The sequence below is a fragment of the Theobroma cacao genome, chromosome 5 (assembly GCF_053813885.1).
Source record: "Theobroma cacao isolate CCN51 chromosome 5, ASM5381388v1, whole genome shotgun sequence".
Classification (NCBI taxonomy): domain Eukaryota; kingdom Viridiplantae; phylum Streptophyta; class Magnoliopsida; order Malvales; family Malvaceae; genus Theobroma; species Theobroma cacao.
The window spans coordinates 33,248,457-33,320,545 of record NC_142643.1 but is presented as its reverse complement, the minus strand read 5'-3'; the positions used below and the strand labels follow the sequence as shown (position 1 = coordinate 33,320,545).

Below are 72,089 nucleotides of genomic sequence, written 5' to 3'. Positions count from 1 at the left end.
CCAATTCTGTAAATTCAGCAAAAACCAAGGGCCGTCAAACACCATTATGCTTCCCTTAAAAACTCAAAAACAAAAGAAGACGTTTTCAAACAAAAACAAAGCCTTAGGAAAGGAGGAAAAAAAAAAAAAAGCTTTCCTAGTTATGATCACATAGGTAGAACGCATCCTTCAAATTCCCGCAACTTTTCAACCAATCCCGACCCAAAGTTTCAGATCATAACTCTGACACAAATTCTACACAACCCAGAATTCTTTTGGTTTGGGGGTGTTGAAAAAGTCACTGTATTTGGCACTGTTTATTTCTTGTTTTTCAAGTCGATTTGCCTTTATATTTCTTAGGGTACTTTTAACTTTTTTATTTTCTTCTTCTTCTGGGGGAGTTGTAGTTGTGGTTGTGGTTATGAATAATAATAACTGGAGAAGACAAAAAGGTGAAATTCATCATCAAGAGATGCAAGGGACGAGATCACACAGCAGAAAGCCACCACTCGGTACTTCTCTTTCCTTTGTCCTTTTCTTAAGTTTGTTTTAAGATGTTAATTATGCATTATTATTCTTTAATTTTCTTCAAAAGAAACGGTGCCTCTTCTTGTGGCTGCCTCCTTTTGTGTGTTTATAGTTTGGAAATTTCATTGATGGTTAGCTTTCAGTATGGTAAAAATTAAGAGCTTTGATCTTCAAGTCTTCATGCAAAATAATTTATTTTGTGTTGCTTAAGTTAAGAGCAGAGCTGTTATAGCTTTTATGATGTTTTCTGATACTTTTCATGTGTTGTAATGGTTTGTGTTTATATAGTACTAGCAATATTTTATCTGGGGCCGGAGGTGGGGGTGAGAGTTTATGGAGATAAATTAAATTGATTTAGTCAAATCGGGAGTTGGCCGATTTACATAATTAGCTGCACTTATATGCTCTTTTATCTTAGTAATTTTGTTTTCAATGGTTTTTTTTTTTTTTTTTTTTTGAGGGGGTGGGGAGGTGTTGGAATTGAATGGCAATAGAAGGAACGTTTTGTTATTTATTATTAATATTTATTGTTTGGTAAGGTTGAATATATTGCTCTGGGTCTTAGACATCCCTGGATCTCTTTTTGAATTGGGATAGTGTTCCTTTGTTAGAATAAGAAAAAGAGCTGCCTTCTGCATGGTTACTAAGGAACTTGTTTCAGTTCCCAATCTTTTGTTGCAGATGGGAACAGTTGAGTGACAAATGTAAGGAAGGATATGGAAATCCACTATGAGATCGATAATTTTATTTTGAGATCATGAGAATTCTCCAGATGAGCAATACATTGTCATAAAGAGTATGCCGAATTATTCCAGCTGACAATATAATCTCTTGTAACTGTATTCTAACTAGCATGCAGACGGCATTGGTCCAAATATGCTCAGCTTATGCTTACGTATTCATTTTTGCTGTCGTTTTCTAGGCTTTTCCATAAATAGCTTATGGGATCAGCTGTATCCAAACTTAAAGTAGAGTTTCAGGATCTCTTTCCTATCTAGTTTCTTGCATGTGTCTCCCTTTCTGGAAATTATAGCAATGTGTTTCATTGAAAATGAATATGCCTATTATGATTATCTGATTTTATTGCAATAATGACTCCTGTGTGAATGATTACCCTGACATTTCTTAAATCCTCTATCCCAGCTACGTGGCAGCCTACCGTACCTTCATGGGAGAAGAAGTTTTGCACTTTGGTAGGCTCTGTTCCGTGGCGGAAGCTCCTAGAAACCAAGAGGTTTATGTATCTTTATGACAATGTAGTCCAGTGGAATGACTCAGCTGGTGAAGAGGCATTCTATAACGCTAAAAACCGGTTTTGGGCTGAGATTAATGGCCTTCCTTGTGACATAAGACTCCCAGACCCTGACAGTTATATCGATGAAATAGATTGGGACTCCGAAATTGATCCTGAACTGCTTCTGGACTTGGAGAGAGAACCGAACACCCCTGATGAGAAGGATAAAAGTGAGAATGTTGTGATTCTTGGTAATTCTCTTCTTTTGAATCAGTCATTTTCCTGTGGTGGATGGGGGGATGCCGAAGAGGGTGTAGTGAAGGAGAATAACATGTCTTCCAATTGGAAAAACCAAGACTGTGAAAATTCTTGGGAGCAGAATTATGCTTCAAATAATTGCAACATGAAAGATATTGAATATAGAAACTGTTGGAATAATTCTTGGGAATGGAACCGAAGGGAGAATAACTATAATGAGTGGGACAATAATGAATCTAACTACGTGGATTATCGGAGTGGCGATTGGGATGCATGGGATGGTACAAGAAGAAAGAGAGAAGGCCCTGGGCGGTACATGTCAAGGTATAAAACCTCAAGATTTCATAGTGATAACCGTCAGAATAATCGGGGATGGAGGAATGTGAGAGGGAGGCAGAGGGCAAATTTTGCATATGAACGACCACCTGTGGATTCGACACAGTGGAACTCTGTGAATTATTGCGGGTGGGCCAATTAAACATTACGAAATTGGCAAAGCAGGAGTCCCTATGGAATTGGGAGTGGCAAGTTTTGTAAGTAAAAAGTTATAAGCATATGGTATATAATGCTGTAGATTGTAGGTCTCAATATTATTTTATTTGTTCTGTGTTGGTATGATAGTATATAATAGGTACAACAGCTTTTGGCAAAGTCCCTGTTATGTTCAATTTCCGTTGCATTTTTGTAGTTTGCTTCTTCGGAAGGCGTGTCTGAATTTCTAAATATTATTTTTAATCCTGAGAGTGTGTGTTGTTAAGTGATATGTTTGTTAATCTGTCCAATATATCGATCTGTTATAGTAATTATATTGTGACTAGTTGGATTTTATATCCATCATCGGCATTCTGTAGCCTGTATCTTGAGTCCAAAGGGCTTCAAATGTACTGTTACCTGTAGGAGCTTCCTGGCTGTCTGAGCAAAACTGTGTTTTGTTCCATCATGGGGTGGGCAATTTTTTATGTTCTTAGTTTCTGTTTATCTACGTTCTGTCGTTTTCATTCTTTTTCTTGCAGAAGTAATCTCTATTTGAAGGATATATTGTTGTGCTTGATCATCTGGATTTCAGGACTCTTTACCAAATCAAGTCTTATTAAGCTTTTTTAGCCCAAGTCTGCCGAAACAAACCAGCCAGGATGTTATAGTTTAACTTCCACTAAACGCCACGCTGGTTTTCTGCGAGCGGTGTCAACGCCTACCTAGAACAATTATTCATTCTAGGCATCTTACTTTCATGCTTGCTCAAGAGAAAAAAAGACCATAGACCAAACTTCCCTTAAACTTAAGGTCAGGTTAAAATAATGCAAAATTTACTGTTCTGAAGAATTCAAACAATCAAAGAATTTTTCAAAGGAATAAGACAAAAGTATGTCATAGTGCGTTTAGTATATATGAGAGAAACTAAAGCATGTAATAATTAAAAACTTATTGAACTATTTAATAAAATTCAAATAAATTTTTATTCTTTTATTATGTTTAGTCAATCTGTGTTTTTTATTTCGAGGCAAATAGGTTTTTATAAATAACAGTCGATTAATCATTTTATGACACATGGTATTAATGTGATATGTTGACATATTATAGTCAACGATAATGTTATACGTTAACATAACATAATAACATGTTCACGTGATATTTTTACTATTCACGTTAACATCACGTGACATAAAAAATAAAAAGTGATATTTTAAGTAATGACAATTAATTAATGACTAGTCATAAAAATCTATTTGATCCAAAACAAAAATATGATAATGTGATTGAACTCAATATAAATCTATTTGATCTAAAACAAAAATATGATAATGTGATTGAACTCAATATAAATAAAAACTTACTTACATTTTCATGGACAGTTTAACGGAGTATTATGCCGAAAAGAAACATTGCTAATGATGCTTTTACGTTGACTTGAAGTTATCTACAAATGAAATCTTAACAACCATGACCAGTACAATTAGACCCTTGGAAGAGGATAACAGTTTGCTGGGATCAACCAATACATCAAATCCGTTCACTGATGTCTCAAAATCATGCTCAATGTCACATTGCAATTTGTTCGACTCTGGTCCAAACTTGGACGTTTGGTCAAGTTTCGAATCAAAGTCATTATAACAATAGGATATAGTGTTGAACTTTATGCGTAATCATTTATACTAACTCAATATCTATTTATTACAATTGAAATTTAAAATATAAATCATATTTGATTCTTAACAAATGATTTGATTAACTTCATTAATTGTTGAGATTTAGTGTAATTAGGATCTTTCTTCTCAATTGACAACTCTCTTATGGGTAAGATTCTTAATGTTTTTTGTCGACATGAGAGAAGTTTAGCCTTTCTTATATATATATCATAGGATTTAAGGTTTTTTTAGTGTAAACTTACACTAATAAGTGCACATATATTTGTTCGTTCCAATGAAATGCTAAGGAAGAGTGAATAGCACCAAAAATTTTGAAGGTAAGTTTGCACCGAGAAATTGCTCTCTTTCTTTTACTAAATTTCTTTTTTCAAACACCTACAAAAACACAAATAAATTAATAACAACCTATCTTATCCACATTAACACCAAATTAAGTATAAATTAACCATGATTAGATTGACTCACCTAAAATAACTAATTTAAAATAATTAAATAAAATCTATTAATTTCTATGCATTACTACAAGAACTAAGCTAAATTATTATCAAATTAAGCTCAAATAAATCTATATTAGAGAGTTATCACTTTCTATCATATATCGTGCTACATTCAAATGAATTTCATGTGTTGCAGATTCCATCAACCATATATACAAAAAGCTAACATAACTGAAACTATTGCTCCTTCCATGCTATGTGAAAGCCAGGAAATAATGAAAGGTCTTCATCTGTGCATTTTTTATATCACTTGCATAACTTTTTTAGGGGTATTTTTCTTTTTTTCCTGTGATTATCCGTCGCATGGGTGAAAGGTCATAGTTTGGGCGAATTGAGAATTCTCCCACTTAATGCTCTGTTTTTAGCAACTTTCGAATATCAGTAAGAGTGACTTTAAATTATTTTTCACTCAATAACACATTCAGCCCATACTCTTCAAAATCATTAGGATTTTCCATCTCATTTTTATTTAGGCAATGCTAGAGTAAAATTCCTTAACAAGGGTAGGGCTATAATACTTATCTCTAAAAGTACTTAGACCCTTAATTATAAGCTCATCAAAGAACCTAGATAAGTTTGTTTTAACCAAAGGGGTTTCATCAAAACTTCCCCAATCAACAAATTTTCGCATGATATAGTGGCATTTTCTATTTCCTATGCCTATCATCATATGCTTGGTCCCTAAATCGTGAGGTTGAAGGCTTACTTTTTCAATGGAAATGCCTTCTGTTGCAGTAGCTTCTTTTGTCTTTGGGGCCATTTTCTTTTGGCCTTCCCTTTTCATTTCAGCTAACAAATCTAGAACCATTTTACCCCTTTTCTTGGGTATTGCAATAGACGAATCCTCAACTAGTCTCTTTTCTTTTCCCTTGTCAGTAACTTTGCTAGAAAGTGACGTTTTGGCCATTGATTTCGTCGAATTTGGAGGCTTAGGGTTTCTCCTATTAACTTAGAACTTAAAAGAAAGAGGACAGATTTTAGAGGAAATCTGGGTGTTTGAAGTTTTTATTCTCTAGATTGTGGGTTTTTCTTTTTTATGAAGTTGAAGAGTTTTGAGTTGAGGTCTTGCAACCGATTAACTCATGTTTTAAGTGGGTGGTTTTCTTGTACCTCCCACTCCTCATTTTTTTTAATTTTTTAGAGATTTTCGCATGACAATTTTCTCATCATTTAAAGTACTTTAATCGATTAGAGCAAGCTTTAACTAATTAAAGTGCTATTGACTTGAGATGCTTTTAATGACTAGAATTGCTTTTACTGGTTAAGGGAATTTTTAACTAATTAACACCTCATTGACTTAGGCTTACCACTTTAACATGAAATTGCTTTAATTGATTAAAGAAGGCTTAACTAATCAATGCAGGTCTTACCTTCCTTCTAAGGTCTCTTTAATTAAGTGGAATATTTTCTAATCAATTTAAAACAACAAATGAAATCAAACATCACACAATATTTCATCAAAAACATGTTCAATTCAACTTAATCAAAATTCATTAGCATTAATCATTTCTAAGTCTCTCCTAATTGTACAAAATTGATCTTCACCCAATAGTTTTGTGAAAATATCGACTAATTGATGCAGGGTATCTCTAATGAAATTATGTCTAATTTCTATGTGCTTGGTCCTAAAGTGTTGAATAGAATTGTTTTAAAGATGTTTATGGCACTAGTATTGTAACAGAAGATAAGAACATTATGCATGGACATGCCAAAATAATTTAGTTGTTGCCTAATCCATAATATTTGTGCACAACAACAACCTAGTGAAATATATTCAGCCTAAGCAGTTGAAAGAGCAATCGACTTTTGTTTTTGGCAAGACCAAGACACAAGCATGTTTCCAAGGAATTGAAAAGTGCCACTAGTGCTTTTCCAATCAGTTTTGCTATCAACAAAATCAATATCAAAATAGCCAAGAATATTAAAAGACGATCTTTTGAATACCATAGTCCTAAGCCTTAAGTATTCAAAAGATATCTAAAAATCCTCTTCACCGCAGTCAAATGTGATTCTTTGGAACATGATTGGAATCTTGCACATAGATAAACACTAAACAAAATATTAGGTCTACTTCTAGTTAAATAAAGAAGTGAGTCAATCATATCTCTATAGAGTTATTGGTTCACATTTTTTCCTTTATCATCTTTGTCAAGCTTTGTGGAAGGACTCATACGAGTTCTTATTGATTTCAGTCACACCAAATTTTTTCAGCATTTCCTTAGTGTGTTTTTCTTGGTTGATGAATATTTCATCCTTGCATTGGTTGATTTATAGACCAAGGAAGAATTTTAGCTCTCCTATCATGCTCATTTCAAATTCACCCTGCATTTCCTTAGTAAAATTCTCATACAAATTTTCATTAGTAGCACCAAATACTATATCATCAAAATATATTTGAACCAAAATCAAATCATTTTTATCTTTTTTATGAAAAGAGTATTATCTACATTTCCCTTAAAGTATTTCTTTTTCAATTAAAAATTTTGAAAGTCTTTCATACCAAGCTCTAGGAACTTGTTTCAATCTATATAAAGCTTTATACAATATATAGACATGATCAATTTTTTCAAAATCTTCAAAACCAAAAGGCTATTCAACATACACTTTTTCGTATATAAAGCCATTTAGAAATGCACTTTTGACATCAATTTGAAACAATTTAAAATTCATGAAACAAGCATAGGCAAGCAAAAGTCAAATTGCTTCTAATCTAGCTACAAGAGCAAAAGTTTCATCATAATTAATACCTTCTTCTTGATTGTAGTCTTGAGTAACTAGCCTTGCTTTGTTTCTTACCACATTTCCCTGTTCATCCAACTTGTTTTTAAATGCCCATTTTGTACCAAAAATTAGATGGTTAGTTGTTCTTGGAACTAAGGTCCAAATTTTGTTCCTTTCAAATTGAAGAAGTTTTTCTTGCATAGCAATAATCTAACTCTCTTCCTTTTCGATTTTCTCAAAGTTCTTTGGTTCCACTTATGAAATGAATGCCAGATATTCACAAGTTTCCCTTAGTCCTTTCTAGTTTTGACACCTTGCGAGGGATCACCAATAATTTGTTCTTGAGGATGATTTCTTACAAATCTCCAGCTTCTAGGTAGATCGTTGTATTGATTTTCAACTCTTTGCAAATCTTCTAGAGGTGGTTCTTCTCCATCTTTCTCCTTTGAGTTCTCTCCATCATCTTTTTTGCTGTCCAAGATCATTTTTTCCATTTTCTTCTCAATATAATCTACATCATCATCAAACACTACCTTTCTTTGTGCAGCATTAGCATCATAAAAAACAATATGAATTGACTCTTTTATGACTAAAGTTCTTTTGTTAAACACTTTATTGCTTTAAAGTTTAATTCATAACCTAAGAAAATAGCTTCATCACTCCTAGCATCAAACTTTCTTAAGGTATATTTTTCATTATTTAAAACAAAACGTTTGCACCCAAAACTCCTTAAATGTGAAATGTTTGGTTTTCTTCCTTTAAGGGGTTTTAGAAATTATGACTCTAATGAAAACTCTATTCAAAATGCAAACGACTGTGTTCACAACTTCAGCCCAAAAATATTTTAGTAAATTGTTTTTATATAGCATTGTTCTTACTTTTCTTTTAAAGTCCTATTTTTTTTGTTTTAACAACTCCATTTGTTATAGAGTTTTAAGAGCTGAGAGATTATGATCAAAACCATTCTCATTGCAAAAGATTTCAAAATCATCACTTTTAAACTCACTACCATGGTCACTTCTAACAATAACAATGGTAAGCCCTTTCTCATTTTGCACTCTTTTACAATGTTTAACAAAAGTAGGCAATGCATCATCTTTATGAGTAAGAAAGTATACCCATGTATATCTCAAGTAATCATCTACAATAATAAAGCCATATGACTTGCCTCCTAGACTAGTAACAATAATTGGTCCAAACAAGTCAACATGTAATAATTCAAGTGATCTAGTAGTTGAGATTATTTTCTTAGATTTAAATGAACTTTTAACTTGTTTCTCAAATTGACATGCATCACAAACCTTGTTATTTTCAAAAGATATCTTTGGAAGTCCAGTGACTAGGTCCTTTGTTAAGAGTTTTGAAATAATGTGCATGTTAGTATATCCTAATCTTCTATGCCACAACCAACTATCACATACATCTTTGGCTATAAGACATGATTCACTACTAGGCTCAATTTCATCAAGAAAGATAACATACATGTTCTTAATTTTTTTTCCAATAAATGCAACTTTGTTAGTGTCAACATCAATTACTTGACATCCATGAGAACCAAAGCAAACTCTAAAGTCTTTATCACAAAACTGACTAATACTTAGTAAGTTATGTCTTATACCTTTAACAAATAAAACATGCTTAGTTTGAGTTTGAGAAGTGTTACCAATGGTTCCAATTCCTTAGATAACACTTTTGGAGTCATCACCAAAGGAAACAATACCACTCTTCTTCCTATCAAGCTTTGTAAACAATTTCTCATTGCTAGTCACGTGTCTTAAGCAGCCCATATCCAAATACTAAGGCTGCCTTTCTTTTGGTTGAGTTTCAAAACATTAATCCTTTTACTCTTACTCAACCTATAAAATAATTTTTAATTTTTCTTTGGAGGTACCCATACTTTGATGGGCCCTGGGGGGTTAACAAGCACATGAGATCTTTTAGGCACCCAAACCAATTTGGTTTTGGGAAGGTTACTTCCATTATGATAGCAATCATAAGAGAAATGACTTTTCTTGCCACATACATAGCAATGACGTGAGGATGCATTACTTCTCTTTCTAAAAATTGTAATGCCTTTTGGGCTCTCTTCATTTTTCAATTTCAATTTTGAGCTCTCTTTCATTGAAGCTTTGAAAGCAACATTTTCAACCATTACCTTTTCTAAGGCTATATTTTTGCTCTCTACTTCCAATTTCAAGAGTTCAAAATTTGTTTTGGAATGTTCAAGTTCAATTTGAAGCACATTCCTTTGATCAAAAGCAAAATTAAAATCATGCTTAATTGTTTCTAGTTCATCATCCAATACTTGTTAGTTAAAATTCTACTATGCAAGTATACGTATCAAATAGATAGTATATAAGCAAGTAGAATATCGATCTCACAGAGAATTGATATAAAATTTTACTAAGTATTAAATTTAGAACAATTTAGTTTTATTCAAATAATTAAAATATAAATTCTAATTAAACTAAAAATTACTCAACTAAAATTAATTTAATTAAAAATTAAAGCAACAAGATAATTGGGTAAAAAGCAAATCAAACAAGCCTAGGATTACAATATCCCTCACACTTCATCTAAATCTTACCTCTATTCCTTAACTTATTTCATTGGGTTGAATTGGTAACCTAGAGTCCTCAATTATTTATAAAAGTCTCCCGACTTGTCTTATAAAAATATATATTTTAATCAAAAAACTATATCTCTATGTGAATTGAAATTAAAATAGACTCATTAAGTTCAAACTCTAATCTGGTTACATAAGGCCTATAGGTATATACCTATCCTATACGCAAATCAACTAATATGATCATATGCTATCCAATTTTAGTCTACACTAAACTCCTTTTTTCAAGTTTGTTTAGGTTCCTAAATCAATTTAATTGGTGATCAGGCAATGAAAAGCATTAAGAACAAATTGGAATAAACTATTCCAATCCCATTAAAGATAAGCAAGAAATAGATTAAAAATTTAGATTACATATGAGTTCAACTGCAATCCTAGAAAAATAGTTTAGCTATGCATAATTGCAAAAACAATTAACATTATAGAAATTTCAACCACTGAGAGTAACAAGAAAAATAAAAGCTAAGAAAGAAAACAAAACGATTAATTGCAGCTTGTTTCTCAAGTTTTTGCCTCAACTTTCGACTTCTTAAATCTCCAAAGGTAGTCTAACCTAATTTCTCCTAAAACATACCATTTACATTAAAAAAATCTTAACCCACAATTCCCTAAATTAACCTACTAATTCTAACTATCGGGCTTAAAATTGTAATAAGGCCCAAACATCAATTGTCAACCTTAAAATTGAAATTTTCGCAACAGTACACCCAGCCATTTTCTGAAGTGATTTTTTCTATCTTCAAAGTAGAACTGGGCAAAGTGATCTCATGAAAGTTGTGGCTCTATCTTTTAACTTTCCAATGGTCTAAGAATCGCATTATTTGGAGTTTAATAGCATGAGTTATGGTCAAAATACTAACACATATGCAAGCATACTCTATGTCTGTCAACACCTTACTTTCCAAATCTAAGCATAATTCTTTTAATTCTTACAAAAAACATAAAAACTAATAAATAATAACCAAATTAAAGGAAATAAACATAAAATTAAAATAACTCATTTAAAACTAAACTAATTATAAAAACAACTAAAAATAACTAAATTATAATTGAAAATTAAAGACTTAGCAAATATTTAATACAAAATTGGACTAAAATAATTCTATAAAATAGAATTATCAATGCTATGCCTTTGTTCCTTATTGTTTTAAATTTCAATGCAAGCCTTTCAAATTCAGCATATAAGCAATCATACTCATCTTGAAGTTCATCATAAGAAATATAACAAGAGTTAAATGTTACCTCAAATTTTTCTTCTTTTGCCATTAGGCAGAAATTTGCTCTTTTTTTTCAATTTTTCTTTTTCTTTCTCTAAGCTTGAAGAATCATCGTTAGACCATGTTGCTGCCACCATTGCTCTTTTTGGTTTCTTCATTTTCTTTAAAGATTTTTCCTTGACGAGTAGGAATTCGGATTTGAAATGACCAAATTTTTTACATTCGAAGCAAACCATTTCATCCTTTTTGTTGAGATCACCCTTGTGCTTATTTTTCCATGAAGAACCTTGATCATTCTTATAATTCTTTCGTCCAATGCTTCTACCTTTTGTCCCATGAGCTTTTTGAATCTTCTAGCTATCATGGCTAACTCTTCATCATCATCACTTGATAGATTTTCTAGTTCTTCCTCAAGTGTGCTGATCTTTAAAGTACGATTTTTCGTTTTCTCTTTAGCTTCTTTTTTTTCCTACTCTTCTTCTTTTTCTTTCATTTCAAGTTCATGTGTGAAGAGTGAGCACTAGATTTAATCAAGAGTAACTTTATTAAGATCCTTAGCCTCTCAGATGGCAATGAATTTAGGTTTTTAGCTTTTTGAGAGGCATTTAAGCAACCTCTTAACTAACTCATGTTCAGAGATGGTTTTGCCAAACTGATTGAACTTGTTTGTAATGTTGGTAAACCTATCAAACATGATAGAGATGTCTTCACCCAGTTTCATTTTGAACAGTTTATAGTTATGGGTGAGTAAAACAATTTTAGACTCTTTAACTTGAGAAGTCCCTTCACGAATGACTCTAAGGTTTTTCCAAATTTTCTTGATTGTGATAAAGCTAGAGATTTTATTGAATTCAATGGGAATCAATGCACAATGGAAAGTGTTAATAGTTTTAAAATTGATTTGAACTTTTTTTACTTCAGCTTCAGTCCATTCTACCCTTGGTTTGAGAATTTTCTCTCTCATGACAAAACTAGGTGAGGTGAGAATATAAGGTCCTTCTGTAGTTACATCTCACATTTCATAATCAAGAACTCTAATATAAATGACGTTTTAGTGCTCCAATAAGCATAATTTGATCCATCAAATCGAAAAGGCTTATTTGTGGATTAATCCTCAACAACAACAAACTTTTGCATAGCCATTTAGATTTCCCTTAAAGATGTTAAGCCTTAATTTTAAGGGTGTTAGGGAGGGTGAATAACACTAAAAATTTTAAAGGTAACTTTTTGTGCTTGAAGAGCTCTTTATTAAATAAGATAAAGGGTTTAAAACTTGTTAAAATTAAGAGACAAGAAGTAAGGAAAAGTTGAGAGAAGTGGACAAAACACAAGTGTTTATAATGATTTGGTCCCCTTGACCTACATCCACTATCTTGATCTCTCAATGAAGAATTTTTAACCTAACTTCACTAAACCAGTGGAATTAACAACTTTCACCAAGTTTTTACAAGATGAGTTGTTAACCCAAGCTCTAATCCCTTATAATAAATCTTAGAATGCTTCCCACACTTTAACCAACCAAGAAATAAGAAGAAAACTTTGACCGTTGGAGTTTCCTTTTATACTTGGAAACTCAGATTTTTCTGTTGGAGATAGTTTTTAGCCGTTGTCAGAAAATTTGAGGCCTTTTTAGCAGTTATTTTGTCTTTTAGCATTGAAATTCAAATAAGCAGACAATGTTCCATTATTGGTTAAAGGCAAGCTTTAACCGATTAAGCTTTATTTGACTAGCACTATCTGGTAGCTTTTTTCACTAGTTAACTAGTTAAAGGACACTCTAATTGATTAAAAACATTTTGTTTTCAAACTTATCGAACTAGCAATCTTCCTTTAATTGGTTAATTCTTTCTTTAATTGATTAGGGCTTCTTTTCCTTCAACAATATTATTGGAATATAATATACTTTATTATATCATAATATATAAGGTAAAATGCCCTGACCTTCTAAGTTTTTGTCATAATTATATGCGGGTCTATTAATATTCGAAATGAATAGTCTACTCAAAAAGAATATCTTTTGCTAGACATATAAGTTATATCGTTAGCCCACCATCAATGTTTCAATTACTTTTTTGATATGGCAATAGTTTTAGGATTTTAACTTTCATTAATTTTAAAATTAACACTATATAAAATACAATTTTTTTCTATCTTTACATAAGCTTTCTCTTTCTTTCTCACTAAATTTTCTCCACCATGGACAACTACAATGGACGACATGGCAAGCATCAATCAAACATTCCCCAATCGAATCTAGCCATAGGAACATGGAATTGAACGTTCCCATACTAGATCCAACTGTAGGAACGTTGGATCTGGCGCTCCCTTGCGTTTGTCAACATTCCTCGACGTCGCCATATCTAGCCGAGGAGTGCCATATCCAACCGTGAAGTGGCCAGTCGGTGTAAAGGAGTGCTGCTAGCTATTTTGAGGGGGAGGAAAAAAGTGGAGAAAGAAAAAAGGTATTTTAAACATTTAACGTTTATCTGTTAACACCATTTAAATATATCACAAGGATATGTTCAAATAAAATTAAGCACAAAAATAAAACAATACCAAAATTTCCCACTAACCAATTACATCAGAAGATTCCATAATACCCATGTCATAAACATGTTTCTTGAAAGTGACAGGGCACAATCCCTTGATTAAAGAATCAGTTATCATGTTATCAGTTGTAATATGTTTTATTGAAGTGTCACCTACTTTCACCAATTTTTTAACTGTCAAATATTTATCTCCTTGTACTTAGCCCTTGTGATATCTCCACTGTTATTAGTGAACTTAACTATTGCAACATTATCATAAAGTCAATCATCAATAATTTTTTAATGAGATTTCTCAACTAGGCAACTTGTGTAGCTATTCCATAACATGCTGCAAATTTTGCTTATATAGTGGACAAGGCCACAAGTTTTAGCTTTATACTTTTTCAAGATATTACACCACGTGTCAGCATATTAGAAAACATCATAATGCTGATTTCCGATCATCTAAACACTTGCCAACATAAAAATGTATAACCTTCCAACATAAGCCTTTTAGCCTTTTGACAAATTAGCATGAAATCCTTAATCCTCTTCAAATATCTCATCACATTTTTTATAGCTTCATAATGATCTCTATCAAGATTAGATCATTATCTTCTAAAAAGATCTATTGTAAAAGTAATGTTAGGCCTTGTGCACACTTGTGCATACATCAAGCTCCTTGTTGCATTACCATATGGCACCGTTTTCATAAATTCCCCCTCAACAACATTGTCAAGATATTGCACCAAGTACATTTTATCACCTTTAACAATCAACATCTCTTCACTATTTCATTCATGCATAGAAAATCTATCTAACACACGATCGATTTATGCACACTGAAAGTCCTAACAAGTGAAGAGATCTATCTTTATGGATTTCAATCCCAATGACATAGGATGTTTTTCCCAAGATCTTTAATGTTTGTTTAGATAATAATTTTCTTAGTCTCTTGCAACATGCATAAATCACTACTTGCAACCAAGATATCATCAACATACAAGATGAGAAAAATAAGCTTGCTTCCACGGTTTTCAGAAATATGCATTAATCTACTTTGTTCTTAACAAAATCAAAAGAGATTATCAATTCATAAAATTTAAGATACTACTGACGAAAAACTTGTTTGAACTCATAAATACACTTTGAGTCTACACAAAAGATGATCGTAACTATACTCTTTAAACACTTAAGTTACAACATATAGACCTCTCTAATAGGATTCGCATTCAAGAAGACAATCTTAACATCCATTTTGTACGGCCCTAAATCATAATGAGCTACTAGTGCCATAATTACTCTAAAAAGCATTTTTGTAGAATACAGGAAAAAAAGCTCCATTATTATCAATTATTTTTCTTTAAAGTTCCACAATCTTCAAAAATATGTATCAGTCTATTTTGTTCTTAACAAAATCAAAAGAGATTATCAATTCATCAAATTTAAAATACTACTGACGAGAAGCTTGTTTAAACTCATAAATACACTTTAAGTCTACACAAAAGATGATCTTAACCATACCCTTTAAATACTTAAGTTACAACATATAGACCTTTCTAACAAGATTCTCATTCAAGAAGACAATCTTAACATCCATTTTGTGTGGCTCTAAATCATAATGAGTTATTAGTGCCATAATTACTCTAAAAAGAATTCTTGTAGAATACATGAATAAAAGTTCCATTATTATCAATTATTTTTCTCTAAATTAAACCTTTAGCAACCAATTTGGTTTTAAACCTCTAATGTTTCTTTTGAAACCTTATTTGGTCTTGTACACCCATTTAAAACCAATTGATTTGCAACCCTCAATTAGCTCAACAAGTTCTCAACCACAATTGTTTGATATAGATATTACTAGATCTGATTAAGGACTGGAAATAGCTTTTGAAAAAGTTACTGAATCAAGTACTTGACCAATATCGTAATCCTTTCCAAGGTAGAATTCGTAGATGTAGCTTCCTTACCCTCATGGATTTTTTTTTTATTGACACTTGTTTTACGACATTTTGTTATTGAGAAATCTCTTCAAGAATCGCTTAAACTTATTCTTACTTCCCAACTTGTGTATTTACCACAGTATCATACAATATGGGTATAGATATACTTATAGTCTTAGTATGCTCTCCCTGATCTCTATCTTGAGAGCAACTAGTATTAGCTACATATAACTTTAAAAATGTTGTTATTCTTGCCTCAACAACTTTGTCTCCTCCACTTGAGAAATAAATTTATAACCCATGAAATGATCTAAGTACCAAATAAGTCAAAGAGGCGGTTGCTGGAGATGATTGAGCATAAAGATTTAGAGATTGTCGACAAAAATGCTACTATTAAGACTTATCTTGATAAAGATTCTAATCTTCTATTTTTTTTGTTTTGTAAGTTTGGGCCCCTAAATCATATAAAACTTTTCCTAGACAAATAATGGTTGGTTTTTTTATTTTTATTTTATTTAAAGCATTTTTGTAGTTTCTTATTTCTAAATTCTTATAAAATGTCTCAGCAACATGGTAGTAGTACCACATCGACATCACATTATTACTTAAAATCCATGCATGTGTTTGATCAACATCACAGTAGCATTAATTATTGCATCATTCTTTGAATGTCAAATCATCAGATTCAACACCACATCAACAAGAATATGTTATGTCAATACAAGTCAAATACTATGTTAATATAAATAAAGGAAAAAGTGTGGTACCGTTTTAATGATTAGACTGATTTTGTTAACTTTTATAAATTATTGTACATGAATTAAATCTATCGTTTTGACAAAGCATAAGGACAAATTGTATAATTTGACCATTTATATTGTATTTCATTCTTTTAAGATTTGAATATGAAACTTTTAAATTAAAAATATCAAATTTTTATAATTGGAATATCTTTAAAACCATATGTTTTCTACTTATAAGCATATGTTTTAAGTATGCGGGGAATCATTTTAATTTAGTGAATTAAAAGGACTACTCAAATGGTATAGAATTCCTCAAGTGCCTTATAGTTAATGCATGTTTGGCCCAACTTTTTTTCAATTTATCTATTTCTTAAAAGCAAAAGTCAGGCCAAATATGATCTTTTGAGAAGCTCTTAAAAAAAATAACTTTTTTTTAAGAACAAATTTAAAAAAAAAAACTCCAAGGAACAGCTTTTTCTTCTCTTCCTTTAAAAATACAAAAAAAAAATTTATTTTTGTTCCAAAAATATCCTCATTTGTTAAAAATAATTACAATATTCACCTCTTAAAAAAAATACCTTCTATGATAATTTTAACAAAAATTATAACTTATAGAAAAGAACTTATAAAAAAAATTTTACCAAACAACTTTAATTTAATTTTAAAAATTATTATTTTTCATAAGAACTTCATAATAGTTTTTAAGAGCAATCTTGATTGCTACAAGTACAAATAAATCGAAATTTTAAAATTTTACCAATAAAATTTAAAGATAAAAATATATCTTATTAAACTATATTTTGTAAAATTGATGAATTAATAATTACTAAATACACATACGACTTTGAGAACCTTCTAATCTTAAAAGAGTAAGAGAACTTAAATGAAAAAGGATTTTCCTAATGATTGCCCAGAAGACACACTTTAGGTTTAGTAAATATACCATGTATGGTAATATTTTTGTTGAAATACAATAATTAACAATTAAAATGTGACGAATTTCAATACATTAAGGGAAAATATAATGTAATATAGCAACTTTAAAAAATGTTCCTAAGGTACTCTGAGCAAAACTCAACAAAAGAAGTGGGAAAAGTTTGTTTTTAAAAAAAAAAAAAAAAAATACTAGGAAAAATAAGTTCAAAACAAAAATATAAGTAAACATTATTTCGGAATCTTAAAATAGAAATATGCAGCAATCAATTTAAGATAAAATTACTAATAATAATTCAATAATTGCAACCACCATAACAATAATAATAAAAATGTAGTTCAAATTACCTCAGTCAATGTACAGTTTCAAACAAGGCAAGGCGAGGTTGTACATCAACTAAGCCTAATGACTTACGAATAACTAATGCAAAAGGAACAGTAAATACAGAGAGTTTTGAGCCATTGGCTTCCTATGATCTAATGTCGTCCAACTTTCTCTTCCACACCAAAATGTAAATTGTCAAGTGATATATATAAAAAAAAAAGGGAAAATTATGCAAGTAATACTATTGTCAGCATTCATCCCAATGTTGTCAAGACTGCAGGTCATTTGTCTCTGCTGAAAGACGTACTCTCGTGTTCCGATGCTAAATTATTCTACACGACAAACCCGTATAGCAAAACTATTTTGCTTTTCTCTGATGTTGCTACCTTATTTGTACCATCCGGCGAGGAAGTACCTCAGCATGAAACAGAAGCAGCATCCTAGGGCCTATGGGAAGCAAACATACATAAATGAGACAGAAACAAACAAATGGATGCTGCAGGGTACTCTGGAGATATTCAACTTGAAAAAGGAAAAATTAGAACTATTTTTCACAAGATATAAGTTACGAACTGCATTCGTGTTTAAATTGGTCAACCTTCAGAGAGCAACAGGAATATGACACAAACTCATTGTCAGGATTGTGGGAACCCAAATTTATTTGGTTGTGTACAATCCTGTCAAATCTTTCTACGTCTAGCCAATGTAAGATGGTAAAGTCTCAATGCCTGCTATAAGTTGTTCATCTACAACCTGACTCCTCTGGTACTTTGACATTACAGAAACAAAATGTTGGTCAAGCAGAGAAAGAATGCAAACATGAGAAAATCACCTGAACAAAAAGAAGGTGGAGGCAGAGTGACTTTTCTGATTTTGGGCCAACTATTCTCAAGTAAAAGTTAACAAGTGTCCCATCATGTGTCCCAGTAAGTAGTCCAGTCTCAGGATTGAATCTAAAGATACAAAAGATAATGATTAAAAGATAAAAGAAAATTTTGATGCAGGCAACAAGCTTAGTCTTATATGGGTAAAAACAACTACCTTGGAAGACGATGTCGTGGGCATTTCACATAGCCAGAAAGCTAAAAAAATTGTATGTCAATGCAAATTAGCTGTTTTGCATATTCTTCAGAAGAGTTATAAATAGTTAGAGAGAGAGAGAGAGAGAGAGAGAGAGAGAAAGAGGATAGCAGATCAAACCTGAGGAAGTGACAAGAGAAAGTTCAACACTTGAGGAAGAAAGAAAATCAAGAGTGTTTCACTGTAGCAAGAAATAGAAAGAGAAAAACCAAAAAGAATTTAATCAATATTGAATAGTTTATAAGCATAGCCCGCCTCCCCCAAATTAAAGCTTGCTGATGGTAAGCATAAATACTTAGTTTGTCCAGAAAATCATGGATATTAAGCCACATAAGTTCATCAAAATAGTAGATTGGAGCAGGACATTCAGATATCCTGCTTTTAATCCCTGAATAGCGGTATTGAATTACATAGTAAGTCAGCACCAAGAGTTAAAATCAAATGGAACGGATAGAGGTCAAATCAGCAAATTCGTTTTGATTAGGATAAATATCTAAAACCATACATGCCATTAGTAGGGGCAATACAGCATATTTCTTAAAACATGGCCTTCAAGTTGGCTTGCCATGTTCTTTTACTTGCACATCACCCTTTTTTTATCACAAAACGAAGACATGTTAACTCCCAAATGTTTGGTCAGAAGGCACAGCATTTACTCCCATGGCATTATGTAAAACTTAAAAGAGACATACATACACGCATACATGGATGCATATGTATCTATTGATGTATGGATACAGGTACATCTTATCTAAGCAAAGGCGATACGAATGAAACAGAGTGTGACAAACACACACCTATAGTGTCCGAGAATCCCAACGACAGCCATGGTCATTCCAGCAAAGTATGTGTATGTATCCCCAACAAAAACTGAAGAAGGATACCTACAAACAACAGAAGCAAAAAACCATTAGTAAGACTTTGTTAGCCACGAAGTAGGATTTGCAAACAGCTGGTGGTCAAATGCAGGGTTGTTACCAGTTGTAAGAAAGTAAAGCCAAGGAGGTGGCTAGTAAGGGTTGAACAAGATAAATAGAGAAAGCATGAGCTTGCTTGTACTCAGGATCTGAAGATGCTCCAATTTGCATTATATTATGTATCAAAATCTGTGAATTGCAACAAGAAGTTAGATTGCATAAAAGTCAGATTCCAAATATCATAGTTGTTTATGCTTACAGCTGATGCAATCACAACTGTTTGCCCAACTTCAAGGCCATTCAAACCAGCATGAATGTTGATGGAATTTGTGCAGAATACTGCCAAAAGCCCCATATACAATTTATATACGCATCCTGCCACAACAAAACCAACTATGAGTTCCTTGCAAGGATAAACAGCTCACTGACTTGGTTATCTACTTAAAAATTCATTTTTTCTTTAAAAACAAAGGAAATATAAAAATTTGAAAGTTGAACAAAGCTTAGCAGTTCAAAAAGGATAAATCCTAACTTGAGAGAGGACAGAAAACAGAGATGACAAATTTAACAACGTTTATGCTCACATTTTAAGTCCCAACTCTTCAAAATTTTAGCAATATATAGGCCCTCTGTTTTTTCCCACATAAAATATTACATGTGAACTCCAACTACATATAAGACATATCTCAACACTTTCCTTTATATCTTCACACATGCCCCAAAAAGTATCAGCATACAGATATAACATTAATATTATAGGAAATCTGGACTGTCCTGGCTTCAAAGATGGTATATTTGTCTGTACAATAAAAAAAAAAAAAAACAGATGCTGTATGCTTATATGTATGATAACATACACTTTATCTAATAACAAACTCCTTTTCCTTGATTCAGTTCATCATTAAAACCAATCCAAGCTGATTGATTTCTTGGCATGGCTCAGTCAAACTATGTACATCATTAAGTTATAGGTCCACACCTAACTATCTTCTATATTATCCCAGGGTAAAGGTTTAACTCATCAATCAGCATATCTTAGTATTTTTTTCATTAACGAGCAAAAACATAATGAACTTTAGAACTTGATGGTTGCCCAGCCTTGCTTTACACTGTAAAAAATAAGTGCCAAAAGGTGCATCAAGGAAACCTGAAAATATTTTCATGTATTCTAATCTATAAACAATGGGTTCTAACAAGTTACCAAGTCAAATATTTGTCTCAGACGCAAACAAAATTCCGCAGGCTTAGCTCAATTGTGTTCATCAGGCTCAGGCAAGGGGCAAATATTTCCATCACTGAGGATAATCATTTCAATTATTGCAATTATATGGACAATCATTAACTAAAGCTCAGGACATGCTAGCATGTCAACAAGTACGTTTACTGATCAACAGGTTGAACACTTGATGCAACATTCTGATGCCAATTTTCATTATGCTGTGACCACTATCTAAAAGTTAATTCATATTAAAGCTCCAAAGTCGAGAGACATGTTAAAACTTGACCAAACTTACATTTGCAGTTTCTTGCACAACTTGACCAAACATATTGTTTAAACAAAGATCCTCCTGTGTTATTTTCATACAATAAATGCCAATATATGTATGCATTTACTTCAAAAGCTGATCCAACCACAACAACTACCCAATGCAACTTGAAAAACCAACCAAATTCATTGAAAAATCAATGATAAAAGAAAAAAGACCTGAGCTAGAACCTCACCCCCAACTAAAATGTGCTTTATTAGCTACTTGTTAGAGGAAACAAGTGGTTTGAAGCTGACCCTAAACAAAGACCCACCGATCCAGCCAAAACCCAACTTAACCAGCCTGATTTCACTCAAAAGGTCAATGGAACCTCAACTCAAAATAACCCAAAAAAAGTCAAAACCCTAAATGACTAGAACCAAAGATGACCCAACCTGCCCAATGGCCAGAAATTTGAGATTATAATTAGAGGTAGATTGGTGCTCAATATAAGAGAGAAACATTATAACATTAGAAAATGAGAGAAACAGAACAAGCACCATCCTGACATTAGAAAAGGTTCTTATTCTTACTGCCAAATTAATTCTGAGTATCATTTCGTACCTAGATCCAACACCTCTAGCCCAACAAATGAAACAAGAGGCTTTGGAATGATGATAGTTGTGTGCCCAGCATAGGCCATCAACAATGGAAGAGCAGCAATTGATGGCAGTAGTAGTTTCCTGCTCTTCATAAAAACAACATAAGGATAGTGTTAAAAATTAGTGTAGAAGCCATGGACACCCTTCCAAAAAATTAACAGGCTTCCACCGAGTATGCAAAAACCTTAAGGGTAAATGTATACTCACACTCTCCAAGGGACATCCAGGACATCATCTACGAATCCAAGCAAAATCATGAAGCAGATAGATGCTAAGGCTGCATTGTACTCAACAAGCCACTGAATAAACAATAACCAACAAATTGATCTTCAATTCTACAAAACATTAAACTCTCCATGAAGAAGCTAACATCAAAGCTAATGCAATTTGGACTTGCCCTAAATTATGATCCAAGAACCAAAATCTTTATTGTCTTAAAGATGAGGGATAGGAACCATGCAATGCTGGTAGAAAAAGTAACATACACATAAGAAAAAGCAAAAGAGCAAAAGTTTCTTAGAAGCCAACAAAAGAAAATGGAGTTATCTCAAAGTTCAACGTTCCCTGTACTATACTTAACTCGACTAAGCCTTAATCCCAAAGTATTTGAGGCCAGCTACTCGAAAAAATTTCCCCCCATTCCACTCAATTAGGGGCTTTAACATTTGATAAAAGAATTAAAGAAGCTAAATCGTTTTTTAGAATGACTTCAACATTGTAATATGGTTTACCTCTAAGTCTTTTCATTCTTTCTACAAATCTCAAATAACATTGATATATCTTATGGTACTCCTTTTCTCTTCAAGACCAACCAGAAGTGTTCTCTAGAAATTCTATCTCATCCTTTTGCCAATGTTATGCTTGGTTTATGGAAAGAATATAGTAGGAATTGGAATGGGAACAGGAGTAAGAATGAGAACAATACTAATACCTAGTTTATTTAGTGAAAAGGAAAAAAGGTATAAATTCCTATTTTATCCTATTTTTATGCCTGCTATAACTATTCTTCCCTTATACATTCCAAGAAAATTCCCAATTTTCTATTTTTTTCTTGTTTTTCCTTCTCTCACCACCTTGCCTTTTCAAAGCTGCTATTTTCAATGGTTTCATTCAAGTTCCATACTTAATACTCAAATGTGCAATTAACTATGTGTTAAACCGCGCAGTCATTTCCACAAAATGCTATCAATCGTTCCTAGCTTTTGAATATTTTCATAAACTATTAATTTCTGACACTGAAAAATAGAGTTACACAATGTGAAGTTCAAAAAGAAATAAATAAGCAAAAACACAGCTAGAAACTTCTGGGACAAATCACACTTACATTTGAATCTGCCGTGAAGTTAAAATATTGAAACAAGATAGCCAAAACCAAGAAGACAATACCTACAACAATTCCCAATGACTCAGGCCTGCAAAACCAAAAGCCGCCTTCACTAAGTAGAGTGTTTTTTTTAAATTATTTTTTATAATTTTCATAAATGGAAAAAATTCCAACTTAAGTATAAGAATCTTAGCTGATGGCATATAGTAGCAGCATCTAAAAGCACTACCAACAGAATTCAAAAAAAGAAACTTGATAGTATTGAATAAAGGTTCGGATACAAAACCAGAAGCCAACATTGAGGATCTAACTTATAGGCAACTCGTTAATTTATTTAATGGAAGTAAAATGATAAAGCAGAGACATTTATTAAACAATGTAAAGTGCCAAAGGAATAATCACCTTGACAAATACCCAGTTTATGAAAATAAAAATTCAATCCTCAACTAGCTAATCCAATCAGAATTCTAAATGAAAACATACCCAGTTCAACAAAATTCAAAAGCAATCACAACCCATTTTTTTTCTTATAAGAAAAAACAGAAAATTTTAAACTTACACTTTAACAGTGCCTTGAGGGGTACCCTTCTTGTTAATATCAAATCCAAATAAATTGCGTTTTAAAACATATCTAGAAGCAACAGGAATCATTCTCTGAGTAAGGAAGAAGCCGGCAACGCTAAGGGCAGCATTGATAAGGATGGATCTCTTGAGGTCTTGCTCGATCTTATATCGCTGGAAAAGAAGGTAAAAGTAAGAAATTGAAAAGAAAAGACAGAGCTTAAAGATGAGGCCTTTCTTTGGTGGAGAGATCGGTGGGTCGGTTTGGGTGGTTGTTTCTTGGGTTAGAGGAGGATTCGGCTTTGTTTCTGTCGGTGTTGCTGTCGTTGCTGAAGCTCTCTTGCGAGCTGCCATGGCTGCTGCTCTGTTTCTCTGCAAAGTTTTGTTTGTCTCAAATATGTTGTCTTTGAATTGTCGCTGCGGTGTCTCTATTCTATGTTACATTACATGGAAAGTTGGAGTGGGTTGGGGCTTTTGAGTATCATTTTTGGCGTCATTGAACCAACGAGATCTTGCCACGATAGCAAATTTCATGCCTACGTGTAACATATTTTCCACATAAGCCATTGCAGAAAATAATATACATCATTTCTAAAACATCAACCTTAGTCTGAATACTTTTTCTACTGTTTATTTATTGGCTTCTTTTATTCAAAGTCCAAGTCAACATGGAACATCCAACTGACCACAATTGATTCCAATGGTAGAGGGATTTAGGGGGAAAAAACGTCCACAGTATTAAGTTAAACTAAGGATGGAAAGAGTAGTCATGCTCATGCCCTCCCTGTTGCAGGACAAGTTTAGATTCTACAATATTTGGGATGAACCAAAGAATAAAACATGTTTTGGTTCAATCAAAATGCATATAAAATAGGCAAGATGATGTGTAATATAATAAATTAGATTGACAAAGATTCAGTATTTCTCCCCCACCAAGCGTAAAAGCTTTTAGCAAAGGAATGATGGAAAATTGCCAAATTCAGTATCATTGTCCCCTTCAATTCAATCACATGCAAAACCATCAACAACAAAATCCAGTCAATGGGACAATCAATGACAACAATTGCAACAAGACTTGTGTGGCAGGGAAGCATAAGTTTCATAAGTACAATCAGTATTACTGCATACACAAGTGTTCATTACATATGAAAGTGGGCGGCCAAAAACGCTTGCAAAACAAGATTGTACCAACTACGCAAAGCCATACATTTTAATACAATCTCATAAAGTTCAAATGCCCTTTTGAGTTTCCACCCTCTTCCAATTTTCTGCAAAATCAATGCCAACAGCATAAGATGTAATTGGTTCCCGCTACGTCAGTAGCACAGCAGCAACTGCATCGGTGAAATTCCATTTTGTAACTCCCAACACCCTCAAACTTCTTTCAAGTTGGGTTTTGGTTGACAACAATGTTGCACTTATCCCATTCAAACGCCAATTAATCCAGTGTTGCTGGGGCAGACTAGACTAGACCTTGAGTGTAAGGCCAATAGGGCAATGATCACTACCCATAACATCAGGGAGAATATACGAGTCATGAACATCATCAGCTATGGCTTCTGAAACTAGGAAATAGTCCAGCCTCCACCCTGTTCCAAAAAACAAAATTTTAACTAAATATGGGGGCACTGCCAAAATAAATATGCTAAATATTTATTAATGATGGAAGCTAATCACAGTGACTGTTACATTAACTCCCCTCAAAAATCTTACTAATCTCTAGAAGCAACGCCAAAACAAAATTCGACCATTCCCAGCATAAATAAACAAATAAATATTAATCATTTTGAGGTACAGGAAGTATCCTCAAGTCAAAGGATACTTGAAATGGTCTCATATACTTCAAAAAAATTGGCACAAAATTAATCTTACAAATGAAGAAGGATAAAAAGAATAAGAGGGTAAGTTTAAAATGTAGGATGTCACACCTTTGTTAGTTTTGCGCACACCATGCCGATAACCCCAGTAAGTATAGCCCACAGCACCTGGATGCTGCTTTCTAAAGGTGTCCACAAACCCCCTGGATAAGAAGTTTGTGCCAAAAGATTGCCTTTCTTCAATTGTAAACCCAGCACTTCTTTTATTTCCCTACATTTTAAAATTTGAAACAACTATTATAACATTTCACTGAAAACAGAGTTGCTGCTCTAATTTGCATCAGGGAACCAGCAACATTATGATGGAGTAATAGACGAGGCTGCATTTTGTATATTTCACAAATTCCTGATGCATTGAGCAGAACACCAAGGCTTAGGAACCTTATTTTCCTGTGATTGAACGTCATAAAAACCAACATCAAGCAGTTTAAAGACTGAAACAGAGTTCTGTTGTATTGCATCGCTTGCCTCTCAGATCTAAAGTCATTATAATTTTAAAGGGTAAGAGATGGCTTGTCTCACCCTAGATATTTCCATATGTATTTGCATACGAGAACTCTAAATGAAATGTAACACTAAGGAAACGAGAAGTAATTCATAGTTTTTAGACAAGTCCATCATCCAAGGATAAGCAGGTAACATATCAAACTTAGTAATCAACAATGGCCCCAGAGTGACAAGACAGAAAGAACTTGCAATGATTGTTAATCAATTATTGCTTTGCAGAACACTTATAATAGTTCTTTGATTAAACAAATATGCTTATATTGGTTAAGCTATTAGTCAAATAAAAGCATGAGTTCTACAAAAAACATCAAAATTTTGAATGACTTACAGCAGGGTTATAAATGTCTATCTCTTCATGTGCACAATTTAGATCCCCTGTCAAAATGACCGGCTTTGACTTTTCCAGTTCCTGCATCATACAAGGGAAGCAGCTGAAGCATTACGTCTCACAGGGAAAAGGTAAATTAAATATGTTTTGCAAGAACAAAGTTAGTTCTATTAAGAAAAAATGTAGAAAAGCCCCCTTAAAGGAAATTATGATACCTACAATACTTTGTGATACAGAACAGAAAGAGGAATAGATTAGGCAGGGAGAAAGATGAGGCAAAGAGAGAAAATAGATATTTGAGAGAAATCACAGGGAACTATGGGAGGAAAGGAAGAGAAAGAGAGAGAAACTACAGGAATAGTGGACAGAGAAAGGTAAATGGAGAATAGAGGGAGGAAGGAAGAGAAGAGGAATAATAGTGAGAAAGATAGCGAATTAAGTCTCAACAGTATAGATATCAGCATCAGCATACACTACTTTAATCAAAATTAATGTAGGTACTTAAAGACTACTCTAAACAAGCAAAACGAATTAATATAAAGATCTAAAATATCCTAGACATATTTTTTTAAAAAAATTGAGCCCATAAAATTTACAAACTTAATAAATAAATTGCTAAAAAAATTTAATCTTTCAATATCCATCCTTCCCTGCATATGCATTCTGAATACTGCTAAAAGAACTAGCATTCAGCAAGAGAAAAAACTTGGAAAAGGGTGATGGCATAACAGATGAGAAACCTTTGGTAAATTGAATAGAATATAATTACTGACAAGTCACAAAATTGGCAACTTACAATAATTTGTTTCATACTAATCCAAATGGACAAGTAATATAAAAAAATAACCAATATGTTGCTACATTATTGATGACAATTTCGCAATGAAGAAATTAATTACCCTAAATCTTTTTTTTCTTTCTAACTAGGAAAGGGGGATTTGAACCAGCTTTTTGAGCAGAGGAATATATGCACCTATCACCTTTTCAAATGCTCGTTGCTCAATTTCCCTAAATCTAAAGACCCAAATCTAATGTCTACTGCGAATTCATAGGATTATATATGCCAAAGCATGAATAACAAGTCAAAGGGGGGAGAGGAGAAAGCAAGACAGGGAGGATGCTTAAACTCTCCAGTATAGAGCACAAATCAGAAAACTAAAATAACTAAGTCAAAAATGAAATGACAATGAGAAAGGGAAATATAAGCATGCTTACTTTTATGTAATTGCTAAGAGCAGGATCCCATTCTGTAATCCTGTATGTCTGGATTTAAAAACAAAGCCATCAGTCAAAAAGTTTGAAAAATTCAAATGGAAAAGACAAATATTGGCAAGTAACATACAAAATGTGTTTAAGCCAATTACCAGCCTTCTCAAGCCATCCCCAGAATTAGGAACATAGACACTTAACAAATAAAAAGAATCGAATTCTGCTGTCACAACCCGTCCTTCACTATCATGATCTGATTTGCCTAGGCCATATCTGACTGAAAGCGGCTTAATCTGTCAGACAACTGCTATTTTTTAACAGCAAACTAATAAAAAGCAAAGCAATTGAAACAGCAAAAGATACTTGAATTTCAAAAGGTCAAGCTCCCAAAAAATGTACAGTAGACATGGAATCAAGAAAACAGACACCAAATCCTAGTGCCCAGTAAGTTCATTAGATTGAAATAAATCCCGTTGATTAAAATTCGCAAAATGGATTAATCAAGTATGATTAGTCTTCACCTTTCCCATAGTTTTCTGTATCAGGTCACAACGTCCCATTTCATCATTAGAATCTGAATGGTAGCTAGAAACATGAAACTTGATACTGTGATGTTTTAAGTTCTAATCTGCCGATTCCATCAACAATATTTCAAATTTTCAATGCAAGAGACAAGCATTTCCAACATTAAAGCATATCTTGCAAAATTAAGCAACTAGCAAATAAGAGTATTAAGTTAGCAGACATATAATCCAGCAGAAGCTACTCTAAGAAGTAACCTCACTGCCGTCAAAAGAGTGAATACTTGCTTGATATGTCACCCCAAGGTCCTAATTTATAAACAAGATAGGGATATAAAAAGTGTGGCATACTTTCTATCCCCAAAGGTGCAAAATAATCTGAGGGCCACACATATGATAAGCCACTTCTGAATCCTAGAAAGAACAGGCATACCCGAGATATTATTGCTGTACCAGCATAACCAAGTTTTGAATTACTGCATGTCCAGAAGCTATTCTCATATCCTTCTATGAGAGACTGTTTGATTGACTTGACATCTTTCTCCTGTTTCAAAATTAATAAGTGCCTTCAATATATCAAGAAAATTAACAAGTCCAAGATGCTCACATTTCTTATGTACACACAAACAAATACATGCGCACACAGACACACACATGTAAAGAAAATACACACTCTCACAAGGACAGACAAACACAGAGTCAAATAAGCACAGTCTCACATATACAAACACAAGGGAAAAAGATGTTATTGGCAATTTATAATATCAACAAATTGTCAGATTCTAACATGTCCTGAATTTTTGCACAGAAAGAAATTAAATGTTTCCGCAATTATCTAAAGCTAGAGCAGCCATGACTAAATCAATCAAAATTTCTCAATTTGGTCATCATTTGACGCTCAAAGAAGAAAACTAGTATTACCTGGCCAGTTTGAGTTATGAAAATATTTAAAAAAAAAAAAAACCTTCAACCACTTAATTGAGAAGGTTACTCATTTCTAACCCTTTTTAACCAATTCCAATTAGGAGCCATATTACAACTTGACTCACATTTGTATGAAAACAAATCCTAGGTGTCAAATAGAATCAAATGACAGCAAAATGCCCACAACTAAAGTTAGTGCAAAAACATCCAATATTAACATAATTGTATATCAACATTCTGCAAGGACAAACATCCATCAAGAGGGAAAATGCCTTAGCAGCCACTTTATAAGTTTGCTGCTAATTGCTATAACTATGTCTGCACATAGGAATTAATGATGTAAGAGGTGCTTCAAGCACTCCAGTAAAATATCTAGTGATCCAATTAACGCAGATATCACGGTAAGCTAAGGCAGAGAAAGTTTTATACTACAATGAGACTTTCTCAATAAAACTATCTATAATATATTGAAATTTTCTAAGCTACAAAATGATATATTATATACTTGCCTGCAGTTTAGTCTCCTGCAAACACAATACATCAAAGTTTTCCCTTTCGGCAAGTTGCAGGGCAGAGAATCCCTCTAATTTCAGCAATGCTCTAAGCCCATTGACATTCCAAGACAGAACCTTGACAAACTTTGGATTCCCCATAGGAGGTGGAGGTCTCATGATTCTAGGATTATATGCTATCCACCCTTTCTGAGGCTTCTTATGGGCAAAAATCGTCCATGGTTCGCTTTGATTCACTGTAAGGGTAACTCCATTTTCAGCACTAACATCTTTGCTATCAACATCTGAAGATACTTTCCTCTTTGTCTGAGAAGGCTTCCTACCTAGCCACATCAAGGATCAAACACAATAATCCATCCTTTTAGTCAAACTAAATGAACCACCAAAACCGAACTACATGAGAGAACGATGGAATAGTTCCATAAATCACAACAACTACATAAAACGCTAATGCTACAGATGTCTATATCTTCTGCACTACCTGAAGCACGACCAGTTTTAACAGATAGCTTCTGCTCTATCGTGACAATTTTAGTATCAACTTCAACTGTTTCACCCTTAATTTGCATTTGGTTTAACGTCCTCCTGCTCCGCTGAACCCTGGAAACCTTAGAAATAGTGTTAACATCTTGGACTTGGTCCTCTATGGATCCTGCCTCCATCCTTATAGATATGCTTTCATCATAATTGGAAGGATCTTGTTTATCTGCTAAAAAAGAACTTCCACCTGCACATGCAAAGAATTTCAGAGATCAGAAAAGGAAGCTTGCACATGCAATTAATTATTATACCCGCTATAAGAAAATTTATGTTGTTATCCTCAATCTTGATTGCTATCATATGAAGACTTGCAGGATACCAAAATATATATTATAACTTAAATTCTATAGAAAATTGCATACCATCTATTTCCTTGGCCAAATAGCACTGTAAAGCAGATACAAGGTCACGTTTGGAACCTTTGGCAGGGACACCAGCACTCCTGTCAATTAAAAACAGTTAAAACAAACTCAGATCTTAAATTAGACACGTCCAATTTACCTTTTTCATGGGTCAATAAAATCCCATTAACCAGGCTTAAAAAGGAAATTCAGGATTACATACTTCATAAGTTGAAGGAAAGTGTCTACAACAGAATGGGAATGTGATTAAGAAAAAATTCAACTAATTTGTGTTGGTCACATGAGCTGTTTCACCTCATAGCTCCATTTGTGGAACAATCTTCTTTCCAATCAACAAACTAAATGTAGGAGTTAACACACAAAAATTTTCTAAATGCAAAGTGCATAAATGACAGAAATCAATCCATGATGCAGAATGCAAGAACATCAAACAGAGGAGTTATACACTTTTATATGTTAGCCCTTGAAACTTGTTATTTACCTCAATGCAGTTCTGAGTTGTTGAACTGTCATTGCCTCTATTTTTCCTGGATCATCCTTGAAATTCTGCATTCCAAGTACCTTTCATTTACATTCTTAAGCAATTATCAATATCAAAAGCATAAAATTAATACCTTATAACTCAAAATATAATATCTGATTAAACATAAGGATTTGTAGCCATTAATCCTTTTGACCTGTTTATCATTATTGTGCTTAACTAATTTACTTTTCTTAACATTTTCATTAAACCCAAACAGAAAACTAAGAAAAAAGCATGCAAAAAAAAAAGAAGAAACCTTGAGAAGAGGCTTATCAGAAATGGGGTTATTGTTGTCTATTACTCCTTTGGGTTTCTTATCAATGTTTTGGTCATCTATGGAGGATGAAGTCGAAAAGCTTCTTCTCTTAGACCCCATTACTTTGCCTCTCGAAGGGACAAATCTTCCAACTCCCAAACTCCTTGGAGCCGCTGCAAAGCTACATATTTTCCAGTCAGCTTAAATTTCTATAAGAACAAACAACAAAAAGGAGAAACAACAAATGAATTTTATCGGAGAAAGAAAAAGAAAACCTTGAAAGATTGATCAAAGTCTTAAAACCAAGTGGCGATGCTTGGTTCATCTATGGAACCCAATGTCAGAGACAGAGAGGAAGCGCGAGTTAGCAGTTAAACAGCCGAAAAGTGTTGGCATCGCTCCTACTATTATACACAGTGGAAAGCACGTGTTATTGAGCGTGTGGCTCTCCAACCGGACTACCCGGATTCGATCTTATTAATACATATTTTTCAATTTATGATTTGGTTTTCCTTTTGCCAATTCAGTAATTGAGTTCTGGTAATAAAAATGGAAATTTGTTATTTTATGAAAAGTTTTTTAAATTGTTAATGTATTTATATGCAATTATAATTGAGTGAAATGTACTGAGATAAAGTATGGACACAAAGTGGAGAGAATGGAGAATAGAATGCAATTGATTGTTTCAAGTAAATGCAAAAGAATACCATATTCTAAAATTTGATTGATGAACATCATCAATCATCTGAGTCTGAGTAGGGGAATGGAAAATGATGATGAATGCCCCTCTCAACTAAATAGTATCACAAACTGGTTCAATGTTTACAGCCTCCAGCCATTAGCCTTAGGCATCCAAAACCAATATCAAAGATGCAACAATCATCAATCTGTATTAGTCAGAATCCCGCTCTACACCTCTCACTCTATCATCATCTAATATAATCTAAACCTGAAGAAATGTACAGCAGCGCTTGGGTAATGATCGGGAAGAGCCCCACGAAAAGCCAACACTGGAAAATGCCCCCACCAGAGCCAGAGCTGGAGCCAGAGCCGGCAAACCAAGTTGTCTCATTTTACCCCACTTTCTATTTCAATTTTCTCAACTCTTTGCAGGAACAATGAGGCAGCAGTAATCACTGTGAATTTGATGCCATTATATTACCATGTGCATATCATCCAGTACTGGAGGAGAAAGTGGTGGGATTGCCGAATTATAAGAAAATTCATTGGTGATCTCCAAGATCCTTCTGGCAGTTGCCTGAGATTCTGTCACACCAATCTTTCTGGAAGAAATTATTCCAGGTTTATCTACTCTAGAAGAGTTGCTACTCTCAACGGATGTCAAAAACTTGTCCTTTGAAAGAGTCGTCTGTGCTGATTGTACTATAGAACTGAAAATACCAGATTCCCTAAGTCCTTGAATTACAACCTGTGAGAAGAGAAAAAAGTGAATGATTCGAGGAATCTTGACACTTGAACCACGCATGGTCATCAGCAAAATAATCCATAGCAAAGATCAGCTGAAAACCATAAGGCAGGCTTCATATAAACATGCCCAGTAGCTTAACTCACCATGGGAGCATAAATCCGAGCTAAGATGCCCTTCCTCAAAAGTTTCAAGTTCAATGCTTTATCAGTCCACACCACACGCTCACGGTACCTAAGTAAAAAGAACAACATTATTTGAGGAAGATAAATATCAACTCCGATCCCACACAACCAAGAAACAAAATAGATTGTTCGGTGAGAAATATATTTCGTCTACTTGGAAAAGTAAGGAGTAGATCATCAGAAACAATCCAACAGTCTTAACAATTTGCAAAGTGATAATTAACTATATTAAGCCCAATAACTGTAGGAATTTGACACATGAAGACAGTCTCATGTATTAATGCTCCTAAAAGAAATCACTAGGGTATATGAGTCCATTTATAGTCTAAACCTATCATTAAATGTCTTAACTTAGATAACAAGAGGATTTCAAGAAAATAACATTCAGAATAGCTCCTCACAAAGCAACTTTTCAAGGTAAAAACTAGAACCCCTCTCTTATAACATGCAACACCATAAGCTCTATTTGGTTTATATTTGAAATGAAAAACATGAAATAGAGGGCATTTAATACGTTAATATAAGCATTACCAGCGAAGCATTTCCTCCTCTGTTGCAGTTGAAGCAATTATGAATGCCTGTTGAAGTAAAACATGAAAGAACAGTAAGCAAAATTAAGCCCAAATATTAAAAGCATCATCTAAAGTATATCACAATCGAGAGTACCCTAGAAAGCACTTGCCTTGCCTCCCTCCCTTTATCTAAATATTACAATCATCAGCAAATACGTAATCATAATAGATAACTTTCCAACTCTCTCCCTCCCTAACAAACATGGAACTTTCTATAATACAACCATATCAAAATTAACATATATACCACTTGACAAAGACCTTGCTGATGCAGACTACCTAACATGATTATAATGCAAAGAACAGGTCAGGCACCACCATACATTATGTCTATGGCTTAAACTTACAAAATGGCCAAAGCCAACATCAAGGAAAACCCACCTACTAATTATAAAGAGGCCTCCACTTTTACATTTAATATTGTTCCTTGCCTAGCCTGTGCTTTATTAAGTACATTAATATCTAAATTTACTGGAGAAATACAATCAGGATCAACATACATCCAGATCAGTAAATACAAGTAAAGCCTGACATAAACTAGCAATATGCTAGCTCAACTAGCCTTGAAATGATTGTAAGTAACACTCAAGTTCGCACCCAAGGAAAGGTAAGCCAAAATTCAATTTTCCTAAGGGCGAAATGCCACTTATCTTAGACAACATATTATCTTAAAAAACTCAGGAAATATGACAAACTCATATCTAAAATTAGATAGATACCCAAATGGAAAACAACAGGAAATCCTTCAAGTAAAAGCAAGGGCAAAAGAAACTAAAATGCAAGTTAGAAATATATAAAAGGATTATGACGGTGCATCAGTTGGAACTCACAGCTCTATCAAATTCTAACATGAAACATCTTTTAACATCCTCCTTTGTAGGCTTGCAGCCACATCGATCACGCCTTGAAGTGAGATCAGAAAATTTGGGGTATGTATAATGCAGAACAGCAGCCTCATCCAATTTGATCTCCCTATAAAATATTACACAAAATCAAGGTAGTTAAATACCTATAAATTAGAAAGGAAGGAAGTTGTGCTCTTCAATCATAAAGCATATGCCTTTTAAAAAGAGGTTAGAAAAAAAGAAACAGAAGAAATGAAAGAATCCATCATTAAGGTAGAGAGCAACCACGTTAATAGCAATTAACAACTTATCATACAAAAGTGCAAATCAAAGTTGTCAAAGGTGCAAGGCCCACTCTAAGCAATAGGACCCTTACATCACCTGAGGTGCAAAGTGCAAAAAAACTACTCGCTTAAGTCAAATAATATGCTAAATTTTAAAAGATAATTAATAGTATATGAAACAAAGAAAATTCTCTGCACTGTATTTAATAAGCTTGAAATCCATGATTTTTTCAATAGAACATAAAGAGTTTGCTTTATCATATTGTTTAACGTGTTCCAAAGATGAAGAATTATTGTACTAGTTAACTAAAGTCATCACTGAAGAAGCTCAACATTTTTTCACTTCAATCTTCGACTAAGAGTTGTGCATGGACTCTATTATCCAATGCTTTATTCTTGTAAAGAGAGCTCACATTATCTTCTTTTGGTGATGAAAACAAAAGCTGATAAAAGAAATTAGAAGTTAAAGAAGCCAAAATGACACCTAAGTCAAATGCGCCTTTTTTGCACTTGTGGCTTTAACAAAAGCACGCCTACACACAAGCAGCATGCACCTGATCAAGGGTGCCTTGCCTAAAGCAGTGCAAGCACTGTACTAGGTTTGCAAAGCACCTTAGCACCTAGGCAAGCACCTTAGCAACACTGATACAGAACAACATGTAAAGATTTCATAATGACAAATAACATTAAACCACATCATTTCATTCATACAAAATCAATAGAATAAGAAAATAACCATACTTTGGTGTCTTCATGTAGTTATGCCATCTATGCGCACCATTAGGACGAAGATGATCTTGAATACGAGCAGCTGATTTCCCATTTCCATAGGTCAGAAAGTAGTTTGGATTACCACGGGTTGCGTCTTTATAATTGCCAAAGTACACATCCTTGGGAAGATGATCATAGTTCTTCTTGAACATTGAGACCTATGCCAAGGTAGAAGATGGAATCATAAACAATGAATGCATACATAATCACAACTACAGCAAAAACTGCTGCACGCAGACAGTTACAAAGAAGATTGGGTTATCTGCAAGTGTAAGAGACAGGAAACTTAATAATGTTCCCTTCAAACTAATATTGGTCTTATAAACCTAGCCAAAATAAAGCATGAGAAACAGATAGAGGAAATTATACCTCAGTAAAAGGTTCCTTGATATCATCCCGCTCGACACTGCTCTCCTGAAAAATTTATATGGTATAATTACCTTCAGTGTCAACAACAATGATCAAACAAAATAAAGACACGAAACACAATTTCACTCTTTATCACCAAAATAAACACAATTTAAACTTGATCTAAATTTATAAAGGCAGCTCTACTCACATAATTTGGGAAGACAACCATATCAACATTTCCAGGCACATCTGACAACAATTGTCTCAAGGAGTACTCACGAGCTCCCGCAGGATGTATAAGCTCATCAGTGTCAAGATGAATAATCCAATCCATACCAGCATCCTATAAATGAATGAAGAAAAAAATTGTAAGGCTAAGAGTTATACATCAACATGAATTTAAGCTACACGTACATATGTATTATCCCAGATAAGAAAATGTAATAACATACCCTTGCCATGACAATAGCCATTTCCATGTTAAGGGACTGCTTCACAAACAACTCGTAATTACATGGTTTGTAGAAGAAGCTTGCCAACCAAGTCTCGTTCCAGATACGACTACAAGCACCAATAGCAAAAATAGGACAAGGAAATAGAAGAACATTAGGTCAGACTCTATGAATATATAAAAGGTACCCTTTTTTTTTTTACCAGGAATGTAAAAGGTACTTCAATAAAGTATTTAATAAAAAAAGAAATGAAAAAGAAAGTAAGGGCATCTCAGGAAATCATTGTATGGAAGCAAACAGATTATCTCATCAAGTACGACAAATCCAGAAAACCACAATAACATATAAAGAAAAGTTGATGGCATAAAATCTAATGGTAGTGTAAAAAAGTTATATGTTCATCTCTGACATAGCACTATTTATTTCAGAGCTTATGTCTCTCAACAAAATGTGTATTTTATTCTGATTTCATGGGCTCACCAGAATAGTATTTTGGTCCCTATCGATACTTTGATTTGATTGCTACCAAATCACTGGTATCCCAGGACTGAACCTCCAAAATTTACTCTCTCTCTCTGCCCCACTCCACTCTCTAGCATTGAGTTCTCCCACAATCATTTAAGTTTTGTATAGAAAAAGGAAAGTGCAAAATGTGCCTTCTAATAGCAGACCACGACAAAACATATACTTTTTGTCATCAACTATTCAACCAAATCATGTACCGACCTTTTAGCTTGTTGTTCCTCTAATTCTTTTGTTCTGTATATCACTTTCACCCCCTGCAAAAGATGTATTTTGCTTATAATAACAGAAGCAAAGTAGAATGAACACTAGAACATAATAACAAAGTATTGCAAATGAGAAGGAGGGATAAAGGATTTATACTCACCGGAATTGATTCTAGGACTTTAGACACATTAGGAGAGGCAGCCTTCCCCTCAACAAAAAGGAAAAAGGTTGAAACTCCAATAACCTTGTGATAAAAAATCCATGGTAATGTCTGTTCCAAGCCTGCCGAAGTACTTGAAATAATACATATCTGGCATGCAGCAAAACCACCAAAAGAATGTAAGAAGTAGCTTTCCAAATTCATCACAACGTTGAAAAGACATACATGGGTGATAATAATGGTCTATGTCCAGCAAAAAATTTCTTTAAGAAAATGAGAGAGAGAGAGAGAGTTGACATGTCAAAAGGCCATAGAGGTGAAGCAATCACAAAGAGTAAAAAGAGGAATCTTGGAGGATCTTTCTCTTTTCTGACAAATAAACAACAGTTCAAGATTAATTTTTTAACTTACAAATCAGTTAATATTAATAGAGAAGAGAACAAACAAGAGAAATAAAAATAATTTAAAAAAGAAAAGTGTATTTAAAACACAAACACCCCTGCATTTTGAAAAACCATGCACTTATCAATTTTCTTACACTTACACCCTGAAAAGTGTAGACAATTTTCAAAATAAATGGATGAAAGCTGTTTGTTTTGATCAAATGTCACGTGGAAGTTTATAATTTTTCCTTGCATCTGTTGAAACGTTTTTGCTGCTACAGTTCAGAAGATGTTCATTTACAACAAGGCATGAAAAAGGTGTTATTGCAAACAGATTTCATATCCACCCAAACCTTATACGATAATACCTAAATATACATATTAACACCATCAATTTCGAAATTCACACAAAAATAACGTTTTATTAGTAAAAGGACAACCAGTTTTAATGTGCAAACAAAAAGAAATTTTCCCGCTAGAATCTACAATGAGCTATCGACAAAACAAACCAATGGTAGCACAAGAACATATTTCCAAAAGTAGACCTTTTGTGATGCAGGATGAAAGAAGCTGCATAATCAATTAAACTCTTCAAATATTTGATCTTGTTGCTTAGTTAAATTTTATGAAATTAATAATAATTTGTGTGTGTGTGTGTGTGTGTGTTTATATATATATATATAACATCTTAGATTATTTAGGATCTTATATTATTTAGAGGGAAGCTTATTTCCTGAGTATCAGGGCCTTCCCAGATTATATTTGCCATTCTGTGTTTATATTTGGGTTTAGGGGTGTAACATTTAATTACTTTATGTTGTTTCAACTTTCTCCTACCTTTTAATTATTATGAACTATTGACTTTCATTATTATTATTGATATGTCTGTCCCCGGAATTGATTCTCCCATCTTAGTTCTTCTATCTCTTTTCCTTTCTGCTCTAATTTTTTCCCTCTCTGATCTGAACCTTTCCTATGTTCTAAATCATCTAGACGACGGCTATGAAGACATTTAGCAGTTGAAATTAATTTACATCTGATTACGGCCATGCCTACTTTTGGTTTGATGGTTTACTGTTCTAGACAAAATATTCAATTCAGAAAACTAAGTAGTCCATTTCCGGCTAAATTAGGGCCTAAACCTCGGTATATAGCAGATTCATTGAGATAAGTAAATTAAGTCTATTTACTTTTCACTCATTCCTAATTCACTAAAATCAATACCATCCGATTCACTTGTCTCATAGAAAAAGAAACCGAAACTAAGATCATCCAATAATGACAATAAAATGAGAAGGCATCATAGAATAAGAATGTACATTTTCATCAACTCTAAAAAGGGAGGCCCACCAAAGATCAAGACCAGGAAATCCAACTAACCTTAGGCCTAAGATCCGACCCGAAATCGAACTTCCAATCCTTATAATAAGGGAAGGCCGGGGACCGGCTCTGACCCAAAAGATCGACGCAACCCGAAGCGGAGCGTCGATCGGAGGGAGAGTTAGAACCGGAGTTGACCATGCCAGGGAACTGGAAAGGGTCAGGGGACCAACGAGTGATGGGGTCGGTGAGACCGCCTCGCCATTGGAGAATAAAAGCAAAGAAAGCGAGGGTTAATGGGAGGAGAGTCAGGAGCAAAAGAAGACGAGATGTAAAGGTTTGCTGAGAAGAAGAAAGGGAAGAAGAGGAAGAAGAAGAGGAGGAGGAGGGTCTTGAAGAAGAGTAGAGACCCGCCATGAGAGAGTGATGAGGAGAGGCACAGATTGAAGCACATATGGAGAATGAAAATGTATGATTAAATATAAGTATAGGTAGGAGAGAGTGAAAAGGGAACAAGAATTGAAACCGAAGAGAAGTTGGCGAAGGAGACTGACATTCACACACACACAACAACAACGAAGAGCCGTTTTGTCGTGGGCGTTGTAAATGCCGTCTTCAAGTTCTTTCCTTATAATAAAATTGATATTCAACTGATGAGCTTTGGCCACAACTACAAGACTTCTCTTTTTTTTCTTTTTTTTTTTAAATTCCATTTAGAGAAATTTTTTATGTATAAAAAATAAAAATATTATAAGAACACTCAACTAAATTTCAAATTGTATACTGTTAACTAAAAGTAAAACAAATTAAATATTTAGAAACACATAAATCAATTAACATAAAGTTAAATCAATTGCAAAATTCAAAACCTAAGAGGTTAGAGTCTTAAATGGTTGATGAAGAAATTACCAAGTTAAAATGATTTTATTTTTGGGCGTATTTGTTGGCAAAACTGCTTCATAAATAATGACTCACGCAGGGTTGTCGTTTTGTAACCCTCCTTAAATTATCCTCTTTCTTTGGAAATCATATTCATTCGCTTTATTTTTTACTACTTCTTATGGTACGTTTGGTTGGCGGAATAGATAGAAATGGAATAGAATAGTTATTATATGGAAATAGAATGAGGTGAGAATAGAATATAATAGTTATTACTTAGTTTTGTATGACAAAAGGAATATGACAGAAATAATTATTATGACTTATTGTAGTGTTTGGTTGGTAACAATAATTTTGAAATAAGAAATGAATAGAAAATAAAAAGATAAAAACACCATTTATTATTTATGTGACATTTTATTTTTATTAGATTTTTTAAATATTAATAATCTAGAATTTAATTAAAATATTAATAATTAATCATTTAAATATTAACATTTATTTAATTTAAATATTATTATGATTAATTTTTATTTTATTTTATTTTTAAAATATTAATAATTGATAATTTATTTAAAATATTAATAACTGATAATTTCAATATTAATATTTATTTATAATTTAATTATTTATATTTTAAAATATTAATATTTTATTTAATTTAAATATTATGATGATCAATTATTTTCTTTTATTTTATTTTTGAAAATTAATAATTGATTATTTATTTAAAATATTAATAATAGATAATTTAAATATTAATATTTTATTTAATTTAAATATTATTATGATTAATTTTTTATTTTATTTTTTAAATATTAATAATTGGTAATTTATTTAAAATATTAATAATTGATGATTTAATTATTAATATTGTTTATCTAATTTAAATGATATTATGTTTATTTATTTTTAATTTATTTTGTTTTTAAATAGGAATAATTTATAATTTATTTTATTAATAATTGATAATTTAAATATTAATATTTTATTTATAATTTAATATTAATATTTTATTAAAAGTTGGAATCAAGTGAGAGAAAGAGGAGAGAGAGAAAAATAATATTTTATACCAATAAAGTTGTAAATTTTCAAACTTGTAAGGGGTATTTTTATCTTTATTAATTTTTGAATTTATTCTTCAACCATGGAATAGCTAATACCATGGGGGAAGGTGGTATTAGTTATTCCTTGGTTTTGAAGGATTTGGAAAAATAGTCATTCCTATGGAATGGCTATTCCTTGGATCATTTTTCAACCAAACAAAGAAACCAAAATTCTTTGAGAATAAAGGGGGAATGGCTTAGCCATTCTCCCAACCAAACATGCTATTAGTGTCACGGGCCACGAAGATTCTTTCTTTTTATTTTTTTAACTCTAAATACATACTTGACAAGTCATTTCATATTCTACTGCTATCTCTCTCTCTCTCTCTCTCGATTCATGATACTTTATCTCATTCAATTGTGTAATGTATTCATTACATTTGCTCTTCTACTCATAAAGGAAAAGATCTATGATATTTTATTTTATCCAATTGTGTAACACTCCTTTTCTATCTCACAAATAGTGCAATGCTCTCGTTGCACTTTTACCTATAAAGAAAAAGATCGTACCTTGATCCGAGTCTACCTCAATCTTAATATCTTTCATAAGAGTCTCACTTCAGTGAAGATCTGGATCTCTCTCATATTACTTGTCATGGATCCTTATTTCTAATATTTTATAGGTGGAAGAAAACCTTTACTTATAAATCCAATACCCACCCCTCTCTTACATATACTCATGATAGTTACTTTAAATAAAAATAAATAAATGAAAGATGACACTTAGCAAAAAAAATAAAAAGTTAAATGTGACACATATTTGATATTTTTGGCTACTAAAAGAAGGTGCTTGTAGTTTGTTTCAAGAGTTGTAATTTGATTAACTTTTAAAATTGTAAATTGAATTGCTAAATATATAATTTATAATTTTAAAATATATGTAATGAAAAAATATAAAAAAGGGAAACAACGACAAAATAGAAAAAAATATAGATTAATTATTGTTTGGGCATGAAATAACCTAACTTTCTTGAGAAATTGTGAAAAATAAAGAAAAACGTTTGGGTACATGTGGAAAAAGTAAAGAATGCTTAACCATTCCTAAAATTTAAATGGTTTGCTATTTTTTATATTCTACAATTATATTTTGGAATCGCAATAATGTTTAACATTTTATTTTTATTAGAAACGTTCGTTCAAAGAGTAATTATCTAAAAGAGAGTGAATTGGAGTTTAAAAATTTTTGGAAAATAAAGTAAGAACTGCTATAATCGATTATGAAGAAGCTCTAGTCGACTATGATTGTTTTTTTTTTTTTTGGTAAAACCTTTTCAAAAACTATTTAGACAAATATAGAGTCGAGAAGACTTGATAATCGATTCTAGATGAGAAACTCGTTTTAAAAGCTTGTAAGAAAAGTTTCAAGGAAAACTTTGATGAATATACATATTTTAAACAAGTCCATTCAATCAACCATAGACAAATTATCATTTTGATATGCGTTTTTCAAATCTAAATCAAACAAGTTTAATTTAAGAAAAAAATATTTTAAGAAATCTTTTCAACAAGAGATATTCAAGTAGTGAAGATTGAGAAAGATTGAACAAACAAGCAACTAATGAAATAAATTTTCTTGAATTGAAATGAAATGAAGCAAAATAATGAAATGAAGACATTAAGTAAAAATCAAATCTTTTTCAAAATAAATTTCCTACTCATGTAAAAAACAAAGTAAGTAATTTTTTAAAATAGTTTTCAACAATAAATCATAAAGCATAAAAATAAATTAAGACACAAAAAATTTATAGTGGTTTGATTTTCTCAAATGCTTACATCCACTCTTTTGCTAATTAAGGAATTTTTAATCCATTAAAAAATTCTTGCTTTTTAAATGGATAACGATAACGCTTACACAAAGATTTTTGCTTTTTAATAGGATCAAGCAATAACCCTTACACAATCCACTAAAAGGATTTATACTTTTTAATGAGAAGCGATAATCCTTACACAATTTATTAAAGGGATATTTACTTTTTAATGGAAAACGATAAACTTATACTAACTTTTCAAGGCTAAGTTAAAACCATGACAAGAAATAGTAAGAGTGCCTCTAAAAGGTTGATTTTGCTAATTTAGTACAATAGAGAAAAAATGTCTAACAATAGATAAAAGATTGGAGTGTAAGCACAAAGAAGGTTGAGCTCAAGTAAGCTTGGTTTTGTTTGATTTTCTCTATTTTACTTTCAAGACCATGATCTCAAGAGTTTGACCCTCTTTCTTTCTTTCTTCTTCTTCACTTTGAAATACTTCCAAATGGTCTTTTTTATAATTGAAAAAGTCTTGGAGCTATTGGAGCAAGAAACTAACCATTTTCCTTATGAATTTTGTGTCTAACGATCATATATAGTTGAGTATAGAAGTTCTCTAGTCAATCCACTTCCAGAAAGCTTGTATTTTTTACATCAGAACGTAGAGGGTCGAATATAGCTTTGTCAAGGTCAACTATGGCTTCATTTCTTTACAATTTTTCATCAGTCTTGACATAGGGTCTACTATAGAATTTATAAGGTCGACTATAGCTATGTATTTTTAAGACTTGTTCGTTCTTACCCGTTCTGCCATAAGATCAACTCGCCTTACTGTAGGATTGATTGGAGTTTTGTTTATTCAAGATTCCTTGATATTTTAGCATGTAACTTTGGCCATATCTTCCTTGTGATCAAATGTCGAGTGATGACTGAGTTTCTTGATATGAAGCAAGCTTGGTATAGTGTAAATTGATAATCTTTGAATGCTTTGAGATAAACTTCATCACTTGTGAGCCTAACTTGTAATTTTAACATCTCAAGAATAAATGTTAGAGGGATCATAAACTCATATAACTAAATCATACAAGGTTATAGATATAATTCAATAACTTCAATAATCAAGTTCGTAATTATATATGAACAAATATATAAGAATTAATCATTTCAAAAACTTGTCAAGTATTACTCTAATAAAGCAAATGTAAGTTTGAATAATTTTTTCATAATCAAAACTATACTCATTTTCAAGCTAACAAATTTAATTTATGAACAATTCATTTTGATAACATATGAAAAATTTGAGTATAATACCTAAAAAAAATTAAACTATTTAGAAAAAATTCAAATAAGTTTTATTCTTTTGTTACGTACAATTAAATTTTTTATATTTTTATTTTGAGTCAAAATAAACTCAACTTACTAATGATTGTTAATAAAAATACCGCTTGTCATTTTATGCCACATGACACAAACATGACATGCTAATATAGTATAATGATATGGTCATGTGATATTTTTACTATTCACATTAGTGTTATCTACATTAAAGGAGTAGCATTTTAACTAATAATAGTTAGTTAACTACTAATCACAAAGATCTATTTGGTCCAAAAAAAGTATAAGAACTTGATTAAACATAATAAAAAAATAACTTATTGAATTTTTTAAAATAATTTATAAGTTTTTTAAAATATTATGCCAAAAATTTAAGAGAAAATTGTGAGAAATGGACCTCATGATAAGGTGATTTCAAAAATAACCACCCATATAAAGTTATCTGTTTCTAGCCAAAAAAAGCATGAGTAGACCAAAATGCCCCTAAAAAGATCGTTTAAAATTAAGGTCCCGATATCTCCCTCCCGCTAGAGAGAAAATTGAAAAAATAAATGCTTAACTGTTTGAGCTTGATCATCTTTCTCTTTCAACTCTCTGAACTGTCTCAACTTTGCCAACTCTTTGTTGAGCACCATCGTCATCAACTCTCTGAACTGTATGAGCTCTGTCAACTCTCTATTGAGCACCATCGTTATCGGGCCGTGGTCTATCTCTCGGCATCTAGCCATATTGTCGTAGATTAACAGATCCTATAACAAAGATGACACCAAGGTATGTTATTGGGTTTGGGTTTATTGCTGCAACACTTAAATTTCTGAAACATTTGGTGTAAATTAGAACATGGATTAGAAACATTGCCCAGAGTTGTTACACGGCATGTATCTATAACATGTGTTAGCATTATTTTAGCGTGTCACGACATTGGTTATTTTAGGGCAATTCGTGTAATGAGTCAATAATTACTCTGATTGACGTGTCACATGCCATGGTTATTTTAGGCCAGTTCATGTAAAGACACAGTAATTATAGTCATTGACGTGTCAGCGTTGGCGTGTTACAACATTTTACCTTATATGCATGGCGTGTTACCACATTTTACGTTATATGTATGGCGTGTTACCACATTTTACGTTATATGCATGGCGTGTTACTACATTTGACGTTATATGCATGGGGTGTTACCACATTATACGTTATACGCATGGCGTGTTACAACATGACTGACAAATTCTAAAACACGTCATGTCATGTAATGTGTTAAATGATTTACAAATTATTGTTGTTTTCAAAATTTCAGTGGGGTTCCAATTATGCAACTTGTGATAAGACACGGTGGTCAGTAGGTGGATGGCATTTATAAGGGTGGTGAGTCACGAATGCTAGGGTTTAGGAGTGATTTGTCGTTTATGGGATTGATGAAGCTGGTTGAAGATGTTGTTGGGGTAAATTCAGAAATTAACGAGATTGAGTTACATGCATTGATCAGTGCACCTGAAGAGCTATCATGGCCAATTATCAAGGAAGATGAGGATGTTGCATTAATTTTGCTAGAACAGAGGAATGTTCTGGCTGTGTATGTCAGCATTAAGGGACGCCAAAACAAATGTTATGTCACATGAAGAAGCTGAATAACATGGTAATTAGCTCAATCAAAATGAGATATACAATGCTTCACATATACTACAGCATTCGATCCGTAACCCACAACAATGGCAATTGACGTATGCACAAGAGTTTGTGTAACCCCGGTAGACACACGACATTCACAGAATAGTTGGTTGCATAATTTTGATCAGGATGTGCATTGAACCAATTAGTTACTTCTATCCAACAAATGCAACGATCGGGTGAAACTGTACAGGATGTAATGGCATTTTCAAATGAGAATGCGACACTTGAGTACAACACTATGACGTTTGAGGGTGACACTACGACGCTCGAGGATAATACTGCATGTGATGAGGGAAATAAGGATTTGTTCCCTGTTGGTGAAGATAGATTTGATGACAATTCGGATGATGGGCCTGATGAATGGCATGATGAGAGTTCAGACGAGGACTGGCTTTATGACAGTGACATTCCAATTTACAATAATGTTGAAGACGAAACGGAACCTGTTAGAGGTGTTGATGTAGGAGATGTTCAGTGTGATGACTCCATATACAATAACCCCATCGTTGATGAGAATGGGATTCGTTCCCTTGGTACATTGCTCCGTGACAGTTATCAAGAAAGGGGAATGCAAGGATATCTCGTACGTAGGTAATTTCAGGTGCAAAAAGGTTCTCCTTCCAAACAATTACAACTTAGGAGTCGAAATGTGTCGATGATCGCTTATACAAAGGAAGTATATTTTCCTCGAAGGCCGAGTTGAAATGAGCTTTGAACATGTTGGCTCTAAAAGAGCAGTTTGGGATAAGAGTAAAAAGGTCATGTAAAGCTCGTTATGTGGTTGATTGCAAGGACAAGGCATGCAAGTTCAGTGTGCGTGCAACGAAGTTACCTAAAGAAAGAGAATATTTGCGAGTTCGGTTGTTCCATAAAGTACACATATGTACTGTCGATGGTTTGCAAAGGTGATTTGCAACCGCTAGTGCGAAGATAATTGGTGAACTTATGTCACACAAGCTTTAGGCTAATGGAGTAGCATTGAGACCTAAGGACATAATTGGTGAGATGAGAGTTCAGTGGGGATTAGAACGCTTGTATGGTAAAGCCTGGCAAGCGAAGTAGTATGCGAAGAGGCTTGTTTTTGGTCTCCTGGATGAGTCATTTCAACTACTACCTTCGTATTTTTATATGTTGGAACAAGTAAATCTCGGCACAGTCACTGCAGTGTCTACTGATGAGGTAGAAAGATTCAAATATTATTTTTGGGCATACGGGGCTGGTGTTCGGGGGTTTAGGGATGTAATGCGTCCTACGGTTGCTATTGATGCGACACATCTGAAAGGTAGGTTCAAAGGTGTTCTATTTGTCGCTGTATGCAAAGATGCGAATGAGTGCGTATATCCAGTTGCATTTGGCATCGGCCATGTTGAGGATGAAGACTCGTGGACATGGTTTCTTAGCAAGTTGCGTGAAACAGTCGGTTGTCCTGAAAACACTATGTTCATTTTTTATCAGCATCTCGACATTAAGAACGAAATCCAAAATGCATATCCAGAAGCACACCACGGTTTATGCGGGAACCACTTGAAGAAAAACTTTAAAAACAAGTTCAAGCGTGACGACGTTTTTATGATTTTCACCCTTGCTCGAGATTACTATAAGGTTTTCGATTTCAACATACATATGAACCAGCTCAAGCAGATTCACACGGGAGCCCACGCTAACCTTATGAGAATAAGCCCTGAGAGATAGGCATGTGCCTGTTCACTGGCAAGGAGATACCATATGATGACATCCAACATTGCGGAATGTGTTAACTCATGATTAAAGCATGCAAGACAAATGCCAATCACTGTTTTGATCAAGTTCATCAGAGACATGTTCCAGCGTTGGTTCCCTGACCGGTACGAAGAGGCCATCAAGGTGACCATGCCCCTCAGCCCTTGGGTTGCTAAGCAGTTGAGCAAACAATTCAATGATGCACATTGCTCTGTGGTTAAACCTATCAATCGAGTGGAGTGAGAAGTTAAAAACGGGAAAATGGACGGACCTGTAAACCTGTCCACGAAGGCATGTTCTTGTTGTGAGTTCCAAACAGATTTACTACCATGCAGCCATGCCATTGCAGCAATAAGGTCAGCATATCTTTATTTCTTGTTTGAACCCTAATTGACATAGTATTTACATTGTACTTGAAGATTGAGTTCATTGTATTTTTCAGTAAATGTAAACATGAAGCCATTGAATTCTGCACTAACTACTATAAGACAACTGTTTTGGTGGAGGGTTATGCGAGGTCCATTCGCCTTGTAGGCCATCTTAGTGAGTGGGACATCCCCCTTTATGTGGAACAAATTGTCGTCTTGCCACCACCTTGGCGAGGCCAAGCGGGAAAACCTAGAAGGTGAAGGATTCTATCGGTCGGTGAAGGCAGTCGAGCATGGAGATGTTCGCAATGCAAGAGGTACGACCATAACAGACAAAATTGCCCATCATCATTTACAGTTCCATCCACATATTCAGCACCATCTCCAAGTCAATCGGGGCCTCCACGAGTGCCCCGATCGAAAGCATGTTCAAGTTGCAGACAAACCGGTCACACATGCAACAACTGTCCAATACGAAGGACAATGTTTGAAAACGTAGGGTGTCTTGTGGATGAAGACAACTTGTCGGCCTAACTAAATGTGTAACCCATGTGTAATCCTTTGTCACAATTTGCTATTGTAGTATCTTACATTCATTCATATTTGGATTTTGTGTTTGTTAGTTTCCTGTTGTAGATGAGTCTTTATTTTTTTTATTAATTTTGTAGATATATTATTTGATTATTCATTTCATTTTGTCCATAGTTTTGAACACTTAATAAACTTGCGAAGTCCTTTTACTATTACCTCCATATAAAATGTTAAGCCAATCAATTAACAAAATAATAATAATAATATTGTACCAAGGAGTTTACTTCAAAGGATGCAAGTCTAGAAAAATAAAATTTTGGACTAATTAAAAACATATGATATGAAATTTAAGATTAAAACACATGACTTGACCAAACAAATTTAAAACATTTATGGATCATCCAATCAAATTTGATCAATGAATAATAATAATTAATTTTTATTAAATTAAAACATTTTAAAGATAAAATTGAAATATAAGGATGAAAATTCCTAAAAAATATATTATGCTAAGCTGACACGCTGACTTGTTCCAGTTTTCAGGGGTGACATGCCATGCTCGAATTGTGTGACACGCCACGTGGTTACAATATTAAAATTTAAAGGCACTGTGTTTGAATTGACAAAAAAAAAAAGTAATGTATAAAATGAACGAATATCAAAATTAATAAAATTAATTGTATATACAAAAAATGTACAGACAAGGGCCGATATGTTCAAGCTTCGCTCTCACAACTGTTGAAAAAAATTTCTAAAGCGTATTGGCGACGCATATTTGCAATCATATTTTGCTTAACTCTGATCGATTCTGATTGCAAGATATCGTTAATGTAGCCTATCATGAACATACCGCAGCTGACACTATCATCCTACCGATGCACTTTAGCTTTTGGCAAATGAATGTCCAATGGCATCGGCGTCAAATCTCATGTCTTCAGGCGTGTTTTGTTGAAATAACTGGCTTGGTGGTAGATTATTGGCATAAATGTCCTAAGGGGTGTCATCTGAGCCGCTTGCACTCCGTTATCCTTAGCATCCGAAGTTCTTACGGAGTCCACCACCTTGATCGTCCACCTCACCAAGTCGATCTTCGCTACCACCCAATGCCCACTAACATTGCAAGGTGCGAGGATGAAATCGACATCTTCCAATTTTTTCCCGTGTGTCGGCTTCTCACCCTCCACATATGCCTTCAACTCATCAGGAATTACCATAGTCGATCGGGCATCTTCAATTGGAAATGAGGTGTGTAGCATATGGATAGTGTCCTGTGAAGCATGTATACATTAGCTTACACTTAATGCAATAAAAAACTTAGTATTTTCAAAATTAAAAAATTTTCAAATAAACTTACGAAGAATATCGTGTCAACCACGCATGCACGGGTAATGTACAGCTTTGACTTCGGCTCTGTCATCCCCTTACAAAGTACGCTGAGGCATGTACGTATATGTTCACTAGTCATTTCTTCTTTGGGATCCTCTAATGTTGTGAAAACGTCAGCCCCTTAATCCCCTAAGATCTCGATGTTATGCCTGCATATGTAACAAAATGAGTTTGAAAAGCCTTGGTGGATTAATGCTTCATTAAAAAATAATTTTTGCAATGTTATTTATAAGCGTACCTCGCGCACTTGTATTTCTTGCAAGCTTCGTACGCTTTAACCGTTGTGCTCTTTACATCCCGACGGCTCACTAAGGGGTCTACGTATGGGCTTGCCTTGTATTTGCTAGCCATTTTCACCCAAGCCCGCTCAGTTGGGTCTAAAATTTCTGCTGCACGATGATGGACATCAAATGACTCTAGTGATGACAACCGTGAGCCACTGGCTTTAAGAGTGCTCTGAGGAAGATGGTCCTCTCCTGCTGCTGGCTCCATTAATGCATCGGCCTGAGGAAAATCCTTTCATTTCACCACGACTGAGTGAAGGTCCCCCTCCCCTCACGCAAATGCATCGATAACTGGATCGGCCTCAAGAACAGGGTCTCCCTCAGCATCAGCAACGTCATCGTGAATGTGCACACCAAGTTCATCATCGTGCCCATAATCATCATCATCGTGGTCTTCACCAGCACCATCAGATGAAGGACAACCCTATTTAACGAGACAAATGGGAAAATTCGTTAGCATATGGTACCACAAACCATAAACCGAGCATAAAAAATAGAACTACACCTACTAAACGTAAAAGACTAATATATGAGTGAAGATAGAATAACGTACCTGTGATTTAAGGCCGTCTAGAATCCTAGCAATGACACGGTCCTTAAACATTTGCATCGTCAGAGTCAATGACTGAATTGAAGTCTTCAGCTTTGACATGTCTTTTTCATACCGGTGCATGATCCGTTGTAGCTGACGCTTCGTGACTACTTCATCATTGACTCTTGTCGACTAGGTCAACTGCAATAACATATATTACTGTGTTATTCAATAATCATATATGGAATTATTGAACCTTACCCGTTAGAACTTTAATATCCTTACCGGTAACTCATGACCACTTTGCGGTTGAGCATGACAGATTTGTGGTTGAGGAGCTGTCGTCGCATCGTCCAACTGCAAACACAAATATGTTATTCGATAATCACATATGGAATTGTTGAACAAAAGTCGTTATAACCATCATTACCAGCTTCTTGTTAGCATTGTGAATCTGAGGAGGATCTATCGGTGGTTGTGGAGCTGTCGTCGCATGGTCCAACTGCAAACACATATATGTTATTTAATAATCATATATGGAATTGTTGAACACAAACCTTTAGAACCGTCCTTACCGGCTCTTTACTGTCATTGCCATGGTCGTCACCTTCCCCTATCAACTTAGGGACCGAAAGCTCATCGACGACAGCAGAGACGGTGCGCCTCCTCTTCATGGAACCGGTGGCTCTTTTGTGCTTCAAGTTTCTCCTCTTTTCCCTCACACCTAAGCCTCAATCCGCCCGATCTTTCATGTGCCCCATTGGCACGTATTGGTGGCCTTCAAATAACGGGACATCAATGTCCACAAAATAATCCCGACTAGCCTCATCCGGGGTGGGCTCTAAGGTCTCCACTGTCCACAACTGCAAAATAAGGATTGTGATTAAATTTTAGAAAAAATTATTATACAAATTCATAGCAAAAATTAGTAACTATTCACTCACCTGCTGAGATGACTTCAACATCTCAACTGCCTTATAGAAGTCTTTTGGCTTCTGGTTGCATTGCCATCTGTACATGCGTGGGTAAACATCCTTTGGAGCAAAGGGGGCAACTATCTTTTGCAAGGTCGAAATTGCCTCAATTGCCCAGAATTGCAAGTCAAATGTAACCATTATCAGACCGTAAATGATAAACGATTGCAACCATAAATTATCATGTCAAAAGGAAAATGAAAAATGTTACGTGACAGTACCTGTAGTAACGTTCGGGTCCAGGAATCCGACCGCCAGACGTGATGAAAACACACTAGGAGTCGCCACCAATCTTTTTTTCTAGGTGTGATTGGCCACCTATTGACTCAATTATAATCGACGAAGTCTTAAATTAATTTTAAGCCTTGTCGATAGAATCTTAAACTGGTCTACGTTTTTTAGGTCTAGGTTCGGGAGTACGATTACGCCTAGGGAAGGATTAGCACCTCCGGGACGCCCGTTTCATGAACAGTACCATTTTTTAGATTATCCTATTAGGCTTTAATCTTTAAGTTCATTATATTTTCTTAGCTATTATTCACTTATTTTATCTCCAATTTTACTAAATTATTTTGCTTGATTTTAAAATGAAATGCAAATGTGAGGCATGATGAAATGCATGTCGTGAGATAAAAAAAATGTCAGACGAATAACCTTTTATCTAGGACGTTCTCTCGGATCCACCCATCATACTGGTAGGACCTGGGGAATTCTCTCACCTAGGGAATTATCCGAGAAATTCACCTTTGCAAATTTGATGAATAAATCCCATCGTCGGAGTTATCGTACGTTTTTCTTTAAAAATAATGTTTCGTGAATATGAACTTATTACAAGCAAAAGCCTTTTTATTAAAGATGTTTCTCGAGCCCTCTCATCATACTGGTGGGACCCGAGGACATCCTTTCACCTAGGGAGCTTTCCAAAAGAAACTTGCATTCGTAAGATCTTCGAAAAATCCCATCATCGAGACTTATGCTCGCAAATAAAAATATCTATATGCAATGATATGCATGATGCAATAGAAATATATGATATGCTTTTGAAGTTTATTTTTATTTTATTATTTTTATTATTATTATATTTTTTATTTTTTATTTATTTAAAATTAAAAAACTCGAAACCCCAAAATTGAGACCCTCCCATCATACTGGTGGAGCCTTAATTTGAATTCCGATCCTAAAGAAAATTAGCCCGAGATTACGACTTCTCGCGTCCCGACCGATCATCCCATCATCGGTATTGTTTACTTGTGTTTTTAAAATTGAATAATTCTTCTCTTTGCTCTCGTTCTTATTATTCCTTTATTTGTAGCTATATCTATTTTATAAAACTATCTCCTTTAAATACTTTGATAATTACATATTTAGTTTTACCACAATTTTTATTTTTTCATTCATTTCCATTCATAATTTTTCTATATCAATTTCTCTATTGAAGTTTATTATGTCTCACATTTCGACCCCTCTTACATCTTATACTATATCTTGAATCTAACCATATATTCCCTTATGTGTAGATTATCCATTTAAGCAAACCCATTCCTATCACTAAATATTTATTATTATATTTCATTATATATTTTATATTCAACATTTGCCTAAAGTTATTTATTATTTCTAGTTGTTAAATATCCATGTATTTCCACATATGAGCATTTCATTTTTGTATCCATTTTTTATAATTAGATAATAGGTGAATATTTTGGTTTTTTATCTAACCTTATGGTAATTTCTATCTCTTCTATATTTTCCTAAAATAGTTTTTGCTTATTGTAATTATCTATAATTTTTTTAGATTTCCTACCTCACTGATTTTTCTTCCTTAACCTTTTTAATTCATTCCATCACACTAATATACTCTATATGTTATCTCATCTTCCTTAATATAAAGCTAGATTATGTAAATCTTCCAACTTAAAAACATGAACATACACCACAAAATATCTAAATAAAATAAAAGCCTAAGGCTTACCCAAAATTAGCTTCCCTTCCGACGAAACGGCGTCGTTCTGCTTATTGACTATATAAACTTCTTCTTCTTCTTTTTTTACGTTTTTCAACTGGAGGTGCCCTGCTCTTTTCTACCCGCTCCCTTTTTCTTCTCTACTAGCTTTCTTACCCACATCGTCGGTGGCAACAGAACCCCTCTCACTCTAAACCCACAGTTACAGCCTTTCTTCCCTTCTCTCACTCTTTTCCTCACCGACGGTTTGAAGACTGCTCACTAAACCTTTAAATATCTCCTCACCTTTGCCGACAGCCTCAAGATTGAACCAAACAAAAAACAAAAAGAAAAAAACCTTCACTCTCACTGTCTACCGCCGGCCTCTCTCTCTAGCCAAGTTCTTTTCGGCGTCGGCTCTTTCTCACTACTCGACGGCCCAAACTATCTCTCTCTCTCTCTCTCTCTCTCTCTATATATATATATATATATATATTTTTAACAACTAGGACACTCAACCAAGGCTCCCTCTCTTTGGTCAGCAGCACTAATCGAGCCTTCTTTCCTCCCTCTTTCTCTCACCCAAAAGCTCAAGCACTCTCCCCAAAAAAGCCGCACAAAACCCCAAAAATCTCCCTTAAAAAAATAACTAAAAATCCCCCTAAAATGAGCCAAAAAATCACCCAAAAGCCCCAACTATTCTCCCTCTCTCATTGTACATATTTTTTGATTTTTTGGTTGAGGATTTGTGGTTATGGCTGCTAGAAAACTTAGGGCTTTTGATTTTGGTTCTCTGTGTTTTTGGGTTGCTAGTGATTCCTAAGAATTTTTTGATTGCCTGTTCTTTTATTTTTTGCTCATCCCCCGAGTTGCTACAGTGCCCCCTCCTTTTATACTCGTTTGTGGCTTTTGGAGGGGGCACGTTCCACTACTTTGCCAGACACGAGTTTTTCGTGTCTGGCACTGTAGTGGTGGTCCTGGCAGGGGCGTCCGCGCTCTATCAGTACTCTCTTTTTTCTTTTTTCTTTTTTCTCTTTTTTTTTTAATTATTCAGTTAATTAATTTTTAATTAATATTTAACTTTGGTTTATTATTTGTCAAAATTTAAGTGTCTACAGTACCTGTATCACCCATGTGAATCCGTAAATGTTGTACTGTAAACGAACCTTCTGCATGTTCGAGGAAGGCACTTCAAACCCTCTCAAAAGGTAGTCCAAGTTCAGCCTCCAAACGTAGTGACCCCATGGGAAGACATTCTAAGCGTCGGTGTCCTCCACCAACGAGAAGAGCCAAGGCCTCACTCGTCTACGGTAGTCTTGACCAAACAAAATGTTATTCGCGATCAAGATGAGTGCCATCTTGGTCGCATCTCCCGATCGCTGAAAGTTGCCTCCGTGAAATGTATCAAGCAAGGCCTGCAACTTAACGCTCTGCTGCCCGTTCTAGTATCGTACATGAATTTTGTCCTCAATAATCTAGTACGATCGTGTGAACACATCCGGCATTAGACCAAACTTCAGTCCGGTGATAAGGCAAAACTCTTGCTTTGATATGCGCACCTTGCTTTTCCCAATCGCAAACCATAACTCATGCTCCATTGAATCTGTCACAGTGATTTGACGGATCATGATGTTATGCAAGAGACCAGCGGAGAAGTAGCCTTACGGATATACGTCCAGCAGCAACCCAAAGCACATACACTTCACTGCATCATACTCCTCTTTCTCTTATAGGGTCTTATTGATGTTATAAAGTTGGGACCACTTATAGTGGGTGTTAATAGCGACATTGAACACCCACTTCTCCCTCGGCACAATAAGCAAACTGTCAAGATCTTCATACTGTCTGAACTGCATCTGCAAAACATGGCACATATGCACGAGTGAGTTAACCTATAATGTGGTAACACGCCATGCATGTTGTCACGACCCAAAACTCCTATCGAGCCCGTGACAACCATTGCGACGTCCCAATAGGCACTCATTACCCCGAATGTCGATCGAAACCCCACAAGGCTTAGCATCAGCTTCCACATCTCCCCAGTGAGCGACAGTTATTAAATCTCACATTTCAAAAAAATCATAAGTCATTTCCAAATCAAAACAATAAAATATTACTTTCTGGCTCACAAGGGCATTTTCGTCATTTTTCTTTGAAAATATCAAAACTCGCCAAAAATATGGTGTAAAAGCTAAATATATTCATACATACTTTAAATCAAATAACTGAAGAATAAAATTACTTTTACAGTGACACGTGGTCCCCCAACTGACTAAGAATATGTAGGGCTACGAACCTTTACTTTCTAGGATGCAACTCTGAGATTAATTCTCGTCTTAATCAACTATCAACAAATTGTCCTGAGCCTGAACAATGGATAAGAAGAAGGGTGAGATTATGATTACATAATCTCAATGAGTAAACAATTACCATCAAAAGCATCTAAATCCGAGTAGATGGAGACAATATAAAAACGTTATATCTCAATAATGTTCATAACACAAAATTCGTTTCAATCTATACCAAATAATTTCTTTTCATCAAAATTTTTCGGCTTATGAATTTCTTAAACTTGGCCCCTGCCAGAATCATTCTCGCGAGTACCTTCGTCAAGGTATCCCACTGAGACCGCCAAGGCTGTTCAATGACCCATACCCATAAATATGTTTTCACATCTAACACACAACCATTCCTTGGCGTTGGCTGAGTCTCACTCTCACGTGGTGGCTCGAACGTGAGGTGTACTCAAATCATACCTCAGGAGATACTTCACCCAACATCTCCCCCAGAAGGTAAGTATATAATTGAGTTACCGTACCCCTCTCATAGGTAGTCCACGGAAATCCCCACCACTGCAGTGACCGTTTAATATACCACCAGACCCATAAAATTTCCAGTAACATAATATGGCGAATAAAATTTAATCTAGTCTACCGAGACCAATCTAAAACTGTTCATATATTTCATGTCAACCCCAAAAATTTAGCCATCATGCTACCATAGTGTCATAAGCCCCAATTTCAATAACATATAAAATCATAAATTTCAACACAGTCTCCATATACTCAATTTTTCCAAAACAATATTTGATTTCAAAACCAATATAAATCTCATTTTTATTAAAAAATATTTTAATTAGAAAATATAATATTTTATAATTTAAGCTCACCATTCAATAAAAGCATCAAACAAGTATAATAACTCTAAATATTTAAGACGATAAGTTGTCCACTCACAGTTCTATGAGTCGATATACTCCTAACCCCAATCTTCAAGCACAATCTCTGTACTTTTACCAGTGTAATTTGCTCACCACCTATCCACAATGTACAATACATAATTCACCACATTAATGCTTGACCATTATAAAATCAATTCAGGCTCGGTGTATATGCATGATATGACATGCAACTTGTCCGACTATAACTTAAATGCGGTGCTGACCTAATTCGGCCTATTATCTCCAATTTAACTCCAAATCAATTCTTCTCACTTTCTACACCCCAATTATACTTAAATTACCTTAGTGACTGTGAATGAGATTCAATTTATCAGTCTTGATAGCAAATTACGAAAATACCCCTAGTGGGTAAAAATTCTTATTTTTGCTCCGAAAATTCTCATTATTTTTCTAGGCTCATAATTCATCATTATTCATCATAATTCCTCAAATAAACATCAAGATCATTAGATAATATTCCCCTAGAAATTCGGCCAATAATGGTACACTGACTCCGTGATTTTTCCTACTTAATTTTCTCTCCATAATTCATTAATTCTTACACCAAAAACTATTATTTCTTAATCAAATCACCTAGAATAACATCCTATTCTTCCTCTTTATTCACTTAGAGAATTCGGCTATTGATGGGTTCCAAACCTTTGGTAGTTTTCTTCACTTGTTTTCATGCTACACATCATTAATCACCTAAAAACATTAACATACCTAAAAATCAAACCAATCCAAGATCATTCTCTCTCCATACCCATTTTGACCAGCCATGAATTCATCATGAAAACATGTAATTTAACCATGGAAATTAAGGGAAAATGCATGGGTAAGGTAAATCACTAGCAAAATCAAAGAAATTTTACCTTTGCTTGATCAAATCCTTGAATTTCAACACTTTCTCTTTGATTTTTCCCACCTAGGGTTTGTTCTTCCTTGGTTTCTCTTCTCTTCTGGTTTGGCTGATCACTATGGGAGAAATGGGCTGTTTTTTTACCTTTTTATAAAGAAATAATAAAATAATAAAAACATGACACATGGCATTTCCTTATTGGTTCAAATTTTAAATATTTGACTTTTAATTCTTTAATTCTCAACCACACATTTCTCATGTTTATCCATTTCCATGATGAATAAAATCCCTTGGTCTGGACAAATGTCGAGGTAAAAATTTACCGATTTTCCCCCGAGGTGACAAAATTATCATTTCTCCCCTATACTCTAAATTATACAGGAATTAAAATTTTTCACTTCTAAACTTCAAATCATACTCCAATACTCAAATTATACTCCAATAAGTCAAATGGGGCCAAAAAAAATCTTTTCTAAAAATTTTCATTTTGTCCCCTAGTGGCGAATGATCATTTTATCCTTGGATAGTGAACATTCCGGTTTGACTCCAAATTGATTCGCGAACTCTGAATTACCATTTTGAGTCATCCCTGAACTGTGAAACTCTTAATTTCACCTTAAAATTCCTATTGAAACTAGTTCGAGGCTTAATCGACTTAATGATACCATTATGGGCAATATCGTCTTTTAACGATTTCTCAAACTTCCTAAATATGTGACCATTCTATTGAGCATGTAAATGACGTCGTAATTATTTTATAGAATAGGGTTTGACACATGTAACGTAGAATGTGGTAACATGCCATGCATATAATGTAAACTATGGTAACATGCCATGCATATAACGTAGAATGTGGTAACACGCCATGCATATAACGTAAACTGTGGTAACACGCATATAACGTAAGTTATGGTAACACGCCATACATATAACGTAAAATGTAATAACACGCCAACGCTAACACGCCAATCACTATAATTACTGTGTCTTTACACGAACTGGCCTAAAATACCCGTGGCGTGTGACACACCAATCAGTGTAATTACTAACCCATTACACGAACTGCCCTAAAATAACCAATGTCGTGACACGCTAAAAACCCCAAAAAACAGTTTACCCACTATACGCCATATCTGTTATAGTTCAAAACTTTGGTATGACCATAAAATTGGGAAGAAAACAGTTTAAACTTAACAATTGAAAAAGATTGAAAAAACACGAACATATCACACAAACCTAGCAAAAAATCAACGAATAGAAGAAAGTTGTAAAAGGAGTTTTATTTTCAGATTGACTGACCTCTTCACTGATAATCGACATTGTTATTGTGGTGTCGTCAAGCTTGCAAAAAAGAAAGTCAAGCACTCTGCTATATTTGGGAATGAGGAATGAGGAAGAACACAGACGTTTGCGATTTCTGAAAAATATTTAATTAAAATGAAATGGCCTCACAATTTCCTCTATAAATATTCATTTATTGAATTCATTCAGTTGAAGTCCAATCAGTTTCCTTGTTATTTGCCCTCTTTTTTTTTTTTCATTTTTCAAACCATGTCGTGTCACCCATCAATTGCCATGCCGTGTCACACACTCTAAACCGTGCCGTGTCACAGATCTCCATGGAGTTTGACAAACTCTGAACATTGACGTGTCACAGATTCCCTCCATGACTTGTCACGACTCTAAACGCTGGCGTCTCACAGATTCCCTCCATGGTGTGTCACCAACTCTAAACGTTGGCATGTCACAGATTCCTTCAATGACGTGTCACCAACTCTGAACGCTGACGTGTCACACATTCCCACCATGGCGTGTCACAAACTCTAAACCCTGCCGTGTCATACATTCCAACCATGTCGTGTCACAAACTCTAAAACCTACCGTATCATAGCCCTACCACACATTCCCACCATGTCGTGTCACACATTCCTAACATGTCGTTTCACAAACTCTAAACCCTGCCCTACCACAGTCGTCTCACATATGGCCTGTTGTAGCACGACCATTTCATGCTTTGGATTCACATTTTTCTCCTTTCGATTCACCATCGTATCATGGATTTCTGGTTTCACAACATTCTCCAAGCTTTCGATTCATCACAACCTGTTCCTCGTTCGATTTAATGTCACTCTTCTTCTATTATCTGAATGTCATGTCCAAAATCTCTGAAAAACCATCTCATACAACATTATTTTGTTTTGCACAAGCTTCGCAAAAAAAATGGATGTTTTTAAGGAAAATAATTATCTGTGTTTGCAGTTGGACGATAATTCAAAAGATGGATCAAAGAAGATGGCTCATTACGGGCATTTTTGTCTCAAAATCTATTCTTTTGAATAAAAACAGTTAAAATTATCTAGAGGCTTATTTACAAAAACAAGTTATTTTTAAGGGTTAAAAAAAAATTTTCCCAAAATTTAACATGTAGAGAAAGATTTCTTTTTTATTTTATTTTATTATTGATGGATGGTTATATCCATTGAATTTTTAATTATGTTTGGGAAATTTCAATCATTTTGGAATTTGAGAGTATTTTGGGAGATGAGATGAGAGAATTTGGGACAAAAAGGAGAAGGAAAGAGAAAAACCATTGGCAGACGAAAGGATCAATCGTCGCATTGTAAATTCTTTCGATAAAGGGTTGGAGTAGCCTTCCCAACACCAAATCAGTATTGAGATTTTTAATTTTTTTGTAAAAATTAAATATATTTTATTTAATATAATAAAATCAACGGATTATATTTAATACATTGATAATTTATAGAATCTATATACTACCTGCATATAAATGTTATAAACTATTAGTAAATTAAATATCATCATTTCGTTAATAAAAAAATTTAAAAATTAAAAATTCTCATAATTAATATTTATTTTGACAAACTTTTAAATTTTTATTGTTATACATTTATGATATGAAGTGACATTTTTGATTTTTTAATGATGCACAAATACTATAAATTGATAATACATCAAATATAAATATAAAACGACGTCAATATGTATAAACCCATACAGAATATATTGAATTGAATCTGTCCAAACAATGCATACGAATGGCAAGCAACCTAAGTGGAACAATGCCTGCTTATATATATATATAGAGAGAGAGAGAGAGACAGAGACAGAGACTAAATGGTATATTTCATCACCATTATCTGAAGGAGCAGGAACCACCAGGAATCTGAAGCTTTGTATCCCACTTATAGAAATGGTTATCATTTCATTTGTTTGAATGTAAGGCAAAATAAAGTATGATTGGATCAAACCTTATCTTCTCTAATTATTGAAGCATGCTCTTCTTTGGAAAACCAACCTTTTAATGATTTGCCAAACAAACAACTTGTCTCCAATCACTCAAAAAGGATAGTCCCATAACATGAACTACCATTATGTCAACACTAATATATTAATTGACAAAAGAAACCTTGCTTTTTTTAATTTATTTTTTTAAAAAAAAAAAACAGAAAAAATGGGATAATTTAAGTTCAATAAAATCAAGTCAATAAAGAGAATAAACTTGAGAAGCGGCTTTCAGGTGTTAGTGGAAATAAAGTTTGTTTTCCCCTTAAAGGTAAAAGTTTGAGAGAGGAGGAAGAAAAGGAAAATGTGATGAAGAAGTAATAGTAGCTGTGCACTTTAGATAGTGGGATGGTGCTTGCACATTCCTGTGAGCTTACAGAAGGGAGTGTCGGTGCATGGTTGGCATCATCCACTATCCATTCCATGCTGAAAAGGGAGGAAAGGCCTAAAACCCTTCATGTGCACCTCATCTAATTGCTTCACATCTTGGGCTAGACACTATACATCGGCTTTGTTTTAGTTGCTTTGGGCAGTGTTTAAAAGCCACCTTTTAAAGTGTCAGTAATAGGACTCAACCATTGGCCTTGACTTTCTTGCCTCTTAAGTTCTCATCTCAGGAGTCTACAAAACCAGCATAAAGTTACACTGAACCTACATTCATCCTCTTTAAGTTATTACCTGTAGTTCTTTCATTCATTTTTCCCCATTCAAGAGGAAATTTCTCAAGCTTTTCCAATTTCTTCTTGCTCCCAAGCAATAATGTTACAAAATGGAATGCTTTGCTTTTATACTCAAGAATGAAAATCAGAATCAAGAAGGCTCTGCATTTAGGCCTCTCTCTCTACACTTGGCATATCTTCCATCCACCAGAATAAAGACCCATGGATCAAGTAAAACTGTTCCCTACTTGTGCACAATGTTATAGACGGGATACACTATTTTTCTTGGAATGCCTTGAATTATATACAATCTGGTTACTAAGGGCGTATCAGACACAATTGAATTATGATAGCACTTGAATCTATAAATGCGAAAAATAAAGGTTTCCTTTTTTGTAAACAATGGATTAGTTATACAACACTAGGTGTTTTTATAAAATACAAAATAAATCACACAATAAGCTTACAGGAAAAGGAAGCATTATTAGTACCCAAGTATCACCTGGCACAATAACTCACAGGTGTCGCAGCTGTGTGATCAAAATCAACTCTGAATCTCAATCAGTTATATGTGTTTGTAAGCATAGGCATCTGTGTATCTTCTTCCATTTGGTTAGAACCTAAAATTTGATTAAGGAAATCATGTGAAAGTACTTTTGTGGAAGCCCCCTACGATCCATATCCTCTTTAAGTTAAATCATCTCCTCAAGAGCTTCAGCACATCACCGACCAGATGCAGTGAACCAGTCACAAGAACCTGAGTTCACAAGGAGAATATACAGTGTCTGAGTTAGTGCAAATGTCTAAACCATTTAAGGCAGAGTTAGAAAAAGAATAGCTAAGAGAAGTGAAGATATCAATGCTTTTGAAGCTTAAGATAAAATTCTCACCTGAACTCTGACAGAAGGTTTTTCTTTAACACAATCCCTCAACCATTTTATTGTCTGTGGCAATGAAGGCATCACAGCACTGCAAGCTAAATGTTGATCTGCAGCACTGCAATGAAATGCATCCTCATAAAGGAACTCAAGTGATGGTAAGCTCACTGTGCGGTTCATCATGGTGCTTCTGTCAAGCACAGGATCTGTTTGTAGCCCAATATAAACAGCAGGAGTTAATTAAATCACTGTCATCTAAAATGCATTACAGTACAATCAAATGCCTTATGATTGGACTTGGGCCTTAAACAGTAAATTCAGTTAAAATATCATCTTCATGAACTTATCTTTCTGATTACACAAATCACATATGCCATAACCTGGGTACCAGGAAAGCTTTCCAAGTTGTTCCCTAAACCCAGAGAATTGCTCTCTACTCCTATTCATGACGTAGTGGCCTCAAATAATTTTGATAGTTAAAGCCATAACCATAGACAATAGGGGTGAAAGAAAGCTATACTTCAATCAAACCCATTGCTAATTCAGCATCTTTATTTACTGAAATCCAAATCATTTGTTGACCCCTCATCGTCCTTGTGTTCTCTTTAGGGTAACAACTAAAGGTTCATAATGAGAGCTCAAGACAACTATGTTTCAGTAAACATAGTAAACATCAGCTTCCTACTTGAAAAACAATTGAAATTTTGAACACCATTAAAACCTTAGCAAAAAACCCAATAAAACTAGTATATCCACAACATCTTGCGATAAAACAATGTAACTAAAGAGCTACTCATCACTGGATTCCTAGTTCTGGGCATACTTTTAACAACCTAACTAATAAAAATTTGCTTTGTTGTAGAGTTGGACCTGTATGCACTGCATCAGCCATTTGCAAATCTTAAATGATATATATTATTGTTGGAAAATTTACACCATAAGTTTAACAACAATCCTATTTAACTGCTAATTTTCCCCTATGGTAGGTAAAAAATGATGATAACAAATGTACCTTTTAGTGAAACAGGGTGGTGGGCACAAACTCAATAAAAACCGGAACTGGCAAAAGAAAATTAAGACAATAGGTTTTTAAATTTTGGGGTGCAAATGAGCCGAGCTGATTCCAGGCCATTTAGAAAAAGCTTGGATCAAAATGAATATTAAATATTTTAATCATTCTTATTTTTAAAAAATATAAATATTGTTTCTATTTTTGAAAATATAAATGGTATGTTGATATTATATTTCTCTCAAAATTATTAGATAAATATTTAATTAAAATAGTATATTATTTTGAGCTAAATGGAGCTTGAACCAGCTTGTCAACAAAGCAGGCCTACTCATCAGAGCATGAGCTTGTGGTGTCCAGGCTTGCATGAACTTCAAGCTTGACTAAAAATGAAACAAGCCAAGAAAGAAAATTCCAAAGTGCAACTCAATCGCACCACTAAATGCCATAAGATATATTATGAAAAATAAAGAATACCTGGCCCATGGATAACCTTTTCCCAAATCCTCTGGAGGCTAAACTGCCATGAAAAGTCCCCGCTTGTGCTATCTGAAGCAGTAATTGAGGTGCCAGAAGTAACCTTATTATATTTTGACATGTTTGGAACAAAAAGTGCTTTGGACAAATGTGTGCCTGAGCAACATAATGCCAAAATCCTGATGATGTCAGTATTATAAGTCCCATTACCACAGATATAGACAACAGAAAACATGCACACACAAATGAAGATTAACTGCAGTAATATTGCTTTAGGTAGCGTAACAAGACGCAGAGAGATAAGTGTAATAAGTTTTCACACAACAATAGCAAAGCTTCTTTCCTAGGGATAATAGCTCAGCAAAAAAAAAATAAAAATCCCAAGTCTCTAGGAGGCAACCTCTCTAACACAATTCCAAATTGGCAGCTCAGAACATTGTCAGTGTTATATCTTTCAGAAACTCTTTAACAGACAAGAATAAAGTGAAAGCATTTGCATCATCACAATGGAGCACTATAGTCCAGAATGAAGCATATTTATGACTAAAAAGAACTAGAACACCCAATGAATTTTACCCAAAGACTATTCACTTTTATTAATTGATCTGAGAGTGATAAATAGTATGTATACTTAGGAAGAAATGAGAGAACATTGATTGTGATAATCTGGGCATTTGTGAAAAAGCAATGGCCCTATAGTATTAATCTGGTTGAAGTGAACTAAAGATGCAGAAGGGCATATTTAATCTGAGAAAGAAATTTCCCATTATTTAGTCTTACAGAAGTTGAGTAGTGAGAGAGAGAGAGAGAGAATAAAGCAAAAAATGATAGAACAAAAATAATCCAGCTGATGCTGCACCATGTTGAATACAAATATAGGAATAGAGCCTCACAGTACTTGTAACTTGATTCCTACCGATAAAACACAAAAACTTATAATTTCTGCGAGAAATTAGAATCACATTGTTATTAATGTTTTTGAGTTCAAAGAAGCTCTACCTGAGGAAGAGCAAGCATTAACAAGATGAGTAAGCAAAACTTGAGGGTCTCTCACCTCCATGCAGTTGAACAAGAGAATCTGTAACAAGGTTTAAACATTTAAGTGAGTGCCATTATTCTAGCTGACCTGACCTATGTTAAGGATATATGAACATTTATTGATGCATACAGAGAGCCAAATACCATGCATTCTACATAATATATCCAGGAAAAACTCACAAATGTACAAAATGGAAATAGATATTAATGCTTTTTACACATTTTACCTGCTTTGAAATTACATGAGACTCCTCAACCTTGTCCTTTATATGTCTAGCACAACCATTCCCAAAATTTCTCAAAGCAGATAATGATAGAGGTGACACCTTCCCATTCCCTTTTGCAACACTAGAAAACCATCTGGCACAGGCCTCCATGCTCTCAGGACTATGAGCTCCATCCAAATAAAAAATGAGATTTCCACAGGAATTCTCATCCGTTGCTGATGAATTATAGTATTTTGAAAACTTATCATAAACAATTTCAGCCCTCCCAGAAAGACACGCGGTTGAAAGACCTCTACAAAATGCTTCTGGAATATCAGTTTCCTGACTGTCCTGTTTTTTAAGTCCACAAAGTCTTGCAGTTAATGCTCAGAGAGAGACAGACGGACAGATAGACAATGGAAACTAATTGCAAAAGAAATTACTTTCTTCTTAAAGCCTTAATCTCCCTCACATCCACACACAGACAATCCAAGTTATATGTTCTACAGATAAAGAAAATTTCCATGGTCTCTCATGATGAAAAACAGTTTAATAAGTTAATAAGCCACATACTACTTAAAGAATGATATAGTAAGTGTAGATGAAATGAGCAAAATAAAAAGTGCAGATGGAGTAGAACCAACATTGTGTAATATCTTTTCCCAGTTTCCTGTTCTCTGAAGCCAACATTTGCAAAGTGAAACAGCAAGACCAGCATTAATGAGCTGATGATCACCAGACAAGCTAATTTTTACTCCTTTCAAATTTTTACTATCAAGAGGTGCAGCTACGTTTAAAGGAACCTGCGGTTTTATTTAACAGAGAGAAAGTAATAAGTAGTGCTGAAACTAATTAACAAGTCTTTCTGCATCTGCACATGAACATAACAGGGAGAAGACCACGTGTAGATGATCAATTATCCTCATAACAATAATTCAATTAACTACTCCCCACTGTGATCTATCTAGGCATATTTTGAGGATATAAGAAAGAAATCATAATGTCCCTTTTTGTTGATAATCAAAGTGAATTAAAGTAGCTGGATGCTAAGTTATAGCCTTTTGTTGAATGGATCATTATTTCAGCAATTTCTATGATTGTAATAAGTAATTATTATTACCCTGCAACCACAAAAGCTAAGCATCTGGTCTACAGATATAACAATAAAAAATCAGAGGTCAAATATTTATAGTTTTAGCCATTGAGATCAGGACAAGAAAAAGTAATTTCATCCTGACATAAGTTACAAACAAGAAACTGGCAAGATATTGTTCAAAATGATATAACTAGTAAATATAATACCATCAGTTCATGAGCCCTCTCCTGAAGAACCTCCATTGCTTCAGAAAGTTGGGGAACCGTGAATGCAGGAATTTGATGCTTCAAGGGAGAGAAGACATCAATGTAATTTAGAAAATACTTAAAAGAAAAATTTGAATTTAAATAATTGAAACAGAGTTTCAATAACAAATTTGTAGAAAACTGTTTTTGGCTAGTTTGAGTTTCATACCTTAAAAATTCCAGCCTTGTGTAGAGCAATCTGACCCAGGGTATTTCCTGCGTGCCACCATAATCATTACCCTGAAGTAAGCAGCAAAATACTTGTTTTTTCTCTCATCCCAATTTGTTTGTTACCTCGAATGAAATGCACAAAAGTTGATATTCTGACAAAGTAGGAGGAAATTTGACACAAGTTTTGGTGCTAAGAGATTACAGTGACATATGTAAAGCCCTTTCCCAGAAGAATAAAATAAATTTCTCATGACTATGCATCAAGTTTAAATTGAATCTATCTACAAATTTGTAGGAACTTCCTGACGGAAATAGTAATATCAGAAAAAATGTACCCAATGTCTCCATGTGATCCATCCCCAGAGAAGTAATGCCACAGACAACAGGTTGTTTAATCTGCATAATTTGATAAAAGAATTACAAAGTCATTGATTTCATTCTTTAAATTGAATTTATAATTTTTCAAAATATCTGAAAACATAATGCAGAAAAGAAGTTTATCTTTCCTGTTTTGCTTTTCCATTTTTATTTACTTTATAATTTGTAAAACCAGCAGGAGCAAATGAGTTCAATATTTGGAGCAACTCCAAAATAACAAAAAAGAATAAAAAACTTCGCCAATTCTTTGCAGAGATAATTACCACATTTGTTGAATCTCTGGTTCCTCCCAGTCCAACTTCAATAATCGCAACATCCACCTAAGAAAAATCGCATTGAAAAAACCATCGCAAAGTAACTAAAAGGGGAAAACAATAAAGAAAAATTAAAATCAATAACATTAAGTACCAAAAATTTAGTCTGAATGTATCTGCAGGTGATAGATGACAACATAAAGGGTTTATAGTAGACCTATCTGAATGTCAACTTGTAGGCCTATTAGGATGTTGGAGTGACATAGAAGAGAGAAGACAACAGTGGGATCACCAACAACATCAGATAATGCTAGTTTTGAAAATGCTATGGAAGCATTAATCTACTGCATAAAGCATGCTGCAGAGTTTTAAAGATGAAACATATGTTTTCCAATTATTGGAATGAATCTCTATAAATGCTGAATAAATTGAACCACAGCAGATTCATCCATGGAATAGGAAGGTTTTCCAAAAGAGATTTAAATCTTAAGGAAGCACTAGCAAGAGACCCCACACCAGGAAATTCAGCTACTAAATGACCTAACAAGGATGCATGTTAGACCTAAGAAAGGAGTATTTCTTCTATTTGCCCCTGAATATATAATTCATGAAAACATAAACATTTTATTCTTAATGATATACACTTAAATGAGTACATATAAATACTAATGTAGAACTAACCATTGATGTTCATTGATTCCAATACAGGAACTGAGGTCTCTTAACAAGATTTAATGGGAAATAAAGAATGCACAACAAACCTGTTCACATACAAATATTTTGAATGCTAAAACAGTAAGGAACTGAAACAGTGGAGGCATTGGTAGAGCATCTGTAATATTTTCCTGCAAAGAAATTCCAGAATATAAAATGCCAGTATACTGGCTTCCAGAGCAGTCAAACGCAATAAATTACCATTGACAATGAGCCAAAGGGAAGTCTAGCATGTATGAATTATTCAGCGCAGGTCATATTATGATGTATTAATTTGCTAAGAACAAGCATCATCTATCACCATTGATATATATATTCTCCCAATAGCTGGACTGAGAATGGACAAATCATTTAAGCAATAGACATGAAATTAAAGAAGTTATTAACAGTTGAGAAGGAAAGGAATTGATTGCTTCCTAATATAATCAATAAGAACTGGAAACTAAAGGTAGTTGAATTTCAAATACCAAAAAGCTGATGCAAAAGCAAGTTAAATTATAAATGACAAGTTAATTTTAAAAGCCTTAACGTTTACAAGTATGTTGAAATTCAAACAATAATCATTATTTTAATTCCAATTCTTTTGCTTCTAGGCATTATGTTATTAATTTATCCTTTTGTCTAAGGCCAATTTCTTCTCCAATTTAAAAAACTAATCAGGGAAAACATTGTTTATCCTGGTAAATAACGTACTTCCAAGTGCAACAACATCAAATAAGGAAAACAAGTGACGCCTCATGACTGACATAACAAAAAAGGATAAAGAGGGAACAGGCACAGAGATTTACTATAAAGAGAAAACTTAAATAGGAGGCTTAATAACACCACGAATTGTGCTCTCTCTCTCTCTCTTCCTGTGATTTCTTTTAAAGGATGGAAACTCATCTAGACAGGATCTAAATAGAGAAAACCACCCATAAATAGAGAAAAATAATTTCCATGAGACCATCCAAGAAATTGAAAGATAAGCATAAATATAGATTAAGGTGCCTTCAAACCACTGTGAACAATTTTACCTTCAATATATGCCAACAATTCCAAAAATATTGCAGAAACTTTTCTTCTGATATCTCCAACCTGGATAACCAAGGTAATGAAAACCAATGAATAGCATGATGCCATAGGGGCTCCCATCAACCATCCTAATGATTTTTGATAAATATACACATATGTTTATATCTGAATTATGAACATTGGGCTTGAATTTGCTTCACATCGATGGAATAACTCCAATGTACAGCAAAGACTAGTTCTTATAGTTGCCTCTATTATTTGCTTATGAATCGTTACAGAACTCTCAACTCAACTAAGCTGCAAATCCAAATAGATTGACGCCGTCAGATAAGAGCCTCTTTCACTAGTTGCCACAGAATACTTTTCACATCCTTTGAACGTGCATAAAATCGTCTGCCTTATTACTGCAGAAATCATTCAGTATTACATAAGACAAACCATGTTAAGCCCATTAAGTTTGTTCTCAATAGATTCCACCTTTAACATTTTTATGAATTCATTTGTAAATGGTTAAATCTTTTATTATATAATTACCAAAAATCTATCTTGACATATATCGTTGTTTCATCCCCACTTACATATGAACATGTATTCTTTTATCATATTGCACTTTGTACCATATTTCAATTATTATCACTGTTCCATTAACTCTTAAGATCCACCCAGTTAAATGGCCAAAAGATACAAAGTGAGTGTTTGGGCCAGCTTATGGAAGAGCTTTTCTACTGCAGAAGCAGAAGCAAGGTGTTTGGCTCTCAAAATTTTATACTTTGTAGCTTATGCGGGAAACCCCATTCAGCTTTTAAACGAAGTTACAAATCAAAACTTCTTCAAAAGGAGCTACTGTGTAGTAACAAAATGAGGTTTCTCTATATTCTCACTTTACCTTTCAATAATTCATAAAATTATAAGGAGAATTATATTTTTCACATTCATCCTTTTTATTTGGCTCAATTTTATCTCTTGATTCTTAATTAATAAAAATTATTTTATTTTATTTTACTTATTGAGTTATTTCATTCTAACACTAATGATTTTGTCTAACAAAGTTGAGTTTTTTATTTTTTTCTTCAATAAAAATAAATTAATATATTATCAAATAATTTTTTACATCCTACAAACGTTCCTTTATTAAATTTGCCCAATCTTATTTTAGCTTTTCTTTAGAGAACTTTTAGAATAGCTCTACTTGAACAACAATTCTTATAAAAGCTCCAGCTGGACCAAACAGGTTCAAATCGAATGAAAGCAATTTAATCTCTTGGTTATCTGTGCATAACCTTTTTTTTATGACAGTACATGACTAGTACCTAGAAGAGAACAGATTAGCCACATAGGTGAAAGAAGATGATACACTAACCCATCTAAACGAAATCTTTCTCTGACATCAATTAAATGAGGAGATGTGAACAATCCAGTTCGAAAGCCACTCTCACGTAGAATAGCTTCACAGAATGTACATGTTGAACCCTTGAGATATGCATCCAAAAAAAAGGCAAATTTAGAATAGAAAGCCTGTCCTTCAATACTTTATTATTATTGCATTTAATAATATTAAAGTCATGCATCTGCTACAATGTAAGTTTACAAAAACCAGTTCAACGGGAAATTAATACCTTCCCTTCTTTTTTGCAATCTCAAATACACCTTTATCCACGCTAAAATTACAAATCTGTTCATACATTCACGCTCAAGATCTCGGATTTATGGACCTTGTGAAGAAAGGACAATTTTGTTCACCATATTTACAACGTAATTGTTAAAAAAAAAAAAGGTTGGTAAATATTATTTAGAAAACGTGTTAAGATGGTCAAACTGAGAAAGTACCTTTCCTTTAGTTCCTGCAACATGGATAATTTTCAGGCCGGCTACTTGTTCTTCAAGGCCTAGTATCTGTCAGAGACAAGCATTCTTTCAGTCTTTATAGAATATCATGGGAAAATGAATGAGGAGAGGAGGGAATGGAGAGAAAGAAACAATTGATGAGGCATAATGCACAATTATATTTGTTTTAATATCTGAAGAAGGTCATGAAGGCATTTAATATGATACAACTGTTTGCAAAATATGTATGCTTAAAAAACTAACAAACATCAAAGGGCAAAATACATCTGGTAATGAAAAGAAACAGCTATCACTAGATTTAGGGTATATGCCCCTAATTTCTACACAGCTAGCTTTATCAAATTTCGTTCACACACAAGTCCTGGAAACTTATAAAGGTACATTAACAACCCAAATGTGACAATAGTAAGGAGCGCTGAACATAACTTGATACAGAAGAACGAGAAAAACGAGGAAGGGAGGGACTAGAAGATTAAAATGTGCTCATTTTTGGCTTCGAAAACACCTCATATGCTAGCACATATTCAACAACTTGGACACTAGGAAAAACCGATCAAGCATATATATCCTAAGGCTATTTTTGCAGATGATTTTTACCATGGTTTCGCATCACTGTGATTTCAAGCAAATAGAGATGTGAAATAGAAGTGCAACTAGCAACTGATTGAAGTTATTTCTTGCATGCATCCACAAAAGAAAAAGTAGTTGCAGACATATTGCTTAGATGCTACAAACATATAATTCACTACATTGGCTGTTCACAAGTTTGCAAAAGGTCCTGGTCCTGCCATATACAGCTTTCCTTTGGAAAGTATAGACTCCAATGACAACACAGAAAGTATAGATACCAAATCAATCAATGTTAAAATGCCATTTTAGGCAAAAGAATCTTTCAATTTTTTAAAAAGTTTACTAGAAACTATGGACGCTGTCAAACTGCAGTAAACAATGGTGGATGAAGTCTATCACCCAACCAGAAAAACCCAATCAATGAACTTTGAGGTTAAAGCTTTCTGAATCATAGTCTGAAGGATAACATTGTAACAGAAGAGAACATCATTAATGACTACTACATAAAGATAGATGCAGAGTAACCAATCAAAAGTGATGAACTGACTGCACTTAGTTCCATTTCCATAAAACTCATGAGTAATCAAGTATCTCTCATGAATTAAGAATATTGTTGTGTGAACAGTGCTTACTATATAGTTTCTCAATGATATGCAGTTCGAAAATTTCCAACAAGATGACAAGATAGTAAAAGTGTCACCTTAAGATACATCAGCATCCTGTCCAATTTTCCATATTTACCCATCACATTTGATCGTTCTCCACGTTTCTGGCGTGTGATGAGGGAGGAAAGTGCATCCATGGCAGGTTCATATGAAAATGAAAGAGGCACATCCTCCAAGTAATCTCTAATGACCTCATTGCTCCCCATGTTCTCCAGGACTTGGGATGACATATTTGAGTACCTAAAGCCTAAAAATAAGGGAGGAAGGGAAGGGAATGGAAAGGC

The 72,089-nt window shown here is 33.9% G+C and overlaps 5 protein-coding genes across 12 annotated transcripts in view; 1 reads left to right on the top strand and 4 right to left on the bottom strand.

Moving 5' to 3' along the window:
* Positions 1 to 105: 105 nt before the first annotated feature.
* Positions 106 to 2,756, top strand: LOC18598843 (FK506-binding-like protein). Its single transcript, XM_018120513.2, is given in 4 exon segments — positions 106 to 491; positions 1,651 to 2,465; positions 2,467 to 2,508; positions 2,510 to 2,756. Coding segments are annotated over 4 exon segments (975 nt in total). The 5' UTR covers positions 106 to 400; the 3' UTR covers positions 2,537 to 2,756.
* Positions 2,757 to 17,675: 14,919 nt separating this feature from the next.
* Positions 17,676 to 24,139, bottom strand: LOC18598842 (uncharacterized). Its single transcript, XM_007028546.3, has 11 exons — positions 23,688 to 24,139; positions 23,129 to 23,216; positions 22,012 to 22,103; positions 21,767 to 21,885; positions 19,936 to 20,051; positions 19,738 to 19,865; positions 19,557 to 19,643; positions 18,880 to 18,940; positions 18,721 to 18,761; positions 18,512 to 18,632; positions 17,676 to 18,126 (listed from the first exon to the last, which is right to left on the bottom strand). The coding sequence occupies exons 1-11, from the start codon at positions 24,041 to 24,043 to the stop codon at positions 18,067 to 18,069; spliced, it is 1,269 nt and encodes a 422-aa protein (XP_007028608.1). The 5' UTR covers positions 24,044 to 24,139; the 3' UTR covers positions 17,676 to 18,066.
* Positions 24,140 to 24,786: 647 nt separating this feature from the next.
* ARP (apurinic endonuclease-redox protein) lies at positions 24,787 to 31,699 on the bottom strand. Of its 2 annotated transcripts, none has more exons than XM_088806407.1 (12): positions 31,524 to 31,699; positions 31,249 to 31,429; positions 30,951 to 31,030; positions 30,470 to 30,549; positions 30,049 to 30,294; positions 29,565 to 29,890; positions 28,565 to 28,675; positions 27,766 to 27,903; positions 27,617 to 27,664; positions 26,402 to 26,482; positions 25,618 to 25,777; positions 24,787 to 25,278 (listed from the first exon to the last, which is right to left on the bottom strand). In XM_088806407.1, exons 1-12 carry the CDS (start codon positions 31,571 to 31,573, stop codon positions 25,157 to 25,159), a joined length of 1,623 nt encoding a protein of 540 aa, XP_088662533.1. In that variant the 5' UTR covers positions 31,574 to 31,699; the 3' UTR covers positions 24,787 to 25,156. The 2 variants fall into 2 exon arrangements, with proteins under 2 accessions (XP_088662533.1, XP_007028606.3); XM_007028544.3 differs by having other exon boundaries at positions 30,951 to 31,015; positions 31,524 to 31,697.
* Positions 31,700 to 31,928: 229 nt separating this feature from the next.
* Positions 31,929 to 39,350, bottom strand: LOC18598840 (glycosyltransferase-like At2g41451). Its single transcript, XM_007028543.3, has 11 exons — positions 38,787 to 39,350; positions 37,024 to 37,173; positions 36,861 to 36,913; positions 36,135 to 36,243; positions 35,891 to 36,025; positions 35,701 to 35,745; positions 35,302 to 35,489; positions 34,262 to 34,403; positions 33,391 to 33,437; positions 32,821 to 32,908; positions 31,929 to 32,677 (listed from the first exon to the last, which is right to left on the bottom strand). The coding sequence occupies exons 1-11, from the start codon at positions 39,141 to 39,143 to the stop codon at positions 32,402 to 32,404; spliced, it is 1,590 nt and encodes a 529-aa protein (XP_007028605.3). The 5' UTR covers positions 39,144 to 39,350; the 3' UTR covers positions 31,929 to 32,401.
* Positions 39,351 to 61,614: 22,264 nt separating this feature from the next.
* Positions 61,615 to 72,089, bottom strand: part of DFC (DHFS-FPGS homolog C) — a 14,321-nt gene continuing 3,846 nt past the window's right edge. For 2 of the 7 annotated variants that reach the window (XM_018121756.2, XM_018121757.2), the window contains exons 3-17: positions 71,841 to 72,052; positions 70,553 to 70,618; positions 70,086 to 70,195; positions 68,728 to 68,788; positions 67,759 to 67,842; positions 67,007 to 67,063; positions 66,701 to 66,761; positions 66,364 to 66,410; positions 66,156 to 66,233; positions 65,498 to 65,656; positions 64,875 to 65,204; positions 64,609 to 64,687; positions 63,610 to 63,765; positions 62,136 to 62,329; positions 61,615 to 62,002 (exon numbers count right to left, since the gene is read on the bottom strand). In XM_018121756.2, coding sequence (XP_017977245.2) covers positions 61,943 to 62,002; positions 62,136 to 62,329; positions 63,610 to 63,765; positions 64,609 to 64,687; positions 64,875 to 65,204; positions 65,498 to 65,656; positions 66,156 to 66,233; positions 66,364 to 66,410; positions 66,701 to 66,761; positions 67,007 to 67,063; positions 67,759 to 67,842; positions 68,728 to 68,788; positions 70,086 to 70,195; positions 70,553 to 70,618; positions 71,841 to 72,052 — 1,754 coding nt within the window. In that variant the 3' untranslated portion in view covers positions 61,615 to 61,942. Of the gene's footprint in view, positions 62,003 to 62,135; positions 62,330 to 63,609; positions 63,789 to 64,608; positions 64,688 to 64,874; positions 65,205 to 65,497; positions 65,657 to 66,155; positions 66,234 to 66,363; positions 66,411 to 66,700; positions 66,762 to 67,006; positions 67,064 to 67,758; positions 67,843 to 68,727; positions 68,789 to 70,085; positions 70,196 to 70,552; positions 70,619 to 71,840; positions 72,053 to 72,089 lie in introns of all 7 variants that reach the window. The other 5 variants (XR_016026314.1, XR_016026315.1, XM_018121758.2 and 2 more) reach the window with 5 other exon arrangements.

Excerpts from the sequence above, each read along its gene's own strand:
- LOC18598840 (XM_007028543.3), bottom strand. The coding sequence starts at position 39,143 with ATGGCGGGTCTCTACTCTTCTTCAAGACCCTCCTCCTCCTCTTCTTCT. Across the intron at positions 36,914-37,023 it reads AAGTCCTAGAATCAATTCCG|GGGGTGAAAGTGATATACAG; the intron begins GTGAGTATAAAT and ends CATCTTTTGCAG. Across the intron at positions 32,909-33,390 it reads GAGGAGGAAATGCTTCGCTG|GTACCGTGAGCGTGTGGTGT; the intron begins GTAATGCTTATA and ends CTTTTTACTTAG.
- LOC18598842 (XM_007028546.3), bottom strand. The coding sequence starts at position 24,043 with ATGGCAGCTCGCAAGAGAGCTTCAGCAACGACAGCAACACCGACAGAA. Across the intron at positions 19,866-19,935 it reads CAGTTGTGATTGCATCAGCT|ATTTTGATACATAATATAAT; the intron begins GTAAGCATAAAC and ends TGCAATTCACAG. Across the intron at positions 18,633-18,720 it reads CCACGACATCGTCTTCCAAG|ATTCAATCCTGAGACTGGAC; the intron begins GTAGTTGTTTTT and ends TTGTATCTTTAG.
- ARP (XM_088806407.1), bottom strand. The coding sequence starts at position 31,573 with ATGAACCAAGCATCGCCACTTGGTTTTAAGACTTTGATCAATCTTTCA. Across the intron at positions 30,550-30,950 it reads CAACTCAGAACTGCATTGAG|GAGTGCTGGTGTCCCTGCCA; the intron begins GTAAATAACAAG and ends TTTAATTGACAG. Across the intron at positions 30,295-30,469 it reads TTTGGCCAAGGAAATAGATG|GTGGAAGTTCTTTTTTAGCA; the intron begins GTATGCAATTTT and ends TTGCATGTGCAG.